Source organism: Lepidochelys kempii, chromosome 4 (assembly GCF_965140285.1).
Source record: "Lepidochelys kempii isolate rLepKem1 chromosome 4, rLepKem1.hap1, whole genome shotgun sequence".
NCBI classification, from domain to species: Eukaryota; Metazoa; Chordata; order Testudines; family Cheloniidae; genus Lepidochelys; species Lepidochelys kempii.
The window spans coordinates 16,998,391-17,058,940 of record NC_136383.1 but is presented as its reverse complement, the minus strand read 5'-3'; the positions used below and the strand labels follow the sequence as shown (position 1 = coordinate 17,058,940).

The following is a 60,550-nucleotide window of genomic DNA, read 5'->3' as shown; positions in this document are numbered from 1 at the left end:
TGCTCAAGTTTTTCAACAGGCGTAGACTGAAAGGGATATGCCCGATTTTAGAGAATCTGTAGATAAAACAGAGGTGCCATTGTATTTTGGCTAGATTCCTGAGCTAAATCTCTGCCAACATAGAATGCAAATTGCATATGTGATGTCACTGCCATCACCGTAACACATCCATGATGACCACTAGTGCTGATCTCTCTGTTTTTCTGCCTTCTGAAACACTCATTTATGTTGCTGATTTTGAGAGGGAACTGGTCATGTGACTCCCTCTCTGACTTTAGTACCAAATGGCACAAAACTATGGTGTCGCAACATCACAGGTCTAACCTCAGACTCACCGCTACCTTCCTTAACATTTCTGTAGCCTCTCTGCTGTCAGACCCACAATTTTGTACATCACTAGTACTTGAGCCAGATTCTCTGGCTCGCTACACATCATTTACATCCCTCCTGTTTCATCAAGGGGCTGTAAAGCTAACTTAATGGGGCCACTGAAGATTCTCCCAGACTGGAGGAGAACTCCAAGTGGCATAGAGCTGAGGATGCTTAGGACTGTGTTTGCTGTTGTTGTTCTTGCTTTCCCAAAGTTCTATAATGTAAATGATTGCTCTTGGTGTATATGATCAATATATGATTTCTGCTTCTGTTGCAAATAAAATTTCAGCTATGGGACTAGAATTGCTCACAAATATTTGTATGAATAAAACTCTGCTCACACAAATATTTGTGAAAAGGGCAGGAATGTAGCAAATCAAAACTAAGTTTCTAAATTATCAAAATGTTCATGCAGAATTTTCACACAGATATTTCACACTAATATTTCAGTTTCTAGAAACAAGTATTTTAAGCCTAGGACTGTGTATACTGTAAACCTCTGACCAGGGATAACATACTGATAGCCTCAGTTTGATCCAAGAACTCAAATATTGGCGAAACAAATAATACTTAGACTGAAATAGGGCTTTCATATTTCTCAAAGAGCTGATCAAACAATGGCTAATAAATATATTTCCCCAAGTAAAACTGGGTCATTTTTATGTCAGACCAAAAATTAAATGAATATAACACTAACAGACTTCCAACCAACAAGGAGGAGTATGAACTGTGCAGGAAAAATACGCTACAAGCCTTGGTTTGATTCAGAAGAAGAACTAAAATGTGAACAAAAGAGTTTCTCTTGGAAAGATAGGATATACTTAAGTTAAACCATATATAAAATAATTAAAAAATAGAAGGGTTCCCAAAATAGTTACAGAAGGAAATAAATGTACTAGGCAACTGCCTGCCAGGGTAAGACACAAAGAGACAGAAGCTAAGATTAGAAGAATTTTTTTAATATTTATATTTATTTATTGTAAGCTGAAACTGAAATTCTCTCTTTTCTCATATCTACATATGTAATTAATTCATTGCTTTGTCATTTGAATAATGCAGCCATCCCAAACGCATGCTAATCAAACTCTTTCACGACAATCACTTTATCATTCTGTATTCCATGCACATACCAATAAAATAGGTTATATTTTCTTGCTATTAAAAAACTGTTAGGATAACATTCAGGTTGCAAGGTTAAGCATCTAAAAGTCAGGAAAAGCCAAAGTTAAGACTGCACGCACAACCTTAGCTCTTCCCTTTGGTACGTACACAGTATAATACACTCCTCAATTACCTAATTGCACAGGATTCCTAAGTACAGAACTTCTACAACATTAGATATTCATCTGTAAAATCTACTGTTGGGTATTATTCTGTGTATGCCTGTAGCAGGGTGGTCATCCTACTCCAACTCTGAAGGGGTTAAAACAGCTTTGGAGAGGGCTGTGGCTGGAAATAAGGGGATTAAGAACAACTGTGGAAGCTGACTGAGTAGCTGACCACAGGTGTGGCCAGCTCAATCAGGGCCCAGCTGGCCCTCATAAGAGGGCTGTGGGCTAGAAGCAGAGTCTTCTCACTCTAGCTCTGGAGGGGGAAGGGTTAGCTGCTTGGGAGCTAGGAGCTTGAGTAGTGCTGGGGAGTTCTAGCCTGGTAAACCTGCAGGCCTTGGTAAAGGCCCAGAAAGGTACTGGGGCAGCCTGGGAATAAGCAGAGGTAGCTGGTCCTATCCCCTTACCAATTATGAGAGGCTATTACACTACAGTCCGCCCTAGTGAGTGTGGGCTAGAAGATGACTGGCAGTAGCCACTGAGGCAATGTGGATTTAGAGGGTTGGGGTTCCCCAGGGAGGGGAGACCTAGAGTTTGGGGATACTGCTGGGGCAGAACCCTGAGCTAAAGGGGCACTGGGGTCTGGGAGGGACATGGGGCCAGTGGCAGGTGACACACCAGCCAGCAGAGGGTGCTCCAAGGCTGGAAAGAGCTAATTCCCAGACAACCAGCAGGAGGTGCCATGCCGGTGAGTCATTGCCTCGCTACAATGCCAGATAAGCAGAATCAAGAATATTTATATACAATATGCATTGTGAATGAGGCAAAGGTTGCTTTACCACGCTTTAGTAAGATAGTCATTTTAAAATCATGCCAATTATATAACTGAGGTGCTTTCATTCAGGAGGTCAAAGCAATTGTTACAAGCAATCTAATTTCAATTCCTGGCTCTGCCGCTGATTTCCTATGTGACCTTGACCAAGTCACTTAATCTCTCTGTGCCTCAGTTCCCTGTCTATAAAACAGGGATAACAGTCCTTGTTTCCTCTCACATTTTGTCTGCCTTATCTATGTAGATTGCCCTTCAGAGCAGAGACAGTCTTTTCCTATGTTTGTACAGTGGTTAGCACAATGGGGCCCTGACTCCCATTTGGGCTTCCAGCCACAATTAATAATAAAGTTACTAAGAATGCCACATATTGTTAAACTTCTTTGTCAGTATTCTCACAGGGGAAAAAGGAACACAGAATATTTGAGCCAGAGTATCAAGAATAGTGGGGTCACCCGTATATCACAATTAGGTCCTCTTTAGAAAGAGGATTGAGAACTTCTGAGAGAAAAAGAGGTAGGTGGTGTGGAGAAGAGTCTTGTAATCTATAGCAGTAGCCTATAGAAAATCTGAATAAATGAAATGGTTTCTATTTGCAAATAGAAACTGAGTACTTGTGGCACCTTAGAGACTAACCAATTTATTTGAGCATAAGCTTTCGTGAGCTACAGCTCACTTCATCGGATGCATACTGTGGAAACTGCAGAAGACATTATATACACAGAGACCATGAAACAATACCTCCTCCCACCCCACTCTCCTGCTGGTAATAGCCCATCCAAAGTGACCACTCTCTTTACAATGTGTAGGATATTCAAGGTGGGCCATTTCCAGCACAAATCCAGGTTTTCTCACCCTCCCCCCCTTTTTCAAAAAACCACACACACAAACTCGCTCTCCTGCTGGTAATAGCTTATCCAAAGTGACCACTCTCCTTACAATGTGTATGAAAATCAAGGTGGGCCATTTCCAGCACAAATCCAGGTTTTCTCCCCCCTCCCCCCCCCCCCACACACAAACTCACTCTCCTGCTGGCAATAGCTCATCCAAACTGACCACTCTCCTTACAATGTGTATGATAATCAAGGTGGGCCATTTCCAGCATAAATCCAAGTTTAATCAGAACGTCTGGGGGGGGTAGGAAAAAACAAGGGGAAATAGGCTACACTTCAATCTCTCTGGTCACCCAATTACAGACATGAAGGTCGCTATCTTAAAACAAAAAAACTTCAAATCCAGACTCCAGCGAGAAACTGCTGAATTGGAATTCATTTGCAAATTGGATACTATTAATTTAGGCTTAAACAGAGACTGGGAGTGGCTAAGTCATTATGCAAGGTAGCGTATTTCCCCTTGTTTTTTCCTCCCCCCCCCCCCCCGACGTTCTGGTTAAACTTGGATTTGTGCTGGAAATCGCCCACCTTGATTATCATGCACATTGTAGGGAGAGTGGTCAGTTTGGATGGGCTATTACCAGCAGGAGAGTGAGCTTGTGTGTGTATGGAGGTGGGGGGTGAGAAAACCTGGATTTGTGCTGGAAATGGCCCACCTTGATTTTCATACACATTGTAAAGAGAGTGATCACTTTAGAGAAGCTATTACCAGCAGAAGAGTGGGGTGGGAGGAGGTATTGTTTCATGGTCTCTGTGTATATAATGTCTTCTGCAGTTTCCACAGTATGCATCCGATGAAGTGAGCTGTAGCTCACAAAAGCTTATGCTCAAATAAATTGGTTAGTCTCTAAGGTGCCACAAGTCCTCCTTTTCTTTTTGCAAATACAGACTAACACGGCTGTTACTCTGAAACCAGTTTCTATTTGCAGTATCTTAAAAGAAAACAATGACATCTCAATAGAGGAAACATGAGTTTCTTTCTCTTCAGCTCTTGGCTGATTAAAAAAAATAAAGGACAAAGACTGGCCTGACTGGTGACTGCCATGAGTAGTTTCTACATAATCATGACAGTCTCTTGATCCCAAAGAGATTCCACAACCTTTATGAAGACCTAGGGTGCCTACTTTACTCTTAGTGCCCTTGGAGAAATTCTACCTATTTCCTAGCTTGAAACCCATCTCTTTTTCTATTCTGGGGCCTACAAGGTAGCACATGTGCTAATTCACAGCAATGGCCCTTTGAAGTGCCATTGATATTCAAAACTTGTGGAGCCTTCTGAATCAAAAAAGAATCATCAAACGCCACACGGATCCCTCTACAAATCAACTTGCTCTGGTGAAACAGCTACTTACTTCAGCATGCTAACATCAGCCTGCCTCAGAGAAAAGGGGGCCGGCAGCATAAGCATTGCAAAGGAAAATAAAATCCTCAGCATGGAGCCCTGGCAAAGAAAAACAGTGAGATATTTAAACCAATCCATTTCTTTTTAAATACTTGGGTGTTCTTCATAGAGGGAATTTCCACCCCACCCCCAGAAGCGTCCAAAGTGTTACTCACATTATTTACAGAGCTTTGATGTGTGCCTCCAAAGTTTTAGTTCAGCTTTTAGGAATGTGAGGGTCAAATCATTTTCCCTTTCTGATGAAAGCAGACTGTGAATCTAATACCACAGTTTATTCAAAACAAGAAAATACAGAGGCACTTTCCACTAGCAATGCACAGCAGTAAACAGTTGAAACTATCACAATCAGAGGGTTTACTTAGCCTGGTACAACAATGGAAAGACATTCACTCTCTGTGATTTTGAGCATGCTCAGCACCTGTGAAATACGTGGCAGGTTTGCCCTTGAAAGTCTGGAAGAGAGATTCCTTAAAATACAAACTCAGGATCATCACTTCACAAAAGGGAACAGGAAGCTGAAAAAAATCTAGCATCTCTCCACAGAAGAAAGAGTGATGCCATGTAGATGTTAGAGGCCTGCTCTTCACAGAAAATGTTCTCTGTATGTAAGCCAAATCTACATAGGTCTCCGAACATGTTTTCTATGCATTGCTGTGAGTGTCGATGTGATGGATTCTCCTGCAGGTAACAGTAATTGCTAAAGTGGAACTCTATGAAATGTATGCTCAAACCCCACTGCATCTTAATTTATTTAATGGTTTTAAGCAATTTTACAAAACGTTAGTTATGTTTCATTGGCTGGTACCCTAGATATTTTTCCCCTTAATTTCAGTAGTCACTCAAGTACGGTTTGTTTCACTGATCAAACTTCAGTGTATAGGAGAACAATTTGAATGGCTCATTTAGTAGCCATTTGTAATAGCACTGTTAGTCATTAAAACTTAGAGGTCAGACCACCCAGTAGAGCAGTAGCAACAGCAGCACCTAATTGTTACAGGAGACCCAAGCCCAGAAGTGATCTCGGGACTCCAAATCCCTGAGCAGTAGAAGCTGGACAAGAGCAGCGATGGGCAAACCTCAAAAGCTTTGGCGTTCAAGTTTGATTTGAGTGAAGCATGTCAGGTAAGTTTGCAAAACTGGGCTAGAAATCTAGGGCTTGATCCTATTTCACATGCTCCTTGCACTGGTAAATGATGACAGCAACCGTAACTAGCTCTGTGAAACAAACTGTGCCTGATTCCAAGTTAATGATACACAGGCACTTTGCTTGCTACAACCCTCCAGTCCTCTAATACCTCCCCCTAAGCACTCTCCACAGAGGAGGAACAATCCTACCTGTTAAGGATCCCTATATTGGTACTCTGAGCACCCTCAATACCCACTGAAGTCAATGGGAATTGACAGAGTTCATCATGTTGCAGGATTGGGCTCTTAATGAGAGTGATCTTCCATGCAGTATATTGGAATTTCTCATTCCAATCCTACCCAAACCCCAGAAGTAAAAAAGTGCACAAAAACATGGAAAATATATTAACTAAATATTTCTGAACCTTAAAAATTATAATAATTTTTATTTCAAGTTTGGTTCCACAAATAAGCAATAGCTGGAAGAAGGGGTTGGGAGGGTCATTTCTCTGCTCACTTGCTCTTAATCTAGATATGAGATCACTGAAATTACTAATGAACAACACTACCTGTTGTACACAGCACTTGCTCCTATGTCTACTTTTCAGCTGTAACCCAGTGTATTGGAGCTAGCTGACTAGAGAAAAGAAGAGGATTGGAAAGAGCAATGAGGTAGGGTTTTTGCCTTCAGATAACTCTTTTGAGTGACAAAGCAAGTCCTCAAGATGCATGCCATAATTAATCTTTTCCCTTCCTCCCTACACTGCAAGTTTGTGCTGCATCAAACAGTCATTTCCTCAGATATCCTTGCATGATAAGAAAGGGATAAGATGCACATCTCTGTGACTTGAGAGGGGATTAGCTTGTCTGGTTCAGGGTTTTGTTAAGGCAGCCATCACTGCAGTATCTGAGCACCAGTCTGGTTAATAACTGGGCATAATGATATAAATGCTGAAAACATATTCCAGATATAAAAGATGTTCCATACTCCAGAGATTGTATGCCTTACAGGTGGTATTAAACCTATTTCCCCATCACCTCTGATCATAATCTCTCTTTTGTGGATTTAGCATCTCCTATTGGTGATCACATGGGTCAATGTTTTCAAACTAAAGCTAGACACATAACTAACGTGGGCTGATTTATACAGGTTTTGAAGATACTCAGTACCTAATTACATAGGTACATAAATATGGGTTTAGGTGCCAAACCTTAGGGACAGAAATTTGAAAACTTTGGCCTCAATATTTTCTCATATTTCTGCTGGAGGAGATGAGAGAGGGGAACCAGTTTCTACTTATGCAATTTATTACTCCTTTGTTTGGTTTCAAGATTATATATCTTAATATGATGTTTACTTTTTGTTTATTAGGAGAAAGATATTTGTATTGAAGAGACATCAGTCTCTCATGTTAAAAATCAAGGTCCAGTGACCAAAGCATATTAGTGAATCAGGCCCCCATGTATATATTTTTCTCCTGCTTATGTTACTAACACAGCAGAGAAAATAGACATTTTTCTCAAATTATTATTTTCCCAAGGCTCTACTAAAATACTTAATAAGTGTTTGCAGGATCAGGGTCTTAGACTCAAACATGTTCATGACCCTTTTATATTTTCCGAAAAACTTGAACACTTGATCTTCAAACGTGCCACTACTCTTCTAAAGTAAATTTTTAATCTTCAAATACTCAACAGTTCAAAGGCAAAGCTCCTTCAGCTCCTATATAAGTCAGCCTACTTAAGTATCATAAAGAAGTTTAGAAATACTGGTCCATGCTTTCTGCTGTCACCAATAGGATACCTGACTTTGTTTGAATGTTCAATTGCTGAAAAGCTAGTTTTAAATGTACATTCTATTGTAAAATTTGAAGTTTGTACTAATCAACACATTAATTACAATGAAAAGTACATTTTAAAAATTCTTTCAGGATTAATAGTCTAAGGTTTCATTTGTAACTTGAGCTGGGTGAATAGTTGTTAGAAAATTATTTATTTAATTTCTCCCTTATTATTATTCTTGAATTTTCCAGGTAGAGACTGTTATTTATTACTATTACAATGAGTTCAGTGGCCCCAACAGAGATTGGGCCCCCATTATAACAGGTGTTCTGTGTGTGTGTATATATATATATATATATATATTAGTGAAAGATGCTGAAGCAATCAGATTTATTCTGTATTCAAACTTTTTGAGAATTTCTTCAATAAATAATCCTTGGGTGGCAATGAGCTCTGCATGGGTCCAGGGTCTGCCCACATGGAGCTCATTTCAGGAACAGGGCTATAGTTTGTGATTTGAATGATCTGCAAATTTCAGTGAGCAATGATCCTAAGCACATGGGGGTGAAACCCTTGCCAAGTTGAAGTCAATAGGTGTTTTGCCATTGAAATCCTGGCCCCAGTGGAGTCAGTGGCAAGACTCCCATTAACTTTAGAGGGGCCAGGACTTCATCCAGGAAGTATCCCATTGAAGACAATGGACTTTTGACCAGGTCCCTAATAAGAGAGCAAACACCAGACCACTAAACTTATGAAACTTTGAATTCATTCACAAAAGAGAAAAAGCAAAATGTACTGAATAAATATTCACTGCAAATGATATGTCCAGCTATAGTTACACAAAATCTAAGAATTATTTAAACCTGAAATTATTTTTAAAGTATACTTTTCAATATTTATGCTGGTGCTTGTTGTGCATTTCTCTCAGTTTAGATAATTAAGAGATTAGTCCATTTTACAATTGTTATGGAGTAATTTTCTAGTTAATTTAACATTCAGGTTCTCAGCCACTAGCACAAGGAGGCAATTAGGGGGTCCCAATCCAGCAAAGATTTATCTTCTCGTTTAACTTTAAGTCCCTTGAATATGCCAACTGGACTTCTCCTCCATGGGAATATTCACTATTTTAGTCATCAATAACATGGGGGATAATAGTAGTATGCTATCTCACAGGAGAGTTGTGAAGGTAAATCTATTAATATTTGTGAGATATTCAGATATGATCGTTATAGGTACCGTAGAAGAGCCCATCAGGAAATTAATAATTTCATGTTTGGTGCAAGATTTAGTAAATAAGCCATTGGGCCACACATTGAACCATCAGGATTAGATGAAATATTAAATAGTTGCCTCAGTCCCTGAGCACCATCCATCCTGTCTGTAGAGTAAGGCAGGGGCTCTGTGAGGAAAAAGCAATTTGTAATTAAAGACTGTTGTAATGCATTCACACAAGGGGACTGAATTAAGGTTGCATGGGCAACCTTAAATCTGGCATTTCCTAACTTCTGAGTGATAGACTTTGTAACCTTAATACTGTTTTAATGTAATTTTTTTCTGTGCAGCATAATAGGAGTAACATTCACGCTGGTGGAACTAATATATTTGCAGTAAACAGCTCTGCAGTTATCAAACTCTCCAGCTTTGCTTCAGCATTAAATTAACTGCAAAAGACATTTATTATTTCATATATTCCAACACCATGAACAATATGTATTAAATCTCCATCTCATGCAGTGCTACATTGCTTTGTACTTGTATTGCAAGCTCATATTGTGGAGGGACCTGGGATTAGCCTGTACCATCCAACCTTATAGTATGATTCCTAACACCTTGTTAACTGCAGAACCCAAAAACTGTGCCAAATTTCCATCTATGAAAAAAGCCAGCCCCCAAAATTATTTCCCCCTCTACCCCCATTTTGAAAGTGTTGCTCCATGCCACTGTATATACATTATGATCTAAACTCAGCTTCAGTCCCGGGAAATGAGGGGCTGTAGAATAGCTCCCCTACTGCTTGAGGAACCACAAGACAAAGGCTGCAGAAATTGCAACACCATCTCGGTGCTAAATCCCATATTGAACATGGATTGCCAGTCTCATAAATGTACCACATAAAATCAATTACAGCATGTCACAAGTACTTAGTTTTTCTCCTGACCCTGACCCCCTCCCACCCCAACCTGTACATCTTCTGAAATAAGAGCCTTTTCAGTTAATTTTAGCCAAATTTAAGACTAATGGATTTTGCCTTTTAAGACACTAAAATCAGTTTTTAATCTCTCTTTTTTTTGATGGTGCAGGGCTGGCCATCATTAATGTATAATTATTTTTCATACTCTCTTCTATACCATTGCAAACACCAAATCAGCAATTCCAACCCTTGGTGCCTACATCTCAGAGGATTAACAATAAGAAATTACCATTACATACAAGTGAGACAATTTTTAACCAGTGATTACAAAATTTGTCAAATGATCCTATACCAGTGGCTTAAAAAAAGGTGAACATGACTGGTTTCTATCTTTGTAATGGCTGCTGTGAGATTTATTGTGCCTCTTTACCCAGGAGTCAATACTCTTATGTGCAGATAGGCCAGAAAAACTCCAGGAAAGCACCTGTTGCATAATCACACTAACAGGACACGTCTTCACAGGAGAACACAGAAGGTAGAGAATCAATGTGTTTTCCCCCCCACTCCCGCCCCCCCCAAAAAAAGGAATCATAAATCTTAACCTAGGTGACTGCCACATGGGATATTTCAGGCAGCTTTTTCAACCTTGGAGGTTTGGGCAACCTGCCAGTAATGAAGATGTATTAATGCTTAATGCAGCTTAATGTAATAGGTGTCATGTTCATAATTTACAGAAGCTCTTTCTAAAACATTAAATTCATTTATACTCCTTAAAAGCTACTCAATCCTGAGGGCTAAGTTAGTTCAGTTGGTGGGAGGAGGTTCTTTTTTAGGATCAAATGATATATAAATTGTTAACATATCCAAACTCATCCATTAGTGCATGTGAAAGCAATAAATGTGCCCAAGTAGCAATAACATGATTGAGGAAAGTCATTGTGGTCATTAGGGCTGAAAAGGTTTCATTTATGGTCCTAGCAAAGAGAATGAATGCTATAAAGTAAACCTTGGGAGCTCTGGTGACCAGAAGACTTGCTACATTATATTAAAAGAAAAAGAAAAACACATTTTCAGTTTTATAAATGGCTATGCATAGTACCATCCATTTTATTATCCTAGTTGTTCCTACGCTCCCATTTGTGGCCGGCATGTTGAATTTAGAAGGGAAGCCAGGACATGGACCAAAGATACTGGTGTCTCTAAGTTCACCACTGATTGCATTAACCTCTTATTAACACCCCTTGGACAGTCATGCTGTAGTGAAGTTATCTTTACCAAGAGGAAACATGCAAGAGTAACAGTTTGGGAGATTGTAAGCATTGGCACACATGATGTTGGGACTGTAGAACTAGAGCAGTGAAGATGTTTCCATTGTCTGCAGCTCTGAATAAATTGAGCTGGGTCAACTTATCATTGTCCAGACTGGCCTGCAACTAACCACTACGTTATGTTCCTGTCATGCACCTTGACGCCTCATCGCCTGACTTTTTGGAATCGAAGGCACCTAGCTATGTGTGTGATAATATGAATATTGAACCTGAACTGCTGTGATAAATAAAGACACTTAAATGTTCTCAGATTAAGCTTGTTGAGGGTAGGGCCATCTTTTTGTTATATATGTGCACAGTCTCTAGTACCCTGGGGCCCCTATCCCTTGAGTAGGACCACTAGGTGCTACATTAATAATAATAGCACTGTGTTAAAGAAGCTAATCTTTATCCCTCTTCGTGATTATTCCTATTGGGCTAAATCCTGAAGTCCATATTCTGCTGAAATTTTCACTGAAGATTATAAGAGCTTGCTCCTAAGGTCCTAACCACATTCTCATTGAAGTCTATGGGAATTTTGCATTTTATTTCATTAGAAGCAGGCTTCACGTAAGGAGTTCAGATAATTAGGCCCTTGGTGGGATCAGGAATTCTAAAGATTTCACATATGGTAAGGTAGGCAAAGCATTACCTTGTGTTGATGTATTTGTAAGACACATTGTATTATGGAACATGCTTAACGTTTAAGTTTTTATAAAATGGTGCTTTCAAAACAAAGGGCCAGATTTGCTCTCTGTTACAGCATAACCCCAATGATACTGCACTGACTTTAGATGAGTTAATCCACAATATGGCAGAGAGTAGAATTTGGCCCAAAGTATTCAAATTCTAAAAATCTAGCGTCCAAAACAGCACTGCCACCAGCCTAGTGCCCATCTCTAAAGGGAAGATCGGAGTGAGGGATTATTGCCGTTGAGGCACTGAGTCATGAGTCAAACAATACACCATGCTCTCGGGAATAAAGCATCGGCCTTACATCTTCGGCACATTGCTGGAGTGGCTCATCAGTGAGCCTCACCACAACAGAAACCTGATACAGAATGGTTCCCTTTTGCATTCAACTTGTTTGTCAGGTATCCACATTGACCTGCCTGCCGGGTTAAATGTCTTTTAACAGATCAGTATGTATGTGTGCACGCGTGTTATATGTATATTCCAGAGCTGTAGCCAAAACCCCGATACCACACTATGAGATCAGAGAGCAAGTGTATCTAACAATCTGTAATTAAGTCATGTCATGTAGCCAGATTCGACTTGGAGAAAAATGCCTACAGTAATTGCATTTAGTTCATCTTGTAGCATGCTCCCAATCATAACCGCTAATTCAATTGTACGTTCATTCTGCCAGCTCATTGCCATTAAGCACACATTTAATTACTTCAATAAAGGATTAATATGCAGCACACAAAAGAAAGGACATTGCACTGTGCCAAAGCACACAGCTGCCCCACCATTTAGTGGAGAGATAAAGAAAGAATATCATTGGGCAGCATAATCCTGTTAGAAATACATCATTATTAGATGAACATTCGGGACTTTTATTTTCATGCTTGTTATTCACCACTCAGTGTGCATATATTTCCTTGGCACCAGAAAGAGCCGTAATGTGCAACTGACAGCTCTGCCATTGTTGTCTCAATAATAACACTGCCACCCCCTCCTCCTTATCCCCCCTCATTAGTCCCCTCCATGCTTGTAAGGTTGCTCTTATCTCGTCTCCAGGCAAGGGCTTACAGCAGCTACATTACAACATCCTGAGATAAGGGGCCCTGCTTGACATTATTCCTGTCTGTGCTGCAAACAACTGACAAGCATGGCAAGTATTAAAAAAAAAAAAATAAGAACAACAAAGACTGCTCTCCCCTTATCCCCCTCCAACCTCAGAAGACAGCCCATCAATTCTCCAGGATGTACACAATCATTATTGTAGGGAAAACAAAGGCCAGTGTCAATTGTGCAGTGTTATAAAGTAGTCCCTCAAATTAAAACCATGTACCTAACTGCATCTGATGGCAGAAGCTATTTAGCAGTGATATTTTACGGAAAGGCAATGAAAAGCAATAACTGCTTTATTTAATGTATCTGTTCAATCCAGCTGCCTTGGATGGGCCTTAATAGAAGATGTCGATCAATGTCAGAGCCTTTGAAATAACGGCAGCAGACTGCAATAAACATGAAGGAAAGATAACTAAAGCTACTGATCAGCCTCTTGTTACCTTCCTGCACCCGGAGATTTGTCATTTGTTTGTACTGCTTATAATAGCTGGGGTTGATTATCATGCGAGTGTGGAGTTCTGTGTGTTGGGAGGGAGGAATGAAGGAAGTAGTACAGAAGGAGAGGAACAAATTGCAGAAAGTTCATACCAGGAATTCAGAGGCTGAATCTCTATAAAACATAGATTTGTTCTCTTGCTGGCTCACTTGGTGGACTGCTAACATTTATCTCACTTTCCTTGCTCACAGTTTGGTGGCCTTCACTGGGACGAATTAAAGAAAGAAAGCGTACAAGATAACCAGCTGCTGTACCATCCACTGCTAACCTGTGCTGAGTGCCAAGAGTGATCTTTTACTAAGGGAACCCTGAGCAATATTAACAGGGACATCCATTTATAGTTGCAGAGACATTGATAATATTATGGCAAGGTTGTAGGTGCTAAACACAGCAAGATCAAGGAGTGGCTTTGTGTGACTTATTGTTAAATTAGTCAAACCCAGCATCTATCAGTCAGTGGCAGAGGGAAACCTGAGACAGAACTTAATCATCACTGAAAAGAAATTCACATTAGTGAAGCATGTCATACTATCCTGAACAAGGTCATATTTTCTTTGGGATGTAGCGGTTTAGCATTGTAGAAGTCCTGATGTAGCCTAAAGTTTCATGATTGTATTATGCTGCACACCATGGGAATTCAGATTTTCATGGCCACCAAAGGGAGATGAGTCAGATGTTATCAGTCCAAAAGCACAAGCCCAACCATTTAAGTGAAAGGATAATCTCCAATAGCTATTAACAGTATAGGGCATATGCAAGGTAGGTGAGCACTTTTGATAATATTCAGTATAAGCCAGTTCCAAGCAGTACTTAAGAAGCAGAAAATCAGGGGAAATGGACTGCAGAGAGACAGTAGTTTTGAAGCACAATGAAGAAGAGAATTACTGATTTAGAGATGACCTGATCAACTCACTTGCAATAGGTTTGAATGAATCTTTAATGTGAGCTTTGATTATCTAGTTTGCTATGCAATATCTGGAAACTTTGCACTGAGTGTTTGCTGAAACAAAGCTTTAGCTCAATTTAGTGTTTGCATTTCTGTCAGCTAATTAATATTTGAACTAATTGTTGAATATAGTTACAGTTGGGGGCTCTAGAAATCTGTAGGAAATTCTAGCAAAATCTGAACATTTCCCACATATACATCCCCACAAAAAATCTGTAGGTTTCACTGAAATAATATTAGCACTGTATGCTTTAAAAAATAGCCTGTTTGATAATGGATTTGGCAGACATATTTGTGAGAAATGTACTGATTCTCTCTGACAAACACTTCTATTCTCTATGGCTATCTTGTCTACCAGATGATAAATTATGATTCTCATTTTATGTCATTTTTTATATTACAGTAGCACATCACCACAGTGTTTTTTCTACCTTGGTACACACTACTTGTGGAGCATATTATAAAGAGATATTTTATTTTTTAAACTGCAGTCTTGTGTACGTGAACATTTTTAAAAAGTTTTCACTTATTTCAGACTGGAATCAGGGGTTTCAAATTTAGTTTCATACGTACAATTGCCAGCTTTTTTCTCTGCGCATGTACAGCACCCAGCCCAAAACGGGTCCCTAACCTGGAAGACCCGGTTAGAATCAGGGCTCTATTGCGCTAAGCAATATACACACATAAAACAAATAGATAGTTTCTGCCATAGAGAACTCACAGTCTAAGGCGACAGCTACACTATGAACTAGGGGTGTAATTCCCAGCTCCTGTCCACATACTCGCCCTAGCATGATGAGAGTTAGCACACGTATAAATAGTAGTGTATCCATGGCAGCACTGGCAGCAGCAGCACATCTTAGCTGTTCTAAGTACAAACCCTCCAGAAACCCAGGGGTTCATTTTCAGCACAACTAAGACATGCCTCTATGGCTGCTGTCCATGCTACCGCAGCTATAATACTATTTATACTCACACTAGCTGTCATTGAGTATGTGTATATGAGCTGAGAATCACACCCCTAGCTCATAGTGTAGACGGAGAATCTGGCGCTGCTGCAATAAAAATATAGAATTAGATGAATGCAATTTAAAATGTGTTTGCAAATGCCCTCTGTGTGAGCACATACGCACACATGGACATTTAGCCAACAGGGCAAGACTGTAGTACATTTACTCTGAAAACCATCTTACTCTATGAGCGGTTCCATTGGCTTCAGTGGAACAGCTTGTGGAATATTATTAATTATTTGTGTTATCATAGTACCAAGGATCCCAACGTACTAGGCATCAATCTCCAAGAATAAGGATATCAGAATCTGGCCCACAATATTTAGGCAACTGGGCAAAAGGCTTTCTCCTTTGCAGTTTGGTCACCAAATAAACATTGACAGAACTAAATCTAAATGGATTTCAACTGCTTATAGGTAAACTTTTAAAGGTTTGGCTTGGGTCAGCATCCAAATGTTGGCCTAGGAAATTCCAATTGTTAAGGAGTTGTTCTTAGATGATTTCATGGTTTATACAGTTCAGTAGATCTCCTTTTCATCTTAGTCAGCCCTTATCAGATCCCCTTATAAATATTAATGACTATATAAATTGTGTCCACCAGTTTCGAGGCCTGGTGAAGTTACTTCTGTCTTTTTTGCTATACATTGAGGGAGTAGAATGCGCAAGCAGTATTCCACAAAGGCTGGAGATCTTCATATTTCTGAATAGAGGATCAGTGATGAAGACAAAAGCTTCCCCATATTGATCACAGGCCACTCCCTGCAATCAAAATAATAAAACTAAATAATATTGCAACATTCAAAAGTCAGAACTCGCCGAAGATGATCAGATATGTTGTTGGTGCTAGCACTGATAGTCAAGGCCACCAAGAAGGTGGATTGCTATCTGTTAGTAAGGCAATAATAGACGTTCTGCAGAGGGTGGATGAGACCCCATAGAAGATATGAATTTTGCAGAGGGATTTGAAGCACATTGGGTGCTTTCCACACATGCCACAAAAAGACCTTCCAGGCACAGGAGGCAGCATGGAAGAAAGCACAGTGACAAACACTGGGCTAATGGGACTAACCAGCAACATTTTATGAGATGAGCATGCAAGCAGCAAAGCCGGATATTGGGAATATTTCTCCATCTATCTAGTGGTACACAGCTACTGCGGATATGAAAATATTCACTGTCTGCTCATATCTAGTAATGTCAAAATAACTGATGAGCTGTCTAAATTGACTACTTCTGTAGCAGCACCTCTAAAGACATCCCAAAAGTAGCGAGTGCATGTTCCCCACAGCTAGATCCTTGATTTCCTGTCTTCTGGAGGTGGCCCTTTCAGGAAGGGCATAGAAAGGGCATTCACTGTTCTGGTGAGGTACTGCACTTGTTGGTTGCCTAGTACACCAAAGCCACCCCCCAAAATGTCTTTCTGCCCAATGTTGTGTTGGTGGAGGTCAAGAGTAAATGTGCACTTTAGCACATTTTATGTAACATCATACACACGGTTGTTCTTGGGGAATAATACTTCGCACCTTTACTGCATCTTTCACCCCAATTGATTTGAAAGGGACATACAGCCTCTCTACAGCATTATTGTTTTGTTTCTTCACTTATATTTTGGAAACATTTAGCACGGAACTGTGACTTTAAATGCTTCTGCTACAGGAAGATGGAGTTCATAAGTACACCCTGAGCAGTTCATTGTGAACGAACTGGCAGCAATAAGTGCTGGATAAACTCCTTGCACTTATGCTTGGCACAGGGGAGCCCGTCATTGCTCTGCACTCAGAAGCAATCACAGTTGTCACTTTAAAAGAAAGAGAAATTCAACAGATTGCTGGGACAAACCTACCACAAGTTAATGCTGTGCAAAACACTGCAGGACCACCACTCTGAGCCTAATCTTTACTTCCCACATAGGGGCTACATTACTGTTCCCGATGGCACACTGCAATTGCACCCGTGGTGCTGGACCACAGAGGGTCGACTTCTTGACTATGAGAGCAACTGTGGAATGGATGGCTTAGCTAAAATACTTAGTCCATTAGTGAGGAAACATGTACAGTCTTCATACACCATCGTACCCTCTTCTGGTGCAGGGCAGCCTGCTGCACTTCCACTTCAGCTCTCATTTGAAAAAAATTAAAGAGGGCATGGAATGAGCAATTTAACACAGCAGCAAACACCTTTTTAAGGCAGCACGGCTCTTTACACCTGTGAAGACAACCTGCTCCTACATCTTTGTAAAGTAGCTAATCAAAAGAAAAGCCCCAGGAAGGATATAACAGCAGCAGGTGGGTTTTGAGGAAGGAACGGTTGTTTTTTGAGGCAAGACGATGAGGCAATTCTGCATAGCTTGAAGAAGGGGTAAATTTAGAGGCCTAGTAATGGAGCAGATTACAGCTAGGAACATTACAGAGCTTCAGGTCTGAGTTATGTTTAAATTGTTATTCTCCCTGCTTCCTTTTATTTTTTTAAGAATTCAATTTCTATCCATCTTCTGCAAGAATTACCAACACTAGCCCATCTTAGAGAAATGTCACATGGAAAAAAAAAAAGGAAGAATAAAGCCCTAAAAAAAAGATTGTATTGCACATTCCATTTTCTTAGCCATTCTCAAGTACAGCTGCCTGCAACTGTTTTGCCCATTAGTAATCATCAGACTACAAGGCCAAAACTGAGAGACTTATTTTCTCTCCCAAATCCTCTTCACTAGCGGCATTCTCTGTCACTGGCAAAAAACCCTACTGGCCTCCATCATTTAAGCCTGTGAATCACCTTTGTCTCATCCTTCTCCCTTATCTCATCACTTCTTCCTTGACAAAGATTTTCTTTCTATCCTTACAGCTAAGACTATCATAGATCCTTATCTCCCACCTTGACTGTTGCAATCTCCTCCTTGCTGGCCTCCCCACTCCCTTTACCCTCTCTTCATTTCATGAAAAATATTGCCATTAAGACTATCTCCCTTGTCATACCCCCACTGAATCCCTTCACTTGCTCTCCTTCTGACGCTGCAGTGCATTGTCCCCACCTTCAAAACTTTACATAAGAATGGCCAGGCTGGGTCAGACCAAAAGTCAATCCAGCCCAGTATCCTGTCTGCCAACAGTGGCCAATGCCTGGTGCCCCAGAGGGAGTGAACCTAACAGGTAATGATCTAGTGCTCTCTCTCCTGCCATCCATCTCCACCCTCTGACAAACAGAGGCTAGGGACACCATTCCTTTCCCATCCTGGCTAACAGCCATTAATGGACTTAACCTCCATGAATTTATCTAGTTCTCTTTGACATAACTCTATTCCTCCCTAGTTATCTATTTGCCTCATTGTGCTGTGCCCCCTGCTTCAACACCACCAACTACCTGGTCTACTCACATATTTCAAAGCCTTCTTCAGTGCTGCCTCTTATGTCTGGAACATCTTTCCAGAGCTTATTCACAAGTCACTCGTTCCCTCTCTGCATTCAGGTTTCCCCAAATGACCCTTTTCCACTATGAGGCCTGTCAGGAACCTTGCCGCATGGTAACAAATTCTAAGGAGTAATTCGGTAAGAGTTCAAACACATCCTAATTTAAAAAATTAGTAACATTTATGTTATGTACCTTATATTACTATGACATGACCAATCACTACCTTGGCCACTCTACTTTTATACCATCCCTATCTGTCTTCAGACTGTGTGCTCAATGGGGCAGGAACTATGCCGCCTTTTCTGTTGAGAAAACACCTTTTACTTTACATGTGCTACCAGTAACAAAAGTAACATTAGTCTCTTAGGGCCAAATTCTGCCTTGGTGGCTAGCAGTGGCTTCAATAAGAGTTACTGGTGTGCGTACATCTGAAGGCAACATTTAGTTTTAATGCTTCATTACAAGGTATGCTTTGGATCAGAGAGAACAAGTACTGTTAGTTATTGGAAGCATTCAGTGAAGGACGATATACCCATGGCAGGAACCATTCGTAACACAAGCAGGCAAAGAGCAAGGTTTACTCAAAAGCTGGCTATCCCAGCCTCCCCCAGCAGGAGGGCTGCCATTCCTGCCAAATTATGTTGTGACTTTGTAATGTGAACAAATGTCCGCTAGAGATTAGACTGAGATCACTAACCTCATTTTCACTTGTGACCCAAGCCTGAATTGATCCTACTGTCTCCAGGGGTGAAAGGCTATTGTACTGCATTAACCCAAAGAAATTGAGACATTTTTTCAATTGTGTCTTGTCTGTTTGAGACTTTCTGCTTAACATTCAGCATTTGTCCTGCATGTTGACTAGGCATCATATAAACTTTTTTTTTAAAACCAACAAGATTGATAGTTCAGCCTTTTCCCATGTTCCATAGTATAATAAAGCTTCCCTGTCGGCTTAGCTTGGTAGAGTCAGCTTTTCGCCTTATGTATCTCTCAAAAAGACACAGTGCCAAGACAGGGAACAGTTTTTTTTCTCTTATAGAAAGTTGGGTACCAGACCATTCTAGTGATGCACAGTATGTTACACAGTACACAGCCCACATACAACACCACCTCCTTCCACTTCAGTTCCACCCCAGTACCCAAAGGATATCAGTTAAATAATGTTTGTGAATGTTCATTTGCATTCCAAATAGCTGTTCAGTTTTGACCATATTTGTGCCCCTTCTCTGAGAACCCAGTTTTTGTCTGCACAAATGTGATTCACATTAATCCAGTGTGGGTCTTTCCCCCTCTAGTTGCTGGAATACATAAAGAAGTTTATGAATCAGCTACTACCTTCAGGAAAACAGGTCTGGTCCTTTAAATCAGACAATAGAAATGTATGCTTTTTACATCCCAAAGTCCTCAGCTCAATCCCTGCAAAGAAACCCAACCAGGGGTGTGGTCACACAAATGTTTGGGGCATTTTGTATAAGTGTCTGAATTCATGTGCAAACAAGGATATTTGTGCAAGAAGAAATGTTCATTACAGGCTATTCATTACTGTTCTGATGTTCAAAGTGTTTCACATGGCCAGTCAGGGAGCAAAAACCATACCCAGTCTCACATGCCACAAATAGTGAATGGAACCACCAGCCTACATGTAATGTTTTGCAGGATCAGGCCCCCTATTTCTAAATTCCACTACAATGTGTGCCAAATGACAATTTGGACAAACAGGCATCAGGAGTTCAGTTTTTACATCTAAAAGATTTTCCTGTCAATCTAACGAAGGGTGAGTTTGCCCCTTGGAAAATCCCAGACAAAGTCAAAAACTGTTGCAACAAACTGGTGAAGACATTAAGTTAAATAGTAGCTGTGCGTGTTACTAATGGGGTTCACTTCCTCTCTCCAGGGAGACTCTTGGGCGCTCCTCTTCTGTGTGAACCGCCTTTGTAACACACTTTACCATCCACACTTTTCCATCTGTGCCCCTGGGCAGAACTATGTGCAGGGGTACCCCCAGATTTCAGAACTCATCCTTACAAGCCCCTTTAAGGTCACCTGCATGGTTCTCCCTTCAGAGACGGGCCTTCGTGAACATCCCAATTCTTTACAGAACAAGGTTTGTCGAAGTAGAGAAAAAGAACAATTGTCTTAATACAACTAGGTTTAAACTTTACCCCAAAGTTAACCAGCTAAAATAATATCAGTTACAGAATAGTTAGTATCAATTTTAGAGCTGGCCAGAAAATAATAAATTCTGTTTTGTAAAAAATTGAAGTTTCTAAATTTGTTTTTGTTCCAATGCAGAATGAAACCATGATCTTTAAAACATTTTTTCAAAGACACCTGTGCACAAAAGAGCCAGAGCAAGTACCTGAGTGTGGGTCTCCCACATCCCATGGAAGTGCCCCAACTACTTAATGTTCTGGGTCTCTCTCCCCGCCTACTCAGAAATTCCATCCTGGACTTGAGAAACCTGCAATGAAATTGTTGAAATGGATATGTTTCCATTAAACTTTTCAGTTTTGCTAAAATGGTATTTTTCAATGGGCAAAAGTTTAATTGAAAACTTTTCAACCAGCTCTAGTCAATTTACATCTTTTACGACCCCAGATTTCCTAAGACCTGGTCTCTGTTATCTACTGCCACCACCAACCTTTTCACTTAGAAATTTTACCTTAGGGCACCTCTTTCTCTGCTCCCATGTTACAAGAACCCTGTTCCTGATAGGGTAAGTATTCTTCAACAGCTGCTGCAGAAATTCCCATTCACCACAGCTTCACTCCAGAATGCATTAATGAACTTGTAATTTATTTTTTGTCAGTTAAAACCTGTGAATTAGCTCCAACACTGATGGCCTAAAAGTGCCCATTGTCCTTTTCAAGTCCCAGAAAGTCTTATTTCACACTGCCACTTGGAGCTTCCTTTTCATCAACCCCAGAGTCCAACATTCCCACTATCTGGTCTCACCACCACCCTCAGCAAGTCGGACCTCGATCATGGACCAGTCGCTGGAGTGACCTTTCTTAAAACTTCAGCAACCCTGGACAAAACCACCTCCAGCGGGCAAGTCTCAACACTTCCTCCTCCTGCTTCTGACCTTCAGATGAATGTTCCAGGGGGGCTCCTAGCAAACCAGTGGTCTTTAGTGGTTTGAAACCACTATCTCCCTCATACCTAATGCAACACATACCCTAACATTCTTTACGTCTTTTCGAAAGAGCAAGCTCTAAGGTCTGACCTTCTTGTTAGTCACCCAGCATGCCACCTTCCAAAAAATGAATCTGTCCTAGTCTACGTGACTGAATTCCTCCCATCAATGTTTCTAGGCTTCATCAAATACTTTGTCTCAGGATTCATTAGCATCCCCCAAAAGCTAACTCTTCCAAGCTCCAAACTGGTTCTTCATGGTCCTCGGAAAAGCTGGACCCAACTATCAATTGAATGGTTTCTGTGATAGCTACATTGTTGTCTTTTAATGGCTGTATTCATCATCCATTTGGAGGCCAGTGGTAGAAGGGAAGTGTTCTTCTGTGTCAGAAGAACACTTCTTTTTCTGCAGTCCTAAAATAGAATTGCTAGGTTTAGGGTAGGAGTTTATATCTTCCACCACAGTGCATATGAAGAATTTGATCTGAATATATATTTTTTGTCCTTTGAACAAGGGAAGTGGTTGTATTATTTTGGAATGCGATCAAGCAAAGCTAAATGCAAACTCATGTCAATGTCTCGGGTAATTCATCATTTGGATAACCAGCAAATATACAAAAGAAATCTTCTGTGTGATGTGCTTATTTTTTTATATACAGATACATTTGATTCATAGAGCCAAATTCTACTAATTTACAATGGTGCAATTTGGCATTACGTTAGACATACAATGGTGTATTGCAAGCAGAATTTGACCCACTTTTACTAATATTTTAAATAGAAGCCAACATTTTCAAAAATAGGAGTCCAAAGTTTGATTCCTAAATCTATATTCACAAACACAAACCTTTGTTTAATGTTAAGGTAGCTCTTGTCAATAAAACTAAACCATGAAGGATTACGAAATACAAAGTTAAGGATTAAAAGGTTGCAAAGTCAAGCACTCTCATGTTAAGAAGTGCCAGAATGACCATGTCCATGCAACCTTAATTCAGTCCCCTGGAGTGTATGCATTATGTTAAAGACTTTAAGGATATGCAGAAGTGATAGCCTGTGAAAAGTTTAAGTGACTTGCTAAGCATCACATAGGAACTCTGTAGCAGAGGCACAGATAGAATCCAGTTCTCCTTCCATAGTTCTGCCTTAACTATGAATCCATCCCTTCTCTCCTGCAATCCCCTGCCTCATTCATGACACACCTTCTAATTTCTGTAACAAATGAGAAAGGGGTCCTACAGACAACAGCCTTCTTCTCTGCACAACCCCAATTCATCCTCAGTACAGATCCATCCTGTGCACTGAATGAGGCAGGGGTCCTATGGAAAACAATACTATGGGATCATGTAATCAGAGACAGTATTATAATGCATGGGCAACATTCATTCTGGCATTTTCTCATTTAAGAGTGCTTACCTTGGCAACTTTTTAATCCTTAATTTTGTATTGCCTCAGATTTTATGGGTTAGTTTATCAACGAGAGCAAGCTTAACTAAAGTTAAACAGTGGTGGTGGTGTTGTTTTTAATTACAAATAAAATCTTTTTTTCTATGTGCTATTTAAATAAAGCACTTACACATTTGCTCTCTTCCATGTGTATTTTCTGACCACTGCTATCTTTGTGAACTTCCATATTTCAACACTCAGTGCCTTGTTGTTCAGAAAGACACAATTTATTGGCTTCCTACAATATCCATGAAAGGGCGCTGGAATTGTGTACCTTATTTTCATGTCACTCTTTGAGCAAAGTAACAAACAATGACCCTTTGAAAAGAGACTGTGTAACCTAGCCACAGTACAAACCCAAAGGAGCACACATCTGGAGTTTATCCAAACCTGGTCTGTTCTCACTGCAGCTCATTCTGTGACCCTCCTCTGTACTACTTTTACAGTAGCATGAGGGAAAGCCGTTGTCAAAGGCAGCCACTGCCAGGACAACCAAGGACATATGCAGTGACTCTCCCCAAATATGCAAATGACTGGAGAGAGGGTGTGATGAGTGGCTGGTTATCACTGCTTTCACAAAGTTACTGCTCAGGCAGTTTCAGGGGGCAGCAAATGCTCACTGAGTCTGGAGGGGAGAGGGAAACACAAACTGTTCTAGTATTCCTGTTTTTCAAATTTCCTTAAAAACTAACACAAAATGGGCACTGGAGATCATTCCTCATGCATTAATTAGTGGCTGAAATTTAGTTCAAATTCATCATGGCCTGTTTCCAAAAAAGAAGGAAGGAAAGAAAAACCCTCTGAAACAAATGTCTGACCCAACATTAACTATATCACTACTGCAAGACCATGATTCAGTCATGTGGCAGACTTTTAGAACTGCCCAAAAGCTCCCATTGACTTCAATCCATTTAGCTCCCTTTGATCAGATTGAGCACTTCTGAAAATGAGGCAAGTATAGACAGACTCAGACTTTACAGCCAGATGGGACCATCATGAACATCGAGTCTGACCTGCACATCACAGGCCACAGAACCTCACACACATTCCTTTAGTAGGCCCATAACTACTGGTGGAGTTAATGAAGTCCCCAAATCTTGATTTAAAGACTTCAAGTTACAAGAACTCCACATTTACACTAGTTCAAACCAGCAAGTGACCCATGCCCCATGCTGCAGAGATGTAGGCAAAAAAAAAAACAACCCCAGAGTCTCTGCCAATCTGACCTCAGGGAAATTCCTTCCCAACTCCAAATATGGTGATCAGTTAGACCCTGAGCACATGCGCGAGACCCACTACCCAGACGCCTGGGAAAGAGTTCTCTGTAGTAACTCAGAGCCCTTCCCCTCTACTGTCTCATCACCAGCCACTGGAGATTTGCTTATAGCAGTTGTGGATTGACCACATGCCATGACAGGCAGTCTCATCTCACCATCCCCTTGCAGGGGTGAAAGTAGGCTGGTATGGGCCGGCACAGCATACTGGTAAGAAGCCGGTATCGGCCCATATGCAGCCAGCAAATGACCCTCCTTAAAGCACTGCCATGGCACCGCTTTAACGTCGTTGCCCCTTTTGCCCCCCACCCCCGGGCTGCAGATGGTGGGGGGGAGGGGCAGCTGCCACAGGGTCAGTAATTTAAAAGGGCCTGGGGTTCTTGGCCACCGCCGCTGCTACTGCAGCAGCAGCTGCAGCCCCGGGCCCTTTTAAATCGCCGCAGGAGCCCAAGGCGGTGCAGACCAGGCAGCATGGATGGGCTGCCTGGGGAAGGCTGACCCCAGCCCCGCCCCTTCCACCTGGGACCCCACCCTTTCTGAGGGCCCCCGTACCAGTAAGTGTTTAATATTACTTTCACCCCTGTCCCCTTGTAAAAACTTATCAAGCTCAGTCTATACATTGATATGGCTTATATCTCGCTGCTTCTGCAAGGTTGACAGGTAATTCTGTTTCCATCTAATCTATTGCTTGATATTTCTGCAGCCACTCACCTAAGTTAAACTAGTCTCTTCTATTTCAGCAGAGTGAATGCAAAATAGCATTATAAAGATTTAGTCAGAGAAAGTGTTCACACACCTTACACATAATTTCAGTCACCTTACAAATAATGCCTGTTGTGGAATATATTCATGGCCAAAAGTCACATTTTTTATAAAGCTGAAGCCAGATCCAAGCATATATATAGTATACCCCCCCGCCCAAAGGACCCCAAAGTAACTAAAGTGGTCTATTCAACAATGTTAAAATGTCACTTGTATCACCCTTTTCAAACAGCCAGACTGAAACTTCTGCACTAAATGATAATGTAGAAAATCTAGACAATCCCAAAGCACGTTATAGACATAATGATAGAGGTACAGACTATGCAAAAGGATTAACTTCATACACCACTGAAGTTCAGTTGCTTCTAAGGTGAAACAGGGCAATTGTTTCATAGCACAAAATAGAAGTAGCAGAAGGAGGGGGTTCAGACATGGATGATGAGAATGATTAGGGTCATGGAAAAACTCATCTGAAGAGATTGAAATGACTTGGACTGTTTACTTTAGAGGAGACGAGTAAGAGGAGACATGATAAAGGTATACAAAATATTGAACAGTACAGAGGAAGGTGTCAGATTCCATTCATCACGTTTCATAACACATGAAAAAAATTGGAAAGTGGCGAATTCCAAAACGGATAATTTCATACACTGCATGATTAGTCCATGGAACTCAGAGCCACAGGACAGTATTGAGGCCAAGAGCTTAGAAGGCTTCATAAAAGGAGTGGATATTACTATGGTGAACAAGGATATACAGTGTTATATTAGTAACTATTAACAAAGAGTTTGGGAAGGGATGTCAATCCCCAGGGTCAGGGCATACACCAACTTCAAACTATTGGGAGTAAAGAGGAAATTTTCCCTGTGCACTGGTTATTCTAGAAGTACCTGTTGCAGGCTTTCTCCTACCTGCCTCTGAAATAGCTGGTATTAGTCAGTATTGGAGACAGGATACTGGAGTACATGGACTGCTGGTCTGATCCTCTGTGGCAATACCTATATTCCTACACAACAGTTTAGGATAGATGTGAAAGATAACAGAAACTGCAGGGGGAATTAAAGACCCAAAGTCATCAGGGTCTCAGCTTTACATTTAACTTTCAAGAAAGGATCTTTACCAGCACTGATGCTCCCCACCCCAGTCCCACCCATCCCTCCAATATTATGCTGTTTTATATTGGTCAATATACATTGCATGGGGAAGAGCATCATCTCCTAAATTAGCACTGCCACTTTCAGTGGCATGTACATGTTCCTCTGAGGTCTTCTAGTGAAAGCCTGCTAATCCTGCATAGTTTGTGAGATCCCATGATACAGTAATATAATGAATATACTAGACACTAATCAGTGAAAACTCAGACGACAACGGGCTTCGTTGAATAACAGGAAACCAAACTGAAATTTCTTGTTACATAGGATGTAACAGAGATACCACCACTTGCTGCAGAGCCAAAAAACTAAATATGTGGGAGGGGGGAGAGTGTGTTCTCAGGTTTTACACTGTTTCTAGCTGAGCAACTGCCACTTAAAAATGAATAGCAATAGCGAAGTCCATAGCAGACTTCATAGAGCTTCTGGTACTTCTCCATTTTGGGGGTCAAAACTCTTGTGGGGGTAGGGTTTTGTTTGTTGTGGGGGTTGTGGTAGAGTTTGGGAATAGAAGGGGTGTTCATATTGCGACCATCACTTACAGTGGAAAGCTTTTCTCAAAGAGGAATAGGTTTTGCAGAGTTTCTTAAGATGGTCAGACTCAGGAATTGCCTGATCTCCACTGGAGGATATTTCACAGCTGGATCCCTTTAATAGACATTCTTTGTCCCCAGTTCTCATTACCTTCACCCTGGGCTTTGTAACCTGCCTTGTCCCAGAGGAGCACAGACAGTGATAAAAATTTGATTTTTTATGTAGCTGGGGCTTGATCTATTAATTGCTCTGATAATTAGGACCAAGGCCTTAAACTGGCATCCAAAGCTGCCTGGGAGCCAGTGGAGGGACTTGAACACAGGCCTAAAGTGCTCGTGGAGGCCTAAGCCATGGAGAAGTTGGGAGCACATTCTGTACTAGCTGGAGCCTGTGCAGTCTTCGCACTCAGCTTTGGATACGAATTACAGTAAATCAGCCTGGAGGTAACAAATGCATGGATCCCTGTGGCCAGGTTCTTGGATAAAGTTTCCTAGCAAGGTGGAGGTGAAACTGATGCTACCTGGTCATCCAGCCTTAGCTAAGAGTCAAACAGGACCCCAAGGCTTTACATCAATCTGATGAATGGGGGGCTTGTTCCCCCAATGGAAAGTGGACACAGGCGACATCTTAGCCTATTCTTTGAAGTGTTTCCCTTTCCACCTAACATCACTTCAGTCTTGCCTGGGTTTAGCTTAAGCCAGCTGCTCCTCATCCAAGCGCTCATTTCATGTCAGCATTCTGACATGTTAGAAATGGTGATGGTTTCATCAATTGAGAATGGGCTGTATAGTTAAGTGTCATCAGCATTCTGTTAGCAACTAAACTCAGTGTGCCTCACTCTCTTTGCATGCACATGTGTACACACACCCACATCCAGTGGTAGAAATTCAGGTCACAGTGATTACCACAGGCCATCTGGTTCAAAGTAACACTCTCTCATGATAGTGTTAAAGTAATGTTGCCACAGTTCATTATTTGTAATGCAGTAGTGCCTAGAGGCCCAAACAGAGATCAGGACCCACTGTGCTAATGTCATGGAGTGACCTTGTTCTTCAAGGGAGTTTTGTTTCAGCCTCACTTGTGTCCAGTTATCTCCCAGATGCCTTCTGGGACTTTTAAGGGGCAGCCTGTGATTAGTATGAGAGAGCTGGAAGGACCAACACTATGTTGGGAAGCTCTCCTGGAACCAGGATCTGAGGAAGGACTGGCAGTAGCTTTCTGGTTGAGAGATCCTGGTGAAGAAGCCTGGGAAGGTCTGTACATATGGAAAAAACCAGGAAAAGAATTAGAGAAGGTGGCACCATAGGAAGTGGTCCTGGAGAACACTGGAACAGTACATGGTATAGGGACCTAAGGCTAAGTACCTGTAGCTGAGGAATGCCACAGGTCTCCCTACTCACCCCCACACTATGCCAACCTAGAAAGGTGGAGCAGCAAGGGGAACTAATTAGCACCCAGGAAGGCTGGAAAGACACTTGGGCCCCAGGAAAGTCTGAGGAACTGAATCAGATAGCCGAGGAAGGCTGGCAAAGGACTGATCCCAGAAGGATGCTGGAAGACTGGAAATGGAGCAGCTGTGCTGGCTGGGTGAGTGGGTAATTCTTGGCACATCCAGACAGGCAAACTATATTTTGGTACAGCTGCACCAGCATCAGAAGGGGAGCTCATGTCTCTGTACTCTCTCCCAGTAATAAATGGCTAGTTATTTTGTTAACTGAGCTCATGCTTCCATCATTATCCCAGTGCTTCGACCTTCTCATGTTCTCCCACCATAAAAATTGATCATGAGGTCATGTAAGAGACTGTTTTATTTATACAGACTTTTGTTTTAAACACTGAGAGGGATAAACCACTCAAAGAACCACAGTCAAATTAGGATTGGGAATTGACCCACCAGCTGGTAGGAGGGGAAACTGAGGCAGTCGACATGCCCCATACAGGGGTGAGTAAATCACTGTCACAGTCAGGCAGGTTTTGAATTTAGTAAGGAGCGAACTCTGCCCACAAGAATTTAAACAAACAAGTTGGGTGTAGGGGGGCAGAAGAAAGTAGTATCACCCATCTAGTACAGACAGGGAACTGAAACATAAGAGAGATTCATGATTTGACCAAGATCACATAGGAAGTCTGTGGCAGAGCCAGGAACTATGGTTGCCAACCCTCCAGGATTGGCCTGGAGCCTCCAGAAATTAAAGATTAATCTTTAATTAAAGATTATGTCATGTGATGAAATCTCTAGGAATACAACTGGCAACCCTACCAGGAACTGAATCCAACTCGAGTTCCAGTCCAGAGCCCTAACCACAAAACCATGAGCTCTTTCTGAATGCAACATCTATTTCAGTACTTATGTGCCCCTCATCGCTGTAGTATGCAAATGCTGGATAGTTTGCCATCCATGCCAAGACTGTGCAGTCCAGGGGAGGACATCTGGGAATCCCATGTGATGACAGTAAGCATCACAGGCTGTGTTAGCCAGTCTGGGAGTTAGGAGCTTGGGATACTTACTGAGCTCTCAGTCCATGTCCAATGAACTACACAATTAGCATTTTATTCAGTACACTCCTGTCATGTCTTGTTTAAATCCTGTGGGAACATTACAGGTTCTTCAGCCAACTGGAAAGTGAAAGGACCAATCCTCAGATGTTAAGGCTTACCTTCATAAATAATTCAGAGTGATGTTGAAACCATCTTTCACTACTTCTATGGAAACAATCCAACTGAAACTGGAGAGTGGACAGTGCATTCACTGGCAATAGCACGAGGCTCTGTGTCAGAAATGGTTTGCAATAAGGAAAAGAACAGAAAAACTTGTTCTATCATATATTCAGAAAAGTGCCATCTAGTGGAATTTAATGCAGTTGCAGACTCAGTTGGAACAGATTAGAGTTGGAGGGAGAAAGCATCTTGTAGAAAGTTCAGCAGCTTCTGAGCACATGAATCAGCTGCCATTTGTTAGGTTTCAGTAGGTTCTAATTTAATTCAGCAACCTTCAAAGAATTTGCACTTTGAAATTTAAAAAAAAGACATAGCAAGCTCCATTTGTGTACACTCTAGTTTGGAAATACCAGCCACTTAGTTTCGCTGTATTTCTTGATAGAATGTTTAGATTAGGAGACCTACTCCAAAGCAAATGTCAAGCTTCTACACTATTGGATGTTGGTAGACAATTGCCTTGGGCCTACCTTTGATGATCTGAGGTACACATTTAGTATAAACATACTATCTTGTCTACATTTCCTTATAAGCTTGTGTGTGCTCCTCCTTCCATGCTGGAAAACATATCTGTAATTTAGAAGCTCCCTATCTTCAGTATGTTCCGGTGTTCTCTTGAAAGCCTTCTGAGACAAGCACACTAATCAAGGATCTCTGCATTTAGAATTAACTGTGTGAGCACTAACAAGAGCCAACAAATCAAGCATATTAGACAAGATTATAATATGGATTTACCAGTTCCTCAAGAGATCTAAGGATAGTAGTCCCCACAAATAGCATCCTGGAGCTTGACTAGGATTATTGTCTTTAATGGACAAAACTGACCTGTAGTTAATGGCAAAGGTAAATTAACGTACAGCAAATGGTACTATGATATGATCAGAAATGGTAAGATCTGCTACTGACAACTCAATGAGAGGCTGGCCACAAAATTCCATGAAAGCAAACATATGACCAGCATTTAGAGGGGGCTCAGAAAATCTGTGCAACAGATCACAGGATGGAAACAAGTAAGTCCTTCTGTGGGGAGAATGGAATAGAAAAATATCCAAGCACACCAATGTCTCTACACATTTTACTGAAAGCCAAAAAAAGCTCTTAACAATTCTACATAAAAGAATGTTTCAGCTTCTGAGGAGTGTAGTATATTGAGGGCAACACCAAGACCGATAAACCAGTCTCAGTGGGGGATGATGCGATGAAGATACAAACCTGCAGATTATGGGAGATGATGATCACATACAGATGCCACAAAGATTTCTGTCTAACGCAGAGAATTGCATAACTGCCTCATAAGTAGTCAGTCAGTTGTGTGCATGTAGACACACTCACACACTCCCATTTATCTGAATGGCCAGGGACATCTGAAACTTTCAGATAACCAGGCATTCAGATAAAGAGAAGTGCTATTTTGAGCTGCCGTTTCACTGATATAGTAATATGGGGAACAAGGGGAGGAATGCTTATGTTTTCTTAATACTTTGTACATTAAAGAGAAAAACAACAACTTTGAGTGTATTAAAACACCAACATTGTATTAAAACCACTGAGGACATAATTTATTTCTTAATTATTTATCTGTTATACAAATACGAAGCCAATGATTAGCTCTAACAGGTGCTAAGTAGCAAACTGAGAAGTTATTAGCAGGTGATTAACATAGGGTTACTTGGGGGACACACTCTGGATTCGAATAACTAGCATTTTCAGATATTATAGAATCATAGAATCATAGAATATCAGGGTTGGAAGGGACCTCAGGAGGTCATCTAATCCAACCCCCTGCTCAAAGCAGGACCAATCCCCAACTAACTCATCCCAGCCAGGGCTTTATTGTATGTCCACATACCTTAACTGAGTAGTGATATGATCCTACTGCTAGAACCTTTGCCTTCCTTCGCCATATGCTACCTCCTATTATATTGCTTCCCTTTACGGTGTCCCAGGGTCCAAGTCCTGCAAAGGCTTACACACAATGCAAGTAGCCCCATTTAAATCCATGAAACTACTCACAGTGTATAAATTAAGCACATATATAAGTCTTTGCAGGATTGGGGCCTAAAATTAGTTTATAAACCCAGAAGTCAATCAGGCTCCACATGGGAGCAACTAATTACAAGATCAGGGCGTAAATCAACACTCTAAATCTTATCCATTTTAAGTATGGGGATATAGAGTAAGCACTGGCTGAACGTCAATATGGTGAGACAACATAGGGGAAAATACATTGGGGAAGTGGAAAGTTTTCAAAGATATTCATGCATGCCCCAAAAGTGAGGGGTGTTAGCAAGCAATAAATATACTAGGAGTGGGAGGATTGAGGGGAGGACAACACACATGTTTAAGAGCTATATAGCTAAGAGGTCTGAGAAGATTAGGAAATAAAGTTCAGAGAGTGTCAAATGCCAGAAGAAAAAGTAGGGAATAAGTGAGAGACTGCACAAAGCACAATAGAAAAGTGACTTGTAAAAGAAATTGCATTGTGGTGAATCTTATGTGTTCCTCTGTGCTCAGGGACTATGGTGAGGGGCCATACAAGTACTTGGAGGGACAGACCAGCATTAGATTGGCTCAGTTTATAAGGAAAAACATGTTTCCAACCGCCAGCCCAGCAAACAGCTTACAATCTCAATTACCAATATACTGGGCTCTTTCTTTTCATTTATCACTACCAACTACCAAGATTTTGCAGGCCAAGTTACTCCCTCTGTGCTACCCCACTAGCCTGTAGAGGAGTTGTAGAACAGTAACAGGGCACAATTTGCCCTGCAGTATCTTTATTGCTGATGTTGCACAACTGGGGCAGCACATGTGAAAAACCTTAAGGAGGAATTGCACTATTCTAGAACGAAATATATTAAGGCATCTATTTCAGCAGCAGCATGGTAGGACTGTTCTCTGCCTCTAATCCTTCTCTGGAAAAGATATGGGATAGACTAGCTCTATAGAAATATGGCACATTCTGCCCCCATTCTATTCTGTCCACAACACTTTTTCAGCCTTTGGGCAATTACTTTTATTTGTTGATTACATCTGCGAACACACATACAAAGAAGTAGATAATGGGCCAGATCCTCAGCTAGTACAATGACCATGGCTCCATCGACATCAGTGTTGTTTTGCTGATTTAAACTAGCAGAGAACCTGGCACAATGTTTGTAAAGCACTTTGAATACAAAGGGCTAGATTCTATAATATGTGATTGCTGCTTGGTACAAAGGGGCCGTTATCTGGCTGCACTCTTTGTTCCGTGTTCTTACAGTGCTTAGCACAATGGGGTTCTGCTCCATGACTAGGTAACCTAAGTGCCCAGTAGAGACTTCCCCTGTCAGAGGGGAGCTCCCTGAGTGGCTGAACTTTTGCCTTTCACCATATTGTGCGCTGCTTGCAGTCTTCAGGATGCCTAAACCAGCAAAGTCCGCTCCCGCGCCCAAAAAGGGCTCCAAGAAAGCGGTGACCAAGACCCAGAAAAAAGGAGACAAGAAGTGCTGCAAGACCATGAAGGAGAGTTACTCCATCTATGTCTACAAGGTGCTGAAGCAGGTTCACCCTGACACCGGCATCTCCTCTAAGGCCATGGGCATCATGAATTCCTTCATCAATGACATCTTCGAGCGCATTGCTGGGGAGGCGTCCCGCCTGGTGCATTGTAACAAGCGCTCCACCATCACCTCCCAGGAGATCCAGACTGCTGTGTGCCTGCTGCTGCCCAGGGAGCTGGTCAAACACGCCGTGTCTGAGGGCACCAAGGCGGTGACCAAGTAAACCAGCTCCAAGTAAGCAGGGGGCTGTGCCGCTCTGGGAAGCTGTTACACCTAAAACCATCACCCACCCAGTGTAGGGCGCATACTGAAGTTGGGACACATTTGGAATATGTCAGAGTGGAGCATTGCTACATCAATATTCCACAGGTGTAGTGTCCACCAAGTGCCCTCTACCAAGGGCGCCATTTGGAGCAGCCCAGCAGCTGGTCTAACTCATTCTGAGGCATGGGCAAGTAATGAGAATGAATGAGCAGGTGGGCTTTTGTTTTGTTTTCTTACCAGTAACCAAAAAAGTCTAGAGCACTTTTAAAGATCTTTCCAAAGGGATCATCTGTGAGTCAATATTATTTGAAAAATATTTATCCTAAACTTTAAAAAAAATTTAAAAAGCTATCACCCTTTCTTTTAATCACAAAAGTGTCCCTAAAAATAGTTCCTTCCCAGGAGAAGTTAGGTGGGGATTGGTCACAACCAGTTCGTTCAGAACATACACTATCTTGGAATATATTTTGTTGTTCTGGGCCTGATTTTCATTGGTGTTGAGGACCATCAGTTCCAGTTTAAAACCCCAGTCCTACAAAGACTCGTGCTTAACTTTTCAAATGACTCCTCATCATGGTGTTAAGAACATAATTAAGTCTTTACAAAATTAGGCGTTAGGAAATGCAAAGTCCAGGCACTTAACGCCTCTGAAAATCAGGCTGTCTATCATTCCAAAGTTAAGCATTTGATATACCAAATTATCTTTTGTACTGAGTATTATTGTTTTGTGTCTGGTTTTTCTGCTAGGTTTGTATTACACATACCAAGTGGAATTTTGCTCTTTGGATAAAAGTACATCAAGCAACTGTATTCCATACTGTACATTGTACGTTTTCCAATAGTTTTGAAGTAAGTATGTTATGTAGATAATGAACTAATATTCTGCAAGATCTGTTTTTATTCTGTCCAAAGCCTATGCAAACTTCCAGAGTTTTGCTTTAAAACATTTAAAACATTAAAACATTGTAAAACAGTTTCTTTACAATCACATGAGGGATTTGTCATAGATGGAATTTATACTCCTGCGTAACTGTTGTGGAAGGTCCAAAGATATTTCTAACTTTATAAATGAAACCAAACAGAGTACACACATTTTAAAGGCTCACAAAAATTTGCAAGTTTTTAAGCCCAAGGTATTTGTCTTTTACTGTAAGATTCTATTTACAGCAACCTATATCAATATAGAGCAAAAACAGGCCTAAATTAGTTTTTGGAAACATTGTTACCTTCTTCTTTAATTGTGGATTTAGCTATGCACTCAGACATACTGCCTTTTAATTTCTTAATTATATTTCACTTCCTATATTTGCTTCTGTTGCATTTCATTGTTGAAAGAGTTGGGGTTGTTTTTTTTTTACAGTCACAGAATATCACACAGTGGTAAAAGTACAAATATGCATCAAAGGTTATAGAAAAAAAATCAGTCCATTCCTTCAATTGAGAAATAGTAGGTAATTGCATAATTAAAGACTGTATTACAGAGGAACACCATAGTTAAAGCTGAGTCAGGATTCTCAGTTCAGACTGTATTACAGAGGAACACCATAGTTAAAGCTCAGTCAGGATTCTCAGTGGGGCACATTAACTTCTCTATCTAATATATCTATATAATTTTCCAGTGAACTAACAAAAGAATGTGATCTTTGTTGCCTGTTTGAATGGTGTGAGAGACAGGGGGTTAACATTTGCTAAATAAAAACATCTTAAAACCTACTTGTTTTTGAAATGTTCAGTGTGCTATCTCACCTCTTTGAAACCTTTTGTGAAGACATTGTGGACCCAGTGCCTTTAAACTGTACCCACAAACTCATGTCAGTGCCCCAGCCTTCAAAGTGTGTTTGGCTTACTTTCCTTTACAAAGGAGATGAACACTGCCAAGCTCTAGGCTTGGACTCAATGTAAGGTACTTGTGGAACATGGAGTGGGGTACCCTGCAAATGGAACTTGCCAGGTGGGAATGATGGAGTTGTAGCAGAGGTCAGCACAAAAACAGAGCTAACAAATTCACTAGAAATGGACTTTCCAAACTCCCGGGAGCCAGAGAAACATGAGCGGTACCATCTCCTGCTGACATTTTTCACCTGATTCACTAGTGCATCTTGCCAATGCTAGCTCAGGAAGAGAGGCATGGGTGCAGAAAGGACATATGGGGTCCAGGTTAATGGAAAATTTGGGGGCTAAGTATGAAGCTAAAGTTAAGTTTTTGCATCCTAAACAGTGAAATGAATGTAGGGAATGTAATGTGTCTCTGTATCTTGCAAATGGAAGGCAATTCTCTGTGGGGGGCCATAGCATCTCATTTGATGCATGGGAGACAAGGGAGATTCTACGCCTTCACGCCACATTTCCTTGCTTTTAAGGTTTGAGTGGGTGGGAGGTCAGCAGCCAATCTTGCCTTTTAGTGAAATGTTTGCTTATTTCAACTGCAATATATACATGCAATGGGACAGAGTTATAACTGCAGGTGCAATCTGAGTTTCTGTATTTCCTGGCTGTGGTCCTCAGCTGGTGTAAATTGGCATAGCTCTAGTGAAGTCAGGTCAAGTTACAAAAACTGAGGGTCTGGCCTGTTGGCCTTCACTTTAGAACCTTAACGTTGCATTGTTATTGTTCACATGTATGCATGTAGATATCCTTCATGATTGTAATGTATATCACCATGCCCTAATACAGAGTACATCAGAATTGTTCTTAATAGAGATAGAGTCTCCAGGTTCAAAAATCCAGCATCACCGTTTCACTTGGGATCCATAATACTTGCTGGGTCTCTGTTTACCAGATCACCTTGGAAGGCCACTTATGGCATACAAGGAAGCTGAAGAAGCATTCCAGCTTTAATCTCTAATACTTCGTTCCAGCCATTGCAACCTCCAAGGAATGCAGCTAGTGTCAAAGATTTAATGCTTTTTCACATTAGTGATGTCAGCACAAAAAGGCCATCTTCTCTGAATAATTTATCTCTCCACTGCATAATTTTCTTATCTCTTTCTCTCTTTTGGCTTTTTACTGTAGATGAGGAGGTAAATGGCTGTTAGTCCTCGAAAAACCTATGGGGCATCCTTCCCATCAATCAATTAAAAAACACTTACCTTACACTCAACATGATTTATTTCTTGTTAATACAATTGTCTCACTATATCCTTCTATTATTATACCCTTAATTCCATTAGCCATTCACTTAATGCTCTCTTTAAAGCTGACCTCCAGGCTGAGGAGAAGAGAAAGGGAAGTTCGTCTAATAGTGGCAATGCCAATAAAATTCTGGAAGGTCTTTTCTTAAAATTTTGTAGGTCACTGAAAAGACAGGTCCTGAACATATCCTGCCTGAAGGAGAACAGGAAAATATTTATTTTTTCATTTTTTTTAACTGAATGCTTTGTTGGCTCTGAGGTGTGATGGTGACGTGCGGTGACTTTGGCAAAGATCAGAATCATTCACCCACTACCCTTCCAAACAAACTGAATGCTGATCTCTTAGCCCCACCTTACTGCAGATCATCTCATCAGTGCTTTAAATGGCATAGAGCCTGATCTTGTACCTCAAACTGAGCCAAGATTCCCATTAAATCCATTGGGAGTTTTGGCTGAATAAGACAGGCAGGACTGAACCCACTGGTAAAGTTAAAGGCTATTAATTCTCAAATAAACCCAACTGCAGCCATCTCCTCTCCTCATTCTCCTGCAGAATTCTGCATCACAGTATAGTTTGTTTGTCGTGATGAAAGCCACTGCAACTGGAATGGAATGTGTACGACCTATCTGGTATGCCTGGCAGTTCTGAAGTTGCATTTTGCATTTTGCTACACTTAGTTGGCACAGTAGGCAGATGCAAAGTGGTCACGAAATAAATGGAATTCCAATTTTCTATTGATTTACTCTCAAACTTAATAAATGGCCCTAGTGTTGATAATTACCAAATTTCTGTCCAAATAAAACCTTGACACTTCATAAATATCAAATAGCATTAGATCTACACCACGTCCCATTTTCCCCAGTATTTATAAATATATACCTTTAACACTGAATCTTTTGTTAGGAAATGTCATCCTGGGCATACCCAGATGTTAGATTTTAAACATCGATCTTTCCTGCTTTGAGTAATTCAAACACTGTTCTTACTGTAGGCCCCACACATAAACAAAGCTCTACCACACACAATCTCATTAGAATCCGAAAAACCACACAAATCAATGATGGAACTGTCTTGATCATCCCCCTGCAAGGGCAGGATTGGTTTCCACAGTGGAGAATATACTATATTAAGCTGTCCAATTTAAGCATGCCCTATGTGGTGGGGAATCCAACTTCACTTACACTATCCAATCTTTTCGTAGAAGATCAAGCAGGAATTCTGTTCTTGCGATTCGGTCTAGACTCCCCTTTCTCCCATTTATTCCCATTATTCTTTGCTATGCTTTCTTGCATTACACATATATACCCTTCACAGGCTTATAAACATTTGTCACATCTCCTCTCATTAGTCATAAGACACATTTGCCTGTGATCTGCTTCAGCTTGGTTTGCAACTTACCGTACATTGATAGAAGCACTTGTGTTTTCTTTTTTTGATTTGTTTTAGTTACACACAGAGGGAAGGACCAAGATTAAAACCAAACATTTGGGTATAACCAGGTGGGCATTTGTTAATAGAAAATTCCACATTAAGGAGTTTGCACAATGTGAGGGGCCTCTCATATTGGCTGTTTCTTCCACCCAAGGCAACACTCATTTAGATTTCCCTACTATTCCTATAGCAGAAGGCTGTCTTTTGGTGATTATTAAAAAACAATTCTAAGTTAGCTGCTCTCACAGGCTAATAAGTGTGGAGACTGAACTGATATTGTATAGTCTGCACTGGGTGCTTTATAGCTCAGACTGAACTATTTTCGCAGTAGGGGAAAAACTTCTTAGATGGATGTGTGTTAAAAAAAGAAAGAAAGAAAAAAGTGGCGGTTTCTTGCCACCCTATGTGAGGCTTTCCTGTGCTATCACAGTGAAATGAAAAGGCATTTCTTCTGCCACTGATCAGTCATAACATTTAAACTAAGGAGCTAGCCATGAAATCCTATGCATCATTTAGGACTTTGATGCTGAACTGACTTCATAGTAAAAATGTCTTGGCAGAGCTGAAGCTCCTGCTGTCAAAGGGAAATATTGATTAAAAGTCTCTTTAAAGAGTTCTTCTTGTTCACTTTTACCAAACTGGGTGAGGATCATCCTGAGTTGTTATAATTTTAAAGAGTCCTGTAATGTGGTTAAAGAACTACTACTCAAAAACCTCATTAAAACCATCATGATTTTTTGTGCATTTCCTTTCCTGTCACTGTTGATTACAATAGTACATGTGTATAAATATACACTTTCCTCCTTGACGATTATCCCTATTTTTCCTGTCTGATTCATTCAGGGAAGCTACAGTTCAATGCTTCTGATGCCACAATTGCTACCATGGAACTTTATTATGACATCAGAAATGCTGAATTGTGGCCTCACTGAATGAATCAAACAGGGAGATCATACTGAATATGAAGGAGAAAGCTTTTATTTACAGATATATCTTGGTAGGCACTGCTGATATGAAGAAAGAAAATAAGTTTAAAGGGATTTCAACAGAATTATTTTTGTTAATGATGAACAGAAACACTTAGCCAGATCCTATTCCTATTGCTTTAAATAGGCGCAAACTTGTGATACATGTATATTTCGAACTGTACTGACTTTTCTGATTACTGTAACTTTAAAATTGTAGGGGAATCTGCTGTCTTCTGGAAGAAGAGGGTCTTGTGTGTTCAGTGCACATGCAGCCTGTTAAAGTAGAGACACACACTGTGCTCTCTCTCGCTCTCTCTCTCTCCCTCATGGAGACTTTACTTTTGTTCCTTCTTGTGTTTTTTGTCTTCCCTTAATCGAAAATGGAAGAGAATTCAGTTTAAAAGTACCTGTTTGCTAGTTCTGTATTGGAAAATTTAACAAGGGACAGGCTTATTTTTCTGTTCACTTTTAGTAGACATTTCAACAAATTATATTTTTTTTAAAAGCAGGTCCTAAAGTTGCAACCACATAGATGTCAACTTCCTATTTGTGCTGAACTATGCCAGGCATGCACTTAAAGTTTTGGTGTCAGTAGAACCATTAACTTGTCTGCCTGGAAAAGATAAGCCTGTTTTTATTAAGTGCCGAGTGGACCTCTATAGTTTATTCTTATGTATTTTACAGGGTCTGAAGTAATATTAAGAAATTAACCAAAAAACAGTGTGGGATTAAAAAGCTCAAAGCATAATGGTAGCTGCTGCTCAAAAGTAACATCTGATAGATTAACAAGCAGCATTGTTAGGCACAGAAAGGACATTCATTCAGAAAGGACTTAAACTGAGGAGAAGCATGGTGAAGTCGGGGGGGGAGGGGGCCAGAAATGGGAGGTCCTCAGAGATCCAGAAGGAATGTGAGGTCCTTCTCAGTAGGATGGAACCCCAAGGATGGGGGAAACAGTCTGAGCAAAGTAGGAAACAGCCCAAAACTTCATGCATTTCCTGAACCACACACAATACCTTTTGAAAGGGCTTATCAGTAAAATGACGTTGCTTCCTCTTCCCCTGTTGGTGCATTGCAGGGACCCATCTGCCTCCCTTATAACTTATCTGGCCTCCAGTTCTCCCCTCCCTGCTGTATAATAGAGTTGAGGGGCCTGGATGAATCTGGGTTAGCTCCTGGCAGCTCCGCACTAAATTATCTGGCATTTTGTGTCCCTCAGATTTCATGGCATGCCAGAGCATGAGAGAAACATGGAGGACGGGTTACACGGGGGGTGTGGGGGGATTCTTTGTCTGACATCTTCAATTTTTGAACCTAAAAAAGTTTGGAGATTTGCTTTAGCTGAACGGGATCAGAAAGCTCAGAGTATCTGAACAATAAAAAAAAAAGTGTCTGACAGCCCCCACTTACCTGGAACAAAACATAATTGTTTTTTAAATTCCTTACATCATTAAAAAAACAATTTATGTATTTAAGATCCACTCCCAATTTGTGAATAATGATAAGAAAAGGTCAACTGGTCTAATCAACCATAACTGAGAAAAATATTTTCTGAAAGGACCCTTTTCTATGAAGCTTACAGTACAAGCCAATAATATACTCTATGAAAGGGTGCCCCTGTGAGGCATGTAAGAAAACTTACTTCCATTCTATATATTCTCTGTTGAGTGTAAACCTTTAGTGCAAGAGTGGAATAAGGAGACTCTCTCTTTCTAAACTGGAAACAAAATCCCCCAAAATGAACTTCTTGCCTAATTGGTGTCCATTCACACATAAAATCTGGGTGAAGAATGAGAGAGAAGAGTGATGCTAATGAGATACTGAGAGAGTGAAGTCTTGTGATTATTTTTCACTTTGTAGAGAGGGTCCATCCAATCACAAGGATGAAAGACTCAAACCTCGAGGTTAAACAGAAGTTGGTAAATATACAATTATTCAATGTGTGTCTTTGTAATAAATACGGTTGCAGTCACTGAGCCCAGTCTTAAAGCACTACTTTGCTGATTAAGGGGATATTGCAGACAGGGGTCATTTCAGGAGTAATGAATCTGTATTTCATCACTGTTAAGCTAGATTCCAGGTCTGTAGTGTATAGGGGAGGGGGGAAATAGCCAGGAATAGGGAAGAACACTAGAGAGTCCCAGTGGCAACACTGATACCGCAAATCACTCCACTGCACTTCTGGACCTCATGCATTAAAACAGCAGCATCTCTCACTGCACAGAAATGGCAACATTGGCGAATTCATTACATCTCAGGGAGAGGCTTATTATGTTACCTTAATACCTTATTGCATGATCAATAACAATGTATTTATTTTGTACTATGGTCTCAGGTGACTTTTCATTAGGAATTTAAATGGCTTTCAAAAATTACTGTGTATTAATTTAAAAATAATTTCAAGAGATATAGTATTATCCCAGTCCCATATGTGGAAGAAAAATGAACATACAGCTTGTTTTTAGGACACAGGGAGAATATCAGGAAACATTTTGCTTCAGCATGTCAAAGGAGACTGGGTTTAAGAACTAAACAATATAAAACAACTCAGCTTTTATGAATTTAAGAACAAAGAGAGACATAGAACACTGAATCATCATTAGGTATTCCTGGCACCTAGAGCAGGAGTTCAGGAGTGCAGAGACAAGCACTCTACTAGGGCCATAAAGATTTCTAGAGAGGGAAAAAATAAGAATTAAAACAAAAAAGAGATTTTAAAAAGAGACACCTTGTAGAAAAAGGGCCCAATTCTCCCTGCCTAGCTCACTCAAGTAGACCCATTGACTTCAATACGATTTATGCACATACATTAAAAAAAATGAATGATTTTGACCAAAGAGACTGCAAATACTGAAGACAAACAGACAGGTATCATACAGTGCAGTGAAATCCCTAAATGTGTAAGACATCTTATGGGAGTTTAGCCACGTAACTCACTATAATATGAATGTAAGACAGGCATTTATATTCCGTTCACATGCCATTCTGAAGATCTCACTACTGCCAATGCCAAGTGTTCAAAAATCATGAGTCAAGCCTAAAAAACCTATGAGATTCTAAAATAAATAATAATAATAATTTATTAGTTATTATTGTTGTTGTTTGTTAGTTCTCTTTCTTTGTGCCTTCAGAGTTTTGAACTTTAAGGTTAACACTCAGGTCACATTTTCAAGCTTTTCTCCACAACTACAAGGGCTAAAAACATACTACTTTTTAAAATGAAACTCGGATTCTCTGATTGTCACTTGGCTCCAGGAACTGGGACTTTAAGAAAAGCACCAAATGCTGCAAAACTCGTTATAAAATGCCAAGAATTGGCAACACTGAAATCCCAGCATAAGTGACTGGGCCAGCACCACACAGAAAACCTATGGCAGAGTCAGAATAGTACTGTTCTCCAGTCCACTGCCTTATCCATGAGACCATCCTCGCAGGCACAGTAACAAAAGGTAGTTGAAATTACTTTAGTCAGCACACCTGCTCACTGGGTAAGGTCCCACTTTTAGATAACCATAATTTTGATCTGTGGCAGACCAGACCAAAAGAGAGACATTTCTGCAGAATTTGTGAACAGATAAAAATAGAAGTTTCTCTGCAAGCAGCCGGGTTTATTTCTATTTGTTCAAAAACAGCATTATTGTCTCCCCAGCTTCATAGGCCCTTATCTGTCTCAATATATACACAAAGTTAAAAACAAACACAGACACAAAATAAATAGAAGGGGCTTACTTGCCCAAAATGTCCAGGTGAGCCCATCAGCATACCTGGTTTCCTTCCAGACCTCTCTCCAGTTGTGGAAAGGGTAGGGTTTTATACAGTCTTATTTCTCAAGATGCCTTGCCCCAAGGAACGACTACTGTTATGGCTACCCGAGGGACCAACAAAGCGAGTTCTAGTCACCCTACTCATGAAACTTAAGCTTTGGGTCTAAATCCATCCTCAATGGCCCTGTGCTCCCCATTATATGACCATAATCACACTTGAAACCTAGGAAGATGTGAACTCTTTCCTACACCACAGGGCATTTGGAGGGACTAATTCTTCATTATTATTCTTTCCTATTTCTATTTCTTTCCCCCCCACCCCCAGTCCGTTCTTCAAGCCACCATCCAACCCTGGCTATCAAATACTTATAGTTCCAACTTGCACCTTGCTCCTCTTCTATTTGTTTGTCCTAAACAGTTTGTCCTAAAGTTTGTAGATGGTCGGGCTATCTTATATGTATGCCTGACTAAACATTGGAAGTGTTCTGTTACCCAAAATGAGCAGGAGGACTATGGTGGGTCTATAAGAAATGACTAGCCTGATCAAAATGCTTGCAACGTATATGAGCTAGTGTGAATTCTCCCCATAATCTCCTCCTGAACTTATTGTCATTCCCCTTGTTGTATTACATCTGAACTGGATTGTAAACTCCTCTAAGTTGGATCTGTGTTTTAACTTGTTTGGTAAAATGCCATGCACACCTGTGTTATTGCAGTAGTAACACAGGCATAATAATTGATGAAGACAACAGTAAAGACTTAGAATTTATAGAATGAGAATTTGAAACACACTGCTTTGTCAATTTTATTTAAGCTTCCATATTATAACAAACCACAGCAGCATTTTAAGCATCTACTCACACACTTGTAAGCAAACAGAAAAATAAAATAAAAGCTTTTAGCCAAGCTTTTGAATGCTTATTTGAAACTCAAAGGGGATTATCTTTCTGGAATGTTTAATGAAATGTGGTTTTGCCATTTGATTTATTCGAGCTTGTTTGCACTTTCCAAACTTTTTTCTTCTCTGAGCTCAGATAAATGAAGAATAGCTTCCTTTTAAAATTTCAAATCTGGAATGTACAATACAGTTGTAAGTGAGGCTTCACTACTTTGCTGAGTTTGGATAAAGACTGGTTGAGTAAAAATGAATAAGTTAAACTTATAATCAATTGAAAATAGCACTTAAGCTGGTGGGTGAACTCACTGGCCAGAGAAGTTGAAATAAAGTTCCCAACTATTCAGTCCAAGCCTTCTCCTCTTGACCGGCTTTATTTTCAAATAAGAATTCCCAAACAAGAGCGAATAAACTCACAATTACTTGACACTAAGCTCCCAGTGTTTCCACAGCTTCCACCAGTTCGGAGGGGAGAGGACTCACTCTTTCTTTTAGCTACTGTGGAGAGACCCCACATTAATAAATCCCCAACCTTGAACACAACCTTCCAACTGCCCCATCCTAAGGCTACATCTACACTTCAAGACAGGGATGTGATTCCCAGTCCACACAGACATACTCGTGCTCGCTCTCATCAAGCTAGCATGTTAAAAATAGTATTTACCATTAAGCTAGTGCAAGTATGTCTATGCAAGCTAGTTCCCAGTGTAGGCATAGCATTAGAGGCAGGAAGCCTTATCTCTGGTTTCCTGAGATTCACATGCTTGCTCCTAGTCACATGCCCTGCAACTATAGTTCCCAGCTTTAAAGGGCCCAGAGGAGGCACTGGGAGGTTCATTTGCACCCCAAAGTGCCCTATACAAGTATGTTACAAAGCACAATGGGCCAGATTCACCACTACACTCCAGCTGCCTTATGCAGTGCCAGCAATGCAAAGGAGCTGTTCTTACAGCTCAGCCAGACTGTTCAGAAGAGTTTATGGATGCTTTGCATTGCCAGACAGGAACAGGGCAGCTGGAGCATACCAATGAACATATAATTTTCCTTAGTAGTTTAGGCACAAATCGTGCCTCCTTGGAAAAACCCAAGGGAGGACGCTTACAGGGATGCGCTACTAGGGACTGTCTCCAAACTATGGCTGGCCCCTGGATCCTTGAGGGGGGTCACTCAGAAAAGGGCCCCCAGCCGCTCTGTATTGATCACCGCATACCGTGCCAATTACGTAATTTTCAAGGTTCCAAAATATGTTCTGTACAAATATGCCTTCCCAGTGAGACTTTAGAAGCAGCGATCCCGTTTTGCGTGGGTGGACAGTCAAGACCCAATAGCAACTTTTCATAATGGGTATCCTCAGGGAAAACATGTCTTGCATGCTATGCATCAGATGGTCGCTACCCATGCATCAGAAATTACTACAGTGGGTGGTGTTGTGTGTATATATCTGCACAAAGGAGTTGCTTTCTGACTATACCGTGGAATTCTCTTAATGACCTTATGCCAATAATGTTAAGTTAGAGCAGCCTCCGAGATCAGGCTGGAATGGAATCAGAGAGTTGTATGCAGCTCCTAGACAGACCCACCCTTTCCCCACTTGCTCAAAGGAGGGGAAAATCAAGTAGTCTATATTTATTTATCACTGTTGGATCCTTTGGTATTAAAGACGCTATGTAAAATAATATTCCTGTATGAAGTTTCAAATGAAAAGTTAGATTCTGTAGCTATTGGAACATGAGGTGGTAAAATGACAAACACAGTTAAGATTACGCTTTCAAATTATTAGTTGTGAAGTACTGAAATAAAATAGAAATAAAAAAATAACTAGCACTTTTCATTGACACAAAAGAGAGCATTTTAAAAAGAGTAAAGTATTGTCATCCCTATTTTACACATGTGGAAACTGGGGCACAAAATGTTTAACAGAATTGCCCAAAATCAAACAGTGAGTCTTCGATAGAGCTTGGAAAAGAATATCTACTGATTCCTAGTCATAATCACTAGACTACATGGACTCCTCCTCCCCTCTGGTTCCTCATGGCTCTGCACATAGCTCAGATGGGCCTTGTTTACCCCAGCATTTTTATTCAAATTGTCTGTTAATACTACCAGTGCCATTGCAGGCTCAGAAAACATGGTGGATAAAATGTCTATGCCCTGTCAGTTTGCCTATGTTTTTATATGGCTGCCCATCACTGTGGTATCTGAGTGTCTACATTCCCACCATTGCTAAGAGCAGTGCTAATGCAATAGTTGGAAATTTGAAGAATAATGCTAATATAAGTATGATAAAGCATAGCAATATTACTAGTTATGGGGGATAAATTACAACATTTGTACATGCCTGGTATTTTATACAGTCAAACTTCTGAAGGGAGTTCCTTGGAGGATGAAGAAATTTTGTTTATCATTAAATGTAGCAATTTTCCATATTCCAACAGTTGTCTTTCTGTTCTCTGAACCAGCAGCATGAGTAGCTGCCAATCTCTAAATCTTCACTGCAAAAAAATAGGTAGTGGATTTAACTCAGATTAGGTAACCTGTGGTAGCTAACTCGAGTTAAAATAGCAATGACGACACGATAACTTGGCTTGTAACTTGAATTAGCAGCTTGAGTTGAACCCTAGGCTGCTCTCCATCATGCCAATAGTTTGTGCTACACTAAGGTCTTGTCTACACTATGAAATTAGGTCGAATTTATAGAAGTCGGTTTTGTAGAAAGCATTTTTATACGGTCGATTGTGTGTGTCCCCACACAAATGCTCTAAGTGCATGTAGTCGGCAGAGTGGGTCCACAGTCCCGAGGCAACCGTTGACTTCTGGAGCACTGCACTGTGGGTAGCTATCCCACAGTTCCCGCAGTTTCTGTCGCCCATTTGAATTCTGGGTAGAAATCCCAATGCCTGATGGGGCTAAAACATTGTTGCAGGTGGTTCTGGGTACATATCGTCAGGCCCCCCTTCCCTCCCTCCCTCCGTGAAAGTAACGTCAGACAATTGTTTCGCGCCTTTTTTCCTGGGTTACCCATGCAGACACCATACCACAGCAAGCATGGAGCCTGCTCAGCTAACCATCACCGTATGTCTCCTGGGTGCTGGCAGACGTGGGTACTGCATTGCTACACAGCAGCAGCTTATTGCCTTTTGGCACAGACAGTGCAGTATGACTGGTAGCCATCATCGACGTAGTCCAGGGTGCTCTTTTAACTGACCTCGATGAGGTCAAGGGCACCTGGGCAAACATGGGAGTGACTCAGCCAGGTCATTTCCCTTTTAAGTTTCGTCTGATGGAGTTTCAGTCCTACCGGCAGTCCGAGTGCACTGTCTTTTAATCAGCAGCCAGGAGAAGACGATGGCTAGCAGTCATACTGCACCGTCTTCTGCCGAGCACCCAGGAGATGACGATGGCTAGTGGTCGTACTGCACAGTCTGCTGCCAGCAAGTTGTATAAAGATAGATGAAGTGGATCAAAACAAGAAATAGACCAGATTTGTTTTGTATTCATTTTCTTCTCCCTTCCTCCCTCCCTCCATGAAATCAATGGCCTGCTAAACCCAGTTTTGAGTTCTATCCTTGAGGTTTTGAGTTCTATCCTTGATGGGGCCATTCTGTTTCTCACAAAGCCACCCACTTTGTTGATTTTAATTCCCTGTAAGCCAACCCTGTAAGCCATGTTGTCGGTCGCCCCTTCCTCTGTCAGAGCAACAGCAATCAATCATTTTGCACCCTTTTCCCTGGATTGCCCGAGCAGGAGCAGACGCCATAGCATAGCAAGCATGGAGCCCGTTCAGCTCACCGCAGCAGTTATGACCATTGTAAACACCTCGCACATTATCATGCAGTTTATGCAGAACCAGCACCTGAAAAACCAGGTGAGGAGGCAACGGAAGCGCGGTGACGAGGACATGAACACACTTTTCTCTAAAACTGCGTTCCCTCGCAATTTGGAGATCATGGTGTTAATGGGGCAGGCTCATGCCGTGGAATGCCGATTCTGGGCCCGGGAAACAAGCACAGAGTGGTGGGACCGCATAATGTTGTGGGTCTGGGATGATTCCCAGTGGCTCCAAAACTTTCACATGTGTAAGGGCACTTTCATGGAACTTTGTGACTGGCTTTCCCCTGCCCTGAAGCGCAAGAATACCAAGATGAGAGCAGCCCTCACAGTTCACAAGTGAGTGGCAATTGCCCTGTGGAAGCTTGCAATGCCAGACAGCTACCGGTCAGTCGGTAATCAATTTGGAGTGGGCAAATCTACTGGGGCGGTTGCTGTGATGCAACTAGCCAACACAATCATTGAGCTGCTGCTATCAAAGGTAGTGACTCTGGGAAATGTGCAGGTCATACTAGATGGCTTTGCTGCAATGGGATTCCCTAACTGTGATGGGGCAATAGACGGAACACATATCCCTATCTTGGGACCAGACCACCAGGGCAGCCAGTACATAAACCGCAAGGGGTACTTTTCAATGGTGCTGCAAGCATTGGTGGATCACCAGGGATGTTTCAACAACATCAACGTGGGATGGCTAGGAAAGGTTCATGACGCTCATGTCTTCAGGAACTCTGGTCTGTTTAAATGGCTGCAGGAAGGGATTTACTTCCCAGACCAGAAAATAACTGTTGGGGATGTTGAAATGCCTATAGTTACCCTTGGGGACCCAGCCTACCCCTTAATGCCCTGGCTCATGAAGCCGTACACAGGCACCCTGGACAGTAGTAAGGAGCTGTTCAACTAAAGGCTGAGCAAGTGCAGAATGGTGGTAGAGTGTGCATTTGGATATTTAAAGGGTCGCTGGCGCAGTTTACTGACTCGCTCAGACCTCAATGAAACCAATATTTCCATTGTTATTGCTGCTTGCTGTGTGCTCCACAATCTCTGTGAGAGTAAGGGAGAGACATTTATGGCAGGGTGGGAGGTTGAGGCAAATTGCATCGCCGCTGAATATATGCAGCCAGACACCAGGGCGGGTAGAAGAGCACAGCAGGAAGCACTGTGCATCAGAGAAGCTTTGAAAACCAGTTTCATGACTGGCCAGGGTACTGTGTGACACTTCTGTTTATTTCTCCTGGTGAAAACCTGCCCCGTTGGTTGCCTCTAAATTCCCTGTAAGCCACCTGCCCTCCCCCGTTTGATCACAGTTTGCTTGCAAAGGAATAAAGTCACTATTGTTTAAAAAACATGTATTCTTTATTAATTGATTATAAAAACAGAGAGATAACTCACAAGGTAGCCTGGGTGGGGTGTGAGAGGAGGGTAGAGGGGAAGGAAAAGGTCACTTTAAAACTTGTTGAATGACAGCATTCTGTTGCTTGGGCTGTCCACTGGGGTGGAGTGGTTGGGTGCCCGGAGCCTCCCCACCCGCGTTCTTGAGCGTCTGGGTGAGGAGGCTATGGAACTCGGGGAGGAGGCAGGGCGGTTAAGCAGGGGCTGCAGCAGTAGTCTGTGATCCTGCTGCCATTCATGAACCTCCACCAGACGCCGGAGCATGTCCGTTTGATCCCGCAGTAGCCCCAGTGTTGCCTCATGCCTCCTCTGATCTTTCTGCCGTCACCTTTCCTCATGTTCATTGGCCACTGTCCTGTACTCTGCTATTGTGTCCCTCCACACAGCTCTGTCAGAGCAGGACAACTGCATGAGCTCAGAGAACATTTCATTGCGCGTGCGTTTTTTTCACCGCCTTATCTGAGATAGCCTTTGGGACAGAGGAGGAAGGCTTGAAACATTTGCAGCTACTGGAGTCAAAAAAGGGAGTGAAGTATTTAAAAAGATACATTTTACAGAACAATGTCAATACTCTTTCATGGTGAACAGCACTATTCACATTACAGAGCACATGTGATTTTGGTACAAGGTTGCATTTTGCATGTTATATTGAGTGCCTGCAGCTTTGGTGTTAGAGATCACACACGCAGGGCCGGGCAACAGAATTTGGCTTGCAGGCGGCCATGGTAAGCCATAGTCTTTCAGTTTCTGCAACCTTCATAACAGCAGCACCGTCCTTTCCCATACCAAGCAAAGCCTGTTGAGTTGGCCATTTAGTGCTGCAGTTTTCCTGTTAATGTGCAGCAGAAGAAACCAAACTAACCCCCTCCCCCCATCCAGTTCTCTGGGATGATCGCTTTTCCCCTCCCCCCACCATCTGGCTGGTATCAGGGAAGATCCCTGCTAGCCAAATGCAAACAGCTCAGCACCAGTGCCCCCTCACCCCCGCATGGCTAACTGCAGGGAGGATTTCTTTTCAGCCACAGGCAAACAGCCCAGTAGGAACGGGCACCTCTGAATGTCCCCTTAATTAAATTCCCCTATTTCAACCAGGTGACCATGAATGATATGACTCTCCTGAGGATAACACAGAGAGATAAAAAATGGATGTTGCTTGAATACCAGAAAACACTGGGACCATACGCTGCCAGGCTTCGTCATGCAATGATACCAGATTACTTGCTACTAGCATGGTGTGGTAAAGTGTCCTACCATGGAGGACGGAATAAGGCTGCTCTCCCCAGAAACCTTCTGCAAAGGCTTTTAGAGTACCTCCAGAAGAGCTTCATGGTGATGTCACTGGACGGTTTCCGCTCCATCCCCAGACACGTTAACAGACTTTTCCAGTAGCAGTACTGGCCACGAATGCATCCCAAGTCCTCAGAGCTACTTAATCATTAAAAAATACTTGCTTTTATAACATGTATTATATTTAAAAAGGTACACTCACCAGAGGTCCTTTCTCCGGCTTCGTTGGGTTGGGAGGGTATTTCAGTGAGGGTGATAAAAAGATCCTGGCTGTTGGGGAGAACAGTGTGCTGTGTGCTCTCCCCAAGCTCGTCCTCCTCCTCCTCCTCCTCCTCCTCATCTTCCCCATCTGCAAAATCCTCAGGCATGGCGGAGAGTACCCCATCATCGGAGTCCACGGACAGGGATGGGGTAGTGGTGGCGGCCCCCCCTAGAATTGCATGCAGCTCAGCATAGAAGCGCCATGTCTGGGGCTCTGTCCTGGAGCATCCATTTGATTCTTTGGTTTTCTGGTATGCTTGTCTGAGCTCCTTAAATTTCACTCGGCACTGTGATGTGTCCCTGATGTAGCCTCTGTCCCTCATGTCCTCTGAGATTTTTTGAAATGTTTTGGCATTTCATCTTTTGGAAAGTAGTTCTGATAGCACGGATTCCTCTCCCCATACAGCAATCAGATCCAGTACCTCCCATTCAGTCCATGCTGGAACTCTTTTTTGATTCTGGCACTGCATGGTGACCTGTGCTAATGAGCTCACTTGGCCAAACAGGAAATGAGATTCAAAAGTTCCTGGGGCTTTTCCTGTACCCCTGGCCAGTGCATCCGAGTTCAGAGTGCTGTCCAGAGCAGTCACAATGGTGCACTGTGGGATAGCTCCCAGAGGCCAATACCTTCGAATTGCATCCACACTAACCCTAATTCGAAATGGTGATGTTGATTTCAGCGTTAATCCCCCCGTTGGGGAGGAGTACAGAAATCGGTTTTAAGAGCCCTTTATGTCAAAAAAATGTCTTCGTTGTGTAGACGGGTGCAGGGTTAATTCAGATTTAACACTGCTAAAACTGACACAAACTCGTCGTGTAGACCAGGGCTAAGCACTCCTTAACAAAGATTCTGGCTGTTGCATCAGATGCATACCAATGAACAGTTTTAATGGAATTCTTAGATTATATGTGATCTTAATAAGCCCCACCAAGCTACAATAGTTCAAAAATAGTTTGTTTTTCTCAAAACCATAACAAGTATTTTACTGAGGAGCTTTAACAGAGATGATGGCATTAAATACTGGTAAAGCAGCTGCTAAATCCAGACTTGCCTCCTCAGTCAAATGGGTACATAAACTTTCCTCCGATCAAATGAGATGTATAAATTTTCCTCCAATTACATGGGGAGAGCAATGGCATTGGACATAACTGCAGTGAACTGTGTTCTGAAAGCATTTAAAAAAATGCTTATAACCTATAAACATACTATTATTAATGTATATTGCAGTACAGCCTAGCAGACCCCATCATGATCTGGCCACAATATGCTTACACTGTACAACCACAGAGTAAGTCCCTGTTCAGGACAACTTACAATTAAAATAGACAAAACAGACAAAGGATGGGAAGGAAATTACATTATTCCCATTTTACAGAAGGGGAATGGAGCCACAGAATGATTGAGTAACTTGCCCAAGGTTACTCAGGAAGTTTGGCACAGCCAGGAAATAAACCCAAATACCAGGCCAGTGCCTTAACTACAAGAATAGTCTCCCTCCCTTATAACAAATGTTATATAACACATATCTTTAATTTGTTCCCAAGACTATTGTAGCTTTTGCATTAAAGATTACACACAAAGCGTAAACCTTGTTAAAAAGAATGTGATACAATTGCTTATAGAATGACTGAATGTCACTATAATATGGGGGGGGGAGGGTCTGGTCAAAATGTGGGGGGGGACCGTGCGTCGGATCATTTCTTTTGCTTGATCCAGTCATAAAGCTGTGGATTTTCCCCAATCTTGTAATATCTCTATTAGACGCACATCAGGGGCCACCTGTGTCTGAAAATTAGCAACCTAATAGGAGACCCTCTGGTTACTCCCATGACATCCCTGACTTTTGACAAGAATAGCTCCTAATGCATCCATAGCACATGAAGGGGATCATATACAGCAACCATTAAATAGGAATAATACAGCTACTTATTTGTAATGTATTAGGTTTTATTATTCACAGCAACATAAATAACAATAACCCGATTCACCCAATACAATTAAACAAATGCATTGGTTATTAGCACACACTTTCTCATGAGACATATCATATAGGTAAGGGCTCTCAGTGGTAGCCTGGCTGGCTGTGCCACAGCTAAGCAGTAGAAATAGAATGGTAAATGGGAGGCTAAGGACTGGAGCATGGAATATTAAAAGGGCTCTGGTTATCAAAGGGTGAATATTTTTCACACCGTAAAGGCCCAGCGGGAGCTCTCAGGCTGTCACAGTAACACAGTTTTAGAGTTCCCTTTCAATCTGTTTTTTAATTACTCTGATGATGAGCTGTCAGAATTGTCTTGTTCTCCTGAAAAGCGTTTTCTGTTGCCTTACCTTGGAGTTGAAAGAATTTGCAATTTTTGTGCATCTAAGAATAAAGTTCTAGGCAAATCTCTTAAGATCTGAATCAAGAGCTGTGTTCATCCTCCTCTTCCTATTTATGTAAAGAGTCTCTCTCTCTCCTTTTCCTTCCAGAACAGCAAGGTCAGTTGGAATGTGCAATCAACTCCAATGGGATGGGATGGAAGCTCATCACTTATCACATTGAAAAATGGGACAAAGTACCTGTGTTTACACTGTAAGGACCAATCTAGAGTGGCAGTGAGTTGGACAAGATATTTTAATAGGTCTATTCCATCAATAATTTTTATGATTGTTTTATGCAGTATGCACTGAACTTCACCTATTTAAACTAGAGACCCCTGTGTATGAGTGAATTTTGAACAAATGCCATAGAAAACAAAGCTAATGAGCCACAAAAGGGATTTTTCTTTTTTAATTTGACAATTTTAGTTTTGTTTCAGCTAAGATTACACAGCTACACTTTATATTAAGGATACATTTATAAATCATTTATACATGGTTGATAAATGTTTAATGGATGTTAAAAGCATGTCACAAGACACAACTATGTATGTTTCAGAGTAACAGCCGTGTTAGTCTGTATTCGCAAAAAGAAAAGGAGTACTTGTGGCACCTTAGAGACTAACCAATTTATTAGAGCATAAGCTTTCGTGAGCTACAGCTCACTTCATCAGATGCATATCGTGGAAACTGCAGCAGACTTTATATACACAGAGAATATGAACCAATACCTCCTCCCACCCCACTGTCCTGCTGGTAATAGCTTATCTAAAGTGATCATCAGGTGGGCCATTTCCAGCACAAATCCAGGTTTTCTCACCCTCCACCCCCCCACACAAATTCACTCTCCTGCTAGTGATAGCCCGTGTAGCTCACAAAAGCTTATGCTCTAATAAATTGGTTAGTCTCTAAGGTGCCACAAGTACTCCTTTTCTTTTAACTATGTATGTTATAGATGTTTATAAGCATCTCAGCAGAAGGGGCTTTAGGCCATGGTTATAAGCAGCCTGTTGGACTCTCCAGTAATCTATAACAATTAAGCATTTATTAGCTTTTCATTAACATGTCATAAATTATTTATTAATATACCCTTAACATAAAGAGTGACTGGAAACACTTTGTAGAAACCTAGTAATTACAGTGCATGTTTTGAAAAACCAAGTCTCACTAACACACAACCTAACTACAGCATCTTTTCATAGATTTCATAAATTCCAAGGCCAGAAAGGACCACTGTGAAAATCTAGACTGACCCATATATATATATATCTTTTAGAAAAACACCCAATCTTGATTTAAAACTTGTCAGCGGTGGAGAATCTACCACGACTCCTGGTAAATTGTTCCAATGGTTAATTCCTCTGATAAAAATGTGTGCCTTATTTCCAGTCTGAATTTACTTCTATTATTTAATTTATCTTCTATTAAATCTGTGCTAAGAGATGGGGAGAGATCACCAACTTTTTGTACAGATTACAAAATGTGCAAGTGAATGAGGATTTACAGCATGCACATGTCATATCTAGAGAGAATGTGTGGTGTGAGTTTTATTGTCATAAGTTTGAAATGAGCCAATAAACCTCTGTGCCACAACCCACAGCATTATGGAGTGTCTACCTGCCATATATTTTACAGAAAATCTTTTAAATGTTTTGGAGAGGTTTTTGAATTGGCATTGCAAATATTCCTATCCTTTCTACTGTTGAGCCAGCCACCTTAGTATCAGGAGTTCAACTTTAAAGAACCAAGAAGAAGATTATAGTTGATACATTACAGAAATCGCTACAAATTACCTTGAAGAAAGAAAAGGAGTACTTGTGGTACCTTAGAGACAACCAATTTATTTGAGCATAAGCTTTCGTGAGCTACAGCTCACTTCATCGGATGCATACTGTTCTGCATCCGATGAAGTGAGCTGTAGCTCACGAAAGCTTATGCTCAAATAAATTGGTTATCTCTAAGGTGCCACAAGTACTCCTTTTCTTTTTGCGAATACAGACTAACACGGCTGTTACTCTGAAACCTACCTTGAAGAGTTTTTCTAAAAGGAACAATACGACAGGTTTAATTTCTCAGGATCCTCCAAAGCTTCAAGCAAATACTGTATGTCCCACTAAAAAGTTGCAAAACTGGGTATGAAGATCCTAATGGGTCTCAAGGCATCAGATCTCAAATCTGCCCACTAATGCATGCCTGAATACTGCCCACTTGGTGCCTCAGACCAGTGTGGTTCAGTGTGGTACCTCAGACCAGTGTGGAGGGGTGGGCATTTCACATTATGGAGAAAAAGAGAGACATTTCTCTGAAAGGCTGATTTTGGTTTAAAACGGCAACTGTTGGAAGCTGCTCAGAATTTTAGAATGTTAGAAATAGTCCCAGGTCAAGGTTGCATGGTAAATACAATTTATCACATGATTATCACCATAATATAAGTGATATAAACACAACAAAATCCAAGTTTATTGAGAGAAAAAACAATACATAAAGAGAAAATGCTGGAACCATTTAAGATCTGACTCATACTAACAACAATTTTACACATTTTATACTTTTAACTCATAAAAGGCACATTAATTAATTCTATTTAGTGAAGGACAGGATGGATTGAAAAATGTGTAATGTGGTAGGGAGGCTTTTACCTCTAGGTCATTGGCTTAATTCCAGATTAGTAATAGACATCTGCTCAGTGTTCTATGTGGTCTATTTCACAGTGGATGGTCAGAGGAGAGCCCAGGGAGGAATGGACTTAGAGAAAGAACAATGCCTTACCATTACCTATCCTGTATCTGGTTTGTGGATGACTAGAAAACTGTAATTTCCAGGCTGATGATCCAAAACATTTCAGAAGTAGTACATTCACTCTTTAAGCTTTAAAACTAAACATGTGTGTGTGTGCGCGTGCATGTGTGCACATGCATGTACACACTACAGTTACAAATAGACACATTTTAGAACAAAACTGTTGAAACCAAAGCCTTCCAGTATATTTGGCCCAATCCTGCAATCCTTGTCTCTTAAATTTCACTTGTTCTGCACATAATTTCCAACCCTGCCAGTTGAATGCCATTAAATAACTCATTAAATAATTAAATAAATAGTTGTTTAAAAACACAGGATCAAGTGGAATTTAAGGCTCCAAAAACTCAATAAGGTGCTGAATGCCTCTTATGAAGGGCCAAATACACTTAACTACCACTGAATTAAACAGGACTATGTAATATTATGTTTACTTGCAGTATACTACTCAGCCACTATATGTCTCTGATTGCTGCATGGAGTTTCAGGCAGGAAGGGGTCCATAGAAAACAAGGAAGACAAAGCTGGCATTCAAGCTGTGTGGAAGCTTGTTTGTTTGTTTCTGTAGTTGCGGCCATTCTCTTTTTTAAAAACCTCTTGTTTTCAAAGGTTAGTGATTCCATAGATCACAATACGGTGTCAGAAGCAAAACTATGAGAGATTGAATGTTTTTGACTACAAAGGCCCTGTGACAGGTGGCGGTCGATCCTCCGAACCCCTAGGGGCGATGGAGAGCCATGGTCTCCGTGGCAGGCCTCGGCCCCACCTCCCGGGCGTTGGGGAATTAGTGGGAAGGTGTGCCAGCCAGAGTCAGTAGCGCGCCCCTCAGGCCGGGGAGCGCCGGGGTAGGGGAACGCAGGCCCACCCAACTCCACTGCGTTCCAGCCCAGGGCCCTGACAGTGGCGGGAGGCGAAGGTCCTGCCGCTGGGTCAGCGGGGCAGTCCGCGCCCGCTGACCAAACACACCCACCCCACCATGTAGTTGGGCCCCTGGGCTACTTCCTACCCAGTCTCTCTCACACAGGTCGCTCCGGTCCCTCCATCTCCTCCGGGTAGTCCGCTGCACGTAGCTCCGGTTCCTCCATCTTTATTCCACTGCGGGCAGCTCCGGTTCCTCCAGGTATTCCGCTGCGGGCCAGTCCCACTCCCCCTCGGTATCGGACTCACGCTGGCCTGGGCTGCAGTCAGGCCCCTCCAGGTCCTCTGGGTATTCAGCGGCCGGCAGCCCTAGTTGCTATAGGCCTTCCCCCCGGTCAGGCTCCTCCTTGCCCAGGGCTTCGCCTGGGTCAGCAGCAGGATCGCGAGGGAGCAGCCTGTGTCTGTCTCCCTCCCTGGTGCTCTCCTCACTGGGCAGAGGGCCCCGCCCTTTGTACTTCCTGTCCCACCCTTCCCCTTCCGGGGATTGGCGGAAGCTTGGCCTGGCCCCGCCCACTCAGGCTCAGAGGGTGGCTCTTTACCCTCTGGTTTGGAGGGGAGCCACCCTGGCTCCCTACAGGCCCGCATCCTCAAAGGTATTTTGGCTCCCAACTTCCATTCATTTCAATGGAAGTTAGGAGCCTAGATATATTTGAGGATCTGGGCCAAAATGCCCAAGTTTGCTACTTCAGAATGTTTCAGCTTTCACAGCCTCATTGAATGGCCAGAATGGAAGCAATGCTTCCTCTTATCCCCAATAATATAAAGTGTTATATATATATGTAAAGGATGATTTAGTTGGGGATTGGTCCTGCTAAAGTTTAAGCAGGGGGTTGGACTAGATGACCTCCTGAGGTCCCTTTCAACCCTGATATTCTATGATTCTGTAACCTTTTAGCAAGACAGCTACGCTCAGGAGATAGCTCCAAGACATCAGTTTTGTCATTTTAAGACTATTTTCAAATACATTTTGCAATGCATTCAAATGAACAAGCGCTTCGTTACCTTTGGAACTGCTGGATTGAACAAAATGGGAGCAGTTTTCTTTCAAGGACTAACAGCTAACATCTAACATCTCATAAAACATCTTTTATGTGAACTCTTTTTTGCAATCAGGTTAGGTAGGTTGTTATAGCCACTGTATATTTTCAGCAGCAGTACCTCTAACTTAGAAATAATGGTGCTGCATTGACCACAAGATAACCCTTCTTCATTATGAGTAACATCGGAGAGTATATCTTTCACACATTTTTGCTTTATTCAACAGTTTTTGGTATGCCTGACCTTATTCTATTAATGTTAAGCAGAATTAATTAAAGCCATAGGCTTTTTTTTCTAGTACAACACACTTTGCTTTAAAAAAATAATGTATTGCTCACTGATTAATTTTTCATGACTTAAATTATTACCTTTTTTTCCCAGTTGTCAGTGTTCCATATTCTTTTTTACGAGCCACTTTTTAAAATTATATATAAATTTGACCTGCTTTACTAACAGTAACAGCTGTTGTGGTTGTGGTTGTACAGTCTAGGAAGGGCTGCTATCAGCCTCTGGCCAACGGGTTGGCACTGTTACTGGAAAGACTGCAGCTTTCAGCCTTGGTTATTCTGCAGCCAAATCAGGTGGGTCATGCATTCTGCACCTGCTTGGCCAAGGAAGCAGCGTTTGGGTCATGAAGTCTGCTGTCCTAATAAGTTCTCTAGGTTTGTCAGAGTCAAACATCAAGAAAATTACTTAAAACAAGTAAAAAAATAAAATTATTAATATATATTCTAGTTTGTACTGGCATAGGTTGGTCAAAATTTGCAGGCACTGTTTCTTCTAGTCCCATATGCCTTTGTACATTCTGTGCCCCAATTTTTCTACCATCAGTGTGAAAATGCCCACCTGCCAACCATATGTGTTATTTAAAATATCCCTTTTGTCGTTGCTGCTGCCATCAACCACCTACATTCTACTGTTCAGATAGGGACTGTTGTCTAACAGTAACACCAAGGTACGCAAGTCAGGTCTCTTGGCTTCTATTCTAGTTATTTTGGACCCTTATCAGTTGCAAGCAACAGAGGAGGAGAAAGACCTGCGTGTATTGGTTGATCACATGATGACTATGAGCTGCCAATGTGGTGTGGCCATAAAAAAGGCTAATGCAATCCTAAAATGCATCAGGTGAGGTATTTCCAGGAGAGAAGAAATAGGGAAGTGTTACTACCATTATACAAGACACTGGTAAGACCTCATCTGGAATATTGTGTGCAGTTCTGGTCTCCATGTTTAAGAAAAATTAATTAAAACTGGAACAGAAGCAGAGAAGGTCTATTAGGATGATCAGAGGAATGGAGAACCTTGCGAGAGGAGACTTAAGGAGCGTAGCTTGTTTAAACTAACAAAACGAAGGGGGAGAGGAGATATGATTTCTCTCTATAAATACATCAGAGTGATAAACACTAAGGAGAGAGAGGAGTTATTTAAGCTAAGGGCCAATGCTGGTACAAAAACAAATGGATATAAACTGGCCAGCAACAGGATTAGGCTTGAACTCAGACAAAGGTTTCTAACCATCAGAGGAGAGGTGTTCTGGAACTGACTCCCAAGGGTGTGGGGGGGAACCTAACTTGTTTCAAAGACTGATCTTAATAAGTTTATGGACGGGATTGTATGATGAGACTGCCTACAACAGCATAGGGTCCATCTGCAACTGCTATCAGCAAATACCTCCAATGGCCAGAGATGGGGCACCAGATGGGGAGGGCTCTGAGTTATTACAGAGAATTCTTTCCCAGGCATCTGGCTGGCGGGTCTCGCCCACAGGCTTAGGGTCTTACTGATCACCATATTTGGGGCTGGAAAGAAATTATCCCCCAGGTTAGATAGACAGAGACTCTATCAGGGTTTCGCCTTCCTCTGCAGCACAGAACATGGGTCACTCGCTGGTTTGAACTAGAGTAAATGGTGTATTTTCTGTAACTTGAAGTCTTTAAATCTTGATTTAAAGATGTCAGTAACTCAGCCAGAGGTTATGGGCCTATTACAGGAGTGTGTGGATAAAGATCTGTGGCCTGCAATGTGCAGGAGATCAGACTAAATGATCATGATGGTCCCTTTTGGCCTCAAAGTCTATGAGTCTTTTCCATTCACTAACTCTGCGATTGCAAGAAAGAGACTTTTATTCTGTTTGCATCTCACTTTCCCCATATGTAGAATGGCCATAATAATATCATAATTACCTCACAGAGATGGTTTGAGATAGCAGATTGGTGGTGCAGTTAATGTGGAGTTCAGGTTACGGGCAGGATTTGGATTCTGATTCACCAATGCCTAAATCTTTTGAATGGTTCTCAACAGGTTCTGATCGCCAACTGGTAGAAATCTCTCAAAACCAGTTTACTTCACAATATTTCCATCATCTGGAAAGGTGAAAACATTGTAAGTTCTTCCACCATCTTGGGTCAAAATCCACTTTTTTGATTCTGGTAGCGTATGAACCAGAATATAGGCCCCTACACTGAACCACCAACCATCTACCAGACAGCAAAAACTTGTAGTCACAAAATAAAACTTCCCACCTACTCTGAATACCGTACCATCCCCCTCTTGTACTCTGGTCTCATCTACTGTGGCTCACACCTATTCTGTGCCCACATTATGTGGTCAGAAGTTAGATACAACGGATCCAATTCCTTCTTGAAGTGTGTGTGCTGATTTACACCTCTGCAAAAGTGTAGTACCCAATGAGAATAGTACTGTTTATTTCCTCTTTGCACAGGTGTTCATGACTATACCAGCTGCAAGGCAGTGGAGAATCAGGTTCTGCAATGTATGTGCTTTGCACTCTCTCTCATTTTAAGGTACACGCAATTTACAGCTTGCAATGTAAGCATAACATGAGTCTTTTGCATCATAGTTTGCAGGAAATAGACCAGATCTTTCAAAAATTGGAGTGTC

The 60,550-nt window shown here is 41.5% G+C and overlaps 1 protein-coding gene and 1 long non-coding RNA gene across 2 annotated transcripts; one reads left to right on the top strand and one right to left on the bottom strand.

Annotated features, from left to right (window-relative positions):
* Positions 1-21,182: 21,182 nt before the first annotated feature.
* On the bottom strand, positions 21,183-31,086 carry LOC140909938 (uncharacterized). The gene is made up of 3 exons (XR_012158387.1): positions 30,987-31,086; positions 29,717-29,827; positions 21,183-21,221 (listed from the first exon to the last, which is right to left on the bottom strand). It is a non-coding gene; the product is annotated as an uncharacterized LOC140909938 (long non-coding RNA).
* A 2,087-nt stretch (positions 31,087-33,173) lies between these two features.
* Positions 33,174-33,539, top strand: LOC140909936 (histone H2B 8). Its single transcript, XM_073340030.1, has one exon. It carries the CDS (start codon positions 33,174-33,176, stop codon positions 33,537-33,539), a length of 366 nt encoding a protein of 121 aa, XP_073196131.1.
* The last annotated feature ends 27,011 nt before the right edge of the window (positions 33,540-60,550 follow it).

Excerpts from the sequence above, each read along its gene's own strand:
- LOC140909936 (XM_073340030.1), top strand. The coding sequence starts at position 33,174 with ATGCCTAAACCAGCAAAGTCCGCTCCCGCGCCCAAAAAGGGCTCCAAG.